This window comes from Mycena indigotica, assembly GCF_014461135.1.
Source record: "Mycena indigotica strain 171206Taipei chromosome Unknown Mind.scaff0001, whole genome shotgun sequence".
Lineage (NCBI taxonomy): Eukaryota > Fungi > Basidiomycota > Agaricomycetes > Agaricales > Mycenaceae > Mycena > Mycena indigotica.
In genome coordinates, this window is record NW_023503000.1 from 3,080,831 (window position 1) to 3,148,016 (window position 67,186).

At 51.3% G+C, this 67,186-nt stretch overlaps 15 protein-coding genes across 15 annotated transcripts; 8 read left to right on the forward strand and 7 right to left on the reverse strand.

Moving 5' to 3' along the window:
• Positions 1-333: 333 nt before the first annotated feature.
• Positions 334-4,155, forward strand: MIND_00089700 (Chromosome segregation protein; the record flags this gene model as incomplete). Its single annotated transcript, XM_037357851.1, has 15 exons — positions 334-413; positions 466-583; positions 638-789; positions 838-949; positions 996-1,179; positions 1,230-1,410; positions 1,462-1,916; positions 1,965-2,465; positions 2,514-2,632; positions 2,682-2,882; positions 2,916-3,007; positions 3,057-3,646; positions 3,696-3,836; positions 3,888-4,099; positions 4,153-4,155. Exons 1-15 carry the CDS (start codon positions 346-348, stop codon positions 4,153-4,155), a joined length of 3,129 nt encoding a protein of 1,042 aa, XP_037225761.1. The 5' UTR covers positions 334-345.
• A 1,970-nt stretch (positions 4,156-6,125) lies between these two features.
• MIND_00089800 (uncharacterized protein) lies at positions 6,126-8,128 on the forward strand (the record flags this gene model as incomplete). Its single annotated transcript, XM_037357852.1, has 5 exons — positions 6,126-6,481; positions 6,525-6,750; positions 6,797-7,474; positions 7,523-7,984; positions 8,027-8,128. The coding sequence occupies 5 exons, from the start codon at positions 6,126-6,128 to the stop codon at positions 8,126-8,128; spliced, it is 1,824 nt and encodes a 607-aa protein (XP_037225762.1).
• A 33-nt stretch (positions 8,129-8,161) lies between these two features.
• MIND_00089900 (Glycoside hydrolase family 63 protein) lies at positions 8,162-9,856 on the reverse strand (the record flags this gene model as incomplete). Its single annotated transcript, XM_037357853.1, has 8 exons — positions 8,162-8,311; positions 8,366-8,451; positions 8,510-8,555; positions 8,601-8,751; positions 8,797-9,110; positions 9,165-9,443; positions 9,491-9,794; positions 9,843-9,856. 8 exons carry the CDS (start codon positions 9,854-9,856, stop codon positions 8,162-8,164), a joined length of 1,344 nt encoding a protein of 447 aa, XP_037225763.1.
• Positions 9,857-10,037: 181 nt separating this feature from the next.
• Positions 10,038-14,347, forward strand: MIND_00090000 (RING-type domain-containing protein; the record flags this gene model as incomplete). The annotated part of the gene is made up of 14 exons (XM_037357854.1): positions 10,038-10,140; positions 10,191-10,602; positions 10,647-10,872; positions 10,919-11,581; positions 11,635-12,032; positions 12,357-12,732; positions 12,782-12,836; positions 12,888-13,008; positions 13,064-13,192; positions 13,240-13,286; positions 13,331-13,402; positions 13,453-13,474; positions 13,525-13,585; positions 13,634-14,347. The coding sequence occupies 14 exons, from the start codon at positions 10,038-10,040 to the stop codon at positions 14,345-14,347; spliced, it is 3,399 nt and encodes a 1,132-aa protein (XP_037225764.1).
• Positions 14,348-14,483: 136 nt separating this feature from the next.
• On the reverse strand, positions 14,484-18,280 carry MIND_00090100 (PPM-type phosphatase domain-containing protein; the record flags this gene model as incomplete). The annotated part of the gene is made up of 21 exons (XM_037357855.1): positions 14,484-14,525; positions 14,573-14,676; positions 14,731-14,877; positions 14,925-15,026; positions 15,079-15,174; positions 15,228-15,375; positions 15,425-15,480; positions 15,533-15,655; positions 15,703-15,731; positions 15,780-15,806; positions 15,850-15,873; positions 15,920-15,975; positions 16,022-16,106; positions 16,157-16,166; positions 16,214-16,254; positions 16,302-16,546; positions 16,596-16,932; positions 16,981-17,117; positions 17,166-17,915; positions 17,969-18,166; positions 18,212-18,280. 21 exons carry the CDS (start codon positions 18,278-18,280, stop codon positions 14,484-14,486), a joined length of 2,826 nt encoding a protein of 941 aa, XP_037225765.1.
• Positions 18,281-18,433: 153 nt separating this feature from the next.
• On the forward strand, positions 18,434-20,167 carry MIND_00090200 (W2 domain-containing protein; the record flags this gene model as incomplete). The annotated part of the gene is made up of 10 exons (XM_037357856.1): positions 18,434-18,497; positions 18,544-18,600; positions 18,650-18,929; positions 18,983-19,164; positions 19,212-19,489; positions 19,540-19,622; positions 19,668-19,731; positions 19,788-19,913; positions 19,962-20,075; positions 20,120-20,167. Exons 1-10 carry the CDS (start codon positions 18,458-18,460, stop codon positions 20,165-20,167), a joined length of 1,272 nt encoding a protein of 423 aa, XP_037225766.1. The 5' UTR covers positions 18,434-18,457.
• Positions 20,168-20,350: 183 nt separating this feature from the next.
• Positions 20,351-24,162, reverse strand: MIND_00090300 (Zn(2)-C6 fungal-type domain-containing protein; the record flags this gene model as incomplete). The annotated part of the gene is made up of 20 exons (XM_037357857.1): positions 24,105-24,162; positions 24,004-24,053; positions 23,845-23,950; positions 23,756-23,790; positions 23,603-23,710; positions 23,307-23,551; positions 23,156-23,249; positions 23,081-23,109; positions 22,971-23,039; positions 22,808-22,897; positions 22,203-22,754; positions 21,918-22,150; positions 21,720-21,872; positions 21,626-21,671; positions 21,437-21,576; positions 21,268-21,387; positions 21,018-21,216; positions 20,804-20,968; positions 20,510-20,759; positions 20,351-20,458 (listed from the first exon to the last, which is right to left on the reverse strand). Exons 1-20 carry the CDS (start codon positions 24,151-24,153, stop codon positions 20,351-20,353), a joined length of 2,841 nt encoding a protein of 946 aa, XP_037225767.1. The 5' UTR covers positions 24,154-24,162.
• A 385-nt stretch (positions 24,163-24,547) lies between these two features.
• MIND_00090400 (uncharacterized protein) lies at positions 24,548-28,384 on the reverse strand (the record flags this gene model as incomplete). The annotated part of the gene is made up of 11 exons (XM_037357858.1): positions 24,548-25,784; positions 25,833-26,536; positions 26,587-27,325; positions 27,375-27,410; positions 27,445-27,559; positions 27,608-27,688; positions 27,736-27,915; positions 27,969-28,040; positions 28,086-28,226; positions 28,285-28,326; positions 28,372-28,384. The coding sequence occupies 11 exons, from the start codon at positions 28,382-28,384 to the stop codon at positions 24,548-24,550; spliced, it is 3,360 nt and encodes a 1,119-aa protein (XP_037225768.1).
• A 104-nt stretch (positions 28,385-28,488) lies between these two features.
• MIND_00090500 (Serine/threonine-protein kinase pim-2) lies at positions 28,489-29,966 on the reverse strand (the record flags this gene model as incomplete). Its single annotated transcript, XM_037357859.1, has 2 exons — positions 28,489-28,875; positions 28,929-29,966. The coding sequence occupies 2 exons, from the start codon at positions 29,964-29,966 to the stop codon at positions 28,489-28,491; spliced, it is 1,425 nt and encodes a 474-aa protein (XP_037225769.1).
• Positions 29,967-30,109: 143 nt separating this feature from the next.
• Positions 30,110-31,701, reverse strand: MIND_00090600 (DNA-3-methyladenine glycosidase; the record flags this gene model as incomplete). The annotated part of the gene is made up of 7 exons (XM_037357860.1): positions 30,110-30,218; positions 30,265-30,637; positions 30,683-30,922; positions 30,973-31,094; positions 31,148-31,247; positions 31,301-31,317; positions 31,367-31,701. 7 exons carry the CDS (start codon positions 31,699-31,701, stop codon positions 30,110-30,112), a joined length of 1,296 nt encoding a protein of 431 aa, XP_037225770.1.
• A 120-nt stretch (positions 31,702-31,821) lies between these two features.
• On the reverse strand, positions 31,822-33,853 carry MIND_00090700 (RING-type domain-containing protein; the record flags this gene model as incomplete). The annotated part of the gene is made up of 6 exons (XM_037357861.1): positions 31,822-31,874; positions 31,926-32,039; positions 32,086-33,039; positions 33,087-33,415; positions 33,466-33,528; positions 33,600-33,853. The coding sequence occupies 6 exons, from the start codon at positions 33,851-33,853 to the stop codon at positions 31,822-31,824; spliced, it is 1,767 nt and encodes a 588-aa protein (XP_037225771.1).
• Positions 33,854-33,965: 112 nt separating this feature from the next.
• MIND_00090800 (uncharacterized protein) lies at positions 33,966-36,828 on the forward strand (the record flags this gene model as incomplete). Its single annotated transcript, XM_037357862.1, has 22 exons — positions 33,966-33,989; positions 34,042-34,200; positions 34,252-34,338; positions 34,389-34,544; positions 34,590-34,702; positions 34,732-34,765; positions 34,805-34,844; positions 34,891-34,936; positions 34,982-35,030; positions 35,075-35,210; positions 35,259-35,312; positions 35,361-35,479; positions 35,528-35,604; positions 35,650-35,718; positions 35,770-35,821; positions 35,872-35,946; positions 35,995-36,097; positions 36,144-36,249; positions 36,296-36,411; positions 36,461-36,528; positions 36,580-36,597; positions 36,649-36,828. The coding sequence occupies 22 exons, from the start codon at positions 33,966-33,968 to the stop codon at positions 36,826-36,828; spliced, it is 1,881 nt and encodes a 626-aa protein (XP_037225772.1).
• A 670-nt stretch (positions 36,829-37,498) lies between these two features.
• MIND_00090900 (uncharacterized protein) lies at positions 37,499-38,888 on the forward strand (the record flags this gene model as incomplete). The annotated part of the gene is made up of 7 exons (XM_037357863.1): positions 37,499-37,543; positions 37,594-37,745; positions 37,796-37,991; positions 38,037-38,114; positions 38,166-38,208; positions 38,260-38,330; positions 38,385-38,888. The coding sequence occupies 7 exons, from the start codon at positions 37,499-37,501 to the stop codon at positions 38,886-38,888; spliced, it is 1,089 nt and encodes a 362-aa protein (XP_037225773.1).
• A 459-nt stretch (positions 38,889-39,347) lies between these two features.
• MIND_00091000 (ATP-binding cassette transporter) lies at positions 39,348-45,702 on the forward strand (the record flags this gene model as incomplete). The annotated part of the gene is made up of 36 exons (XM_037357864.1): positions 39,348-39,689; positions 39,734-39,997; positions 40,051-40,233; positions 40,281-40,429; positions 40,475-40,589; positions 40,638-41,004; positions 41,050-41,106; positions 41,154-41,178; positions 41,231-41,341; positions 41,624-41,741; positions 41,789-42,025; positions 42,075-42,105; positions 42,154-42,233; positions 42,279-42,308; positions 42,355-42,477; positions 42,528-42,658; positions 42,708-43,154; positions 43,201-43,236; positions 43,284-43,300; positions 43,347-43,473; positions 43,529-43,629; positions 43,677-43,793; positions 43,840-43,897; positions 43,946-43,971; positions 44,019-44,141; positions 44,188-44,207; positions 44,256-44,330; positions 44,379-44,449; positions 44,500-44,693; positions 44,748-44,770; positions 44,822-45,158; positions 45,204-45,248; positions 45,299-45,313; positions 45,361-45,473; positions 45,524-45,547; positions 45,592-45,702. The coding sequence occupies 36 exons, from the start codon at positions 39,348-39,350 to the stop codon at positions 45,700-45,702; spliced, it is 4,443 nt and encodes a 1,480-aa protein (XP_037225774.1).
• Positions 45,703-46,944: 1,242 nt separating this feature from the next.
• MIND_00091100 (uncharacterized protein) lies at positions 46,945-48,188 on the forward strand (the record flags this gene model as incomplete). The annotated part of the gene is made up of 7 exons (XM_037357865.1): positions 46,945-47,029; positions 47,078-47,120; positions 47,183-47,405; positions 47,461-47,566; positions 47,617-47,791; positions 47,843-47,960; positions 48,018-48,188. The coding sequence occupies 7 exons, from the start codon at positions 46,945-46,947 to the stop codon at positions 48,186-48,188; spliced, it is 921 nt and encodes a 306-aa protein (XP_037225775.1).
• Between the last annotated feature and the right edge of the window lie 18,998 nt (positions 48,189-67,186).

Here is a 67,186-nt window from a genome sequence, read left to right on the forward strand (position 1 = left end):
ATAGGAAGTCTCTGTCGATCATTGAACTCTGACGGCTTGATAACACGAGCAACTCGATTTTACTAATTGATAATTACGCTACATTACATTACACAACTAGATGACAAAGTACAGAGGAGGCGGTGTATGTTGCTCGAGGTTTTCTACGAAGGTTTTGGGTTTTTGGTCAGTGTCTTCGGGTTAGTTTATCTTTGTTTGTCTGATCGACATTACATCATCATGTACAGTAGTCACCGGGCAGGGACCTTGCAAGCAAGGTGATTTTTCCAAAAAAATTAAATTACTGTGTTTACTCAACGCGTGACGTCACGCGTCTGTAACCTTTCCTCTTCTCACGCGTCGACGATGCCTGACACTACTCTGAAAACCCATCCTGGGGAGTTTACATGTTTGGCCTTCTCTCTTGACGGAACGTTAGTGTTGATTCTTGCCATCGAAGTATCAGGGTTCATTGCTTGTGGACAGACGCATATACACGGGAGAAAAGGAGAACGTTTTGCGCGCATGGGAGCTGACGAAAGACGATCGTGGCGGCGCAACTGATATAGAGTCAAATGGAGGCATAAACTGTGTTGCTGCATCGGTGCGTGCCACCCTTTAATTGGCCTTGTTTGTAGGAAGTGACATCCACTATTAGGTTGACTGCTGGCTGGCTGCAAGCGGAGACGGAGTCGTTAGAAGATATAAGAAGCACGAGACTTTGCTCGAGGGTGTAGTAGCAGCGGGGGCGCTGTCAGCAAGATGCGTTGCAGTCAATCCCTCTTCGAAATTCGCCGCTGTGGGCTCAGAGTGAGTCTTGTTGTTTGACGACGTGGGTTTTGACGAGTTCGGAAACAGCGACTTATTTTTGATTCTGGTGGATTTGAACGACACGCTGAATCTGCAGAAAGTGGAGGCACACAGAAAGGCGATGCGCCAAATTACATGGCACCCAAAAGAGCATTTACTGGTGTGCCATCCGTCTATCATTTCACAGAACTAGCTAACTTTGTCAGACCACCTCTGGATGCGATGGTGAAATTATTGTTTGGGACACCTCTGACAAAACGCCCACTAAACTCCAACACCTGCCCCTTCTACCAACAATCACAGACACGACGATAAAAGAATTCCTCTTCGACTGTTCTGCAGTCTGGCATCCGTCTGGCGACTACTTTTTCGTGGCTTCCCGCAGTCGATGTAGGTTTCTCTTCATAATTATTTGTTGGTATGGGCTTAAACGCTCACAGCCGTCGTTTCGGTTCGGCGGTCGGATTGGAAGGAAGACAGGACATATGTGAACACCAAACGCTCTGGGCCCGTGACAGCTCTCGCCGTTTCGCCAAATGGCGCATACCTTGCGACCTCCAATCAGTCCAAGCCACCCGCTATCGACATTTGGGATATAGCGAGCCACAAGATCATCATAAGGTGTGATGCAACGACGACCTTGCACTGGCAGCTCTCATAACACAGTTTCAGCCATGATAGTCAAACCCCAAACAGCGGCTTCGTCCACCGTCTCGCTTTCTCACCAATTGCTAACTTATTGGCGTGGGTAATGAGTGACGGTACCTTCGAAATATTGCCAGACGCTATCCCAAAATCGCACCCCGATCCGATTGCTCCTGTTGTGGTAGTGCCTGTGGCCAAGAAGCTGCCGGAAAAAGCAATGGATGAGGTTCTGACGGATTTCAATGCTTTAAACGATCTCGTAGACGACGGTGATGACACGGAAGATGGTCCAGCGCCCATTGACGTCGATCTGGAGGAGACCGACGACGAAGACGACAATGAAAACAGGATAAGAGAAATGGGCAAGTTGTCCTTTCTCACCTGCGACTCTGACTCATACGCATTTGTAGTCAATGTCACCAAAGCCCAGCCGCCATTTCAGCCTGGCGAGACTCCGTTGTCACAGACGAAACGATTCCTAAGTAGAAGTGGTATTATGGACCTTTGATCTGACTGTTGACATCTCTTAGCTATCAACGGGTTGGGCTACATTGAAAGCACGGCTGTCCCAGCACTGGCAGAAGAACAAGAACACAAGTTTATCGAGGTCAAGTTGTTCAATGAATCGAAGCGCAAATCTATCAAGTTTCGGGATGATGTGGGGTACAACCTAGGCTATCTGGGCGAACGGGGTGTTGTCTTCGGCAGCAGCAGCGAGCCGTCACAGGTGTTGTTCAAGCCGTATCTGGAGGACAGCGCCTTGTCTGATTGGACGTATACCCCATCATCTCATATCCTTGGAATCACAGCTGGCGGTTTTCCGCCTCGAGGGAGCACAAGAAATGCAAATGACACAGATGTCGATGGTTTCGGGAATGTTGTTGTTGCCACGGTGGATGGCGCTTTGATTTTCCTGAGCGGTACCGGTCGAGAGAGGCGAATCATAGGTTTGGGTGGGGATGTCGTGACTATGGTCGCTGGTCACGAATGGGTCTTTGTTGTTCACAGAGCTGGTTCGACGACCATTGATGGTAATTCGATCCTAACCATGCTCGTTCTACAGACTCATTCTGTTCTAGGCTTCCAAAATCTCTCTTACAGTCTTATCAACTTTGAGGACTTCAGTGTCCGACAAAGAGGCTTCCTTCCGCTGCCTAAGAAGGCGACACTGAAATGGGTTGGCATCACGGAAGAAGGCGTAAGTTTTTCTACTTTCCTGAACTTGTCCTTGATAGCTTTGGTCTTAGGCACCCGCCATGTTCGATACCACGGGCCGCATCCATGTGTTGACAAAATTCCGAGTGCCACATCATGCGTCCTGGGCACGGATAATGGACACAGAAAGGCTGGAACGGAAGAAGGGCAAGGACGAGTCGTACTGGCCAATCAGTATTTTCGGCAGCACCCTTCTGTGTTTCATTCTGAAGGCGGGTTTATTCCCTTCTTTTGTTGAATACGAAATTTGATCTAATGCCTTGCAGGGACAAGATCCATATCCCAAGAACCCGCTGCCCCCGCCACAAGAGTTGCCCATCGAGATGCCATTCACTAGTGAAAACAGGGCAGAGGAAAAGTAATGTTGTCGTCCCCCGTTTGAATACTTCTACTGACATTTTATCAAGGCTTGAAAGAAATGCGATCCTTGTCGAGATTATGCGGGACGGTTTGGACGACGAGCTAACGAGCGCCGAAATCACCAAGGCCGAGCAATCGATGGACAAGGACCTCGTGTTGCTGATCCAAGGAGCCTGCAAACTCAACCAGACCGCGCGTGCCATTGAACTCGCGAAACTGATCCATAATCCGCTCTTCCTCGACTCTGTTATCAAGATCGCGCATTTCTACAAATTTGAGGGGCTGATGGAAAAGATACAGGCACTGAAAAGCATCCGCGAGGTTGAGGAGGAAGACCGGCTTGTTCTTGCGCGCGAAAAAAGGCGGCAGTGGACAAGACAAGACCCGCTTCCTCGTCCATTAGCTGATCATGGGTATGCGAGTTCATCAGCGCCTACCAATGCGTTCCAGAACTTTGCGCCTCCACCGGCAATATCACGACCAGGTCTTGCGCCAGCCATTCCTGTCAAAGAGACGACGCGATTTGCCGCATTAATGGACGATCCGGCTGCGTTTGTCCCTGAAACCAAGCGGAAGCGTGACGATTTGGAGGATTTCTCGTCGTCGCAAGACATTGCTATGCCGCCGCCCAAACAGAGTGTGTCTCATCCTTTCTCTTATTCTCTGTCGTCTGACTGGCATTGCAGAAGTCAACCCTTTTGCGCGCAAAAACGGGACTGACGCTAAGCGGAATCCGTTCGGGACCAAGGGCAGCAGCAACCGGATCGAAAAAAGCGACAGCTTCTTTGAGAAGGTTGACGCGGCTGAGGATGCGCCAAAGACTAAGCGTATGTCGTTGGTCAGTTGTTTGGTAGCTTTCTTCTTACGATGGTTCTCAGGTGGGCCTAAGGCCAAAGAGAAGAAGGAAGGGCCGAAACAGACGACACTGTTTGGCATGCTCTCAAGTTCACGAAAGTCCAAGTTATCCGAGTCTGAGACGGCAGTCGAGTCGCAAGATTCAGACGTGTCAATGCTGGACGCTTCGTCGGTGATAGAATCACAGCCAGATCTGCCAGAGGAGTGGGAGGAGACGCAGCCAATTGATATGGAGGTACATCTAATAAAGGAAATTCAGCTAGTGGACACGGACTAATGATATACTAGTAATTATATATTTGCGCATTGTAAAATCAAGTTTGCAGCAGTTCGTCCTGTTTCAATTCAAGGATAATAATACATGTTACTGTCGGTATTTAATGTTCCGGGGCTTGCAATTGTGGTCGTGGGGGTTGGGAGCAGTAGAAGTACTCCCGACAATAATTGCATTCGAATGAAACACCCTTCACCGAATTCTTGCAATTCTCTGCGGTGCAGGTCGTCTCTTCCGGCCCGGGCGCGTCCCTGATTTGGATTGGCTGGGAATAGCCTGACTGTGCACATAGCGCTCTCATGATGTAGCGGCAGTTGTCGCACATGGCGACCAGGCCGCGTTTGTGCTGGAAAGCCAGTGTGCTGTAGTTGCCTCCGTGTGGCCACGCCTCAAGCCTGTTCCTCTTGTGATAAGAATAAAACAAAACGACAAAAGTAAACCCACCAGGCCAAAGCCGCGGCATTGGCCTCCGCACAATGCCCAAAAGCGACAAGACATGTCTTCTAGTTGACGGGGTGATGGCTTTGTCCAATCGATCCCCGCTGAGGGCAAAAGCTGGTTTAATGTATCCCAGGCATGGGGCACACCGCTGATTTTGTTGATGTGGCCGGGTCCGCCGGGAAGACTCATGGCCAAAGCGGCATCGAGCGTTGAGTCACTCATAAGACTCCAGGCCACCAGGTACGTGGCGGAGTCAATGACATCCCACCTTTGGCACAAACGTGAGCCGATGAGATGTAGGTTTTGTACCAAGGTCGCCATATCTTGTTGGCGAGAGGCGGGGATGCCTTGAAGGCGTAGTACGGTGACTAGGTAAGCTATAGGCGAGTTAATGATGAGCTGTATGTTTCGGAAATGACGTCTACCGAATAACTCGAGAGCATTTCGCAATACCATAGTCTTGTCCTTGGACCGAGTAGGAACATACGCAACCCCCAGGCTCTTCGAGTTAGGGTTGGCGCCCGCCGACGGTTCGATCCACCAGAAGGGCGCACGTTCGGAATCACTGTCATTCTAAGCTTAAGAGCCTTTGAAGAGAGTTAACACCTACAGTGTGTTGAGATAAAGGGGGGATATGTTTGAAACCTCCTCAACATGCCTCCGAGTAGATCGAGTTGTATATGTCAATTGCCTAAAAACACATAATGAAAAATGCAAGTCCTGAATAGTCGCATACGTCTGTTTCCGTGAATGTGGCCGGTAAAGGCAATGCAAAATCGAGATCTGGGAGTTCATCCCAGAGCTGAGTAGTACTATGCCATTATAGGATATAGAATGAATAGTAGTCCACCGCCGGCAGTAGAGAGTATAGAAGAGCTGAGCTGAGAAGCTTGAGAAATGCTGAGATGAGACGACTGCCCTTATAGTGAGTCCAAGTCTTAGACATAGCTGAAGGTGACTCGGACATCCGCGTCATCTCCTTAGAAAAAGTCTCGCATTTTTGTAATAGCATGGCGGGTAGGGAGCAAGCAAAGAGTGATGACAGGTCACGAGGTGGCGATTCATAGATGCTTAAGTAAGCTTGAGAAGACTGACATGATCGTGATATGTATCACTGTCAGAGTCAAGATATTAAGTACACCCTGCTCTGAGTATGTACTCCTGTGATCATACTCCAGAGTCCCAAACTGGGACATTATAGCCATACCCAGTGGTACACGCTGAAGCCGAAGCACAAGCTGATTGTCGGGCCGAAGGTGTGGTGCTCATCACGGGACTGATGGGTCTCATGAGTCACTTCTGCGACAAACGAACAAACCGTGTTCGTTCGTTAAGGATAATGCTCCTTGAGCTACCCGCAGAACTTATCTCGTTGCTGTATACCTGGCTCGACATAACGGACATACTATCCCTCCGCCAGGTATTGTTTCTTACTCATAGACGTTGGTTCACCACAATATATCAGGCATGTCGACTTTTACAAGAGCATGGCCAAACCAGAGCCTTATGGATTCGCCTATTCAAGCGCTGCTTCTACGACAAACCTATGCCGCCTTCGCTGATGAACTACACCACCTTCGATGCCGCAACGCTTGAGACACTTGCTCGCAGGATTTCGACCCTATCTCGTCGCAAAGACTCAAGTCCAATTATTTCACATGCTTGGCGGACACAACTTCCTCGGAGCATCCAATGGGTTGGGCTCGCATCTTCAAGGTGGCTAATTGTTGCTTCGTCCGACCACCAAGTTAGCACCCTGCAATGCTGGGATCTGACCCGCGCCTTAAGCCTCAATGGGGGCCATTCCCCTGTCGTTCAAATATATCTTCCTGCTCAAGTAAAGACAGCCAAGTTGGAAATCCAACAGTCTGGAATCATTATTGCTCTTGGTTTAATGAATCCGTGAGGTCGACTTCGCACGGAAAGGTTTGCTGACAGTTTCCAGCTCCACAGCCCTATACGTTGTGTCATTGAAGAGAAAATCTGACCGTGTTGTCTTCACTCACGAATATAGTCTCATCGGTTCATCACATGTTCTTATGCTTCACGATGCTTGGGTTGGGTGTGCAATCCGGGAAGCATTGAACGAGCCACATATAGTCAACTGGAAAACTGGATCTATCCTTAACATCGAACCTCCGCCTGGTGGTCTGGACATTCTTAGCCGTCGTGTAAGCTATATCGGCTTTACCAGTTATCTTACTCATGCCCTCGCAGAGTGTACCCCACCTGATGACAATGTGGACCGAGGATACTCTTGTTATCGTCCGTTTCAACGCACTCGAATTTTATCGCCGTGAGGGCGATAGGTTATTATTCCTTCGCCTCTTGGAGCTCCAAGATGAAGAGGATCACATCCATGAAGTCACTATTTGCCAGCATTGCGACCCCACGTACTTGCAGTTGGCTATCATCGCGCAATGTGACGTTCAATTCCTGACTCTCAGTGAGGACAGCCATGGCATCGTGCTAAAACGCATCAATGCCGAAAATTTTGTCCCATACGCCAATGCTGGTACCCCACTTTTCCGTCTGAGAACGAGCCAGTCTGGCACCCGCGTCATATGGATTTCAACACTTAATTGGTTTTTCGGAGTCAGGCCGTCGTTCGCCATCTTTGCGCTCCCCAAACAACCGCTTAACCCCCATTCGACATCAGCTCTGACCTGGAAAGACGACGATGTTCATGCACCAGCGTTGTGGGCATTTTCCAACGTCGAGTATGACGATATACTGGGCTTAACTGTGATTGGAAACCACTTTGGGGAGCTGGCTGTGTATGACCATGTGGGCGGCTACGCAAGACTCGTTGGCAGTTCTTTCGGGGCGGCTCCTGTTCTTGAAGCTGACCACACTGTCATTTCTGAGGCATTAAACGAATGCGTGATTTCTAGTGTTTGTTCGCTTTGTTTCACGCGAGCTTGTGTGCTAATATCTTATCAGTTACCTTTCTATCTCAACCTCCCATTACCCGTCACTCGAGTGATGACCCATGCAGAACTCATGTCCTCCCGTGCAGCTAAATGGGCCAAAGACAAACTTGATCTCAACCCACAGTGTTGGATGCGGACAGATTTCGCCCCCGACAAAGTACTCGACGAGACCGATCGATTCCCTAAACACGACACATGGGAAGGTCAACCTGGCGACAATGCTTGGATGCTATCGTACATGTATGGGTTTCCTGGCGAAGCGTTACCCCAAGCTTTCAGAATTAATCAGGGCCGACATGATCCAGAGGACGACGCCATTCTTTTCCGCCTTTGCCCTAATGGATCCAATGTGTCCCCAAACTCCTGGTCGTCGCGGTCAGTGGGACGGTATATCTTTGCGACACCAAGATTATACCGATCCTATGAGTTCTTTCTCTTGCCTCAAGACTTCCGCCCCTCGGGTAATCTTTCCGTACGTGAAGCCTCTTGGTTGGGGCAGCAACCTTATATACAGTTAACTGCACTCGGACAAAGGAACGCCTATCTTCAAGGCATGAAAGAACCAAAATATCAAAGTGACAGTCGTTGGCGAACATGGCTTTCTCGTCACGAGTAACTGACCCACCATTGACACTGTACTTACTACTACTCACTGTCGTCTAAGCATCCTAATTTCAGTCGGGAAGTCGAGGAGGGTGAATATACGAGGCAACATTCGAGTCGTAAGATCTAGACATATCGACGCGGGAGGAGACACAGCTAATGAATATAGAGGAAAGGAGCATTTGCCTGACTTAACCTAATGATAGAATGTTAAACCCAGCTACATCAAACTTATATTTGCGCAAAGTACATTTTTGGTCGTTCGTTGTCCACTGGTCAACATTTTGGGTTGTAAATTCGACCGTAGCAGCAGGGTGAAAATATCGCAAGTGGAGTCTAACGCGGGTAGAATCAGAGCAAGTTCCAGAAACGCGGTGGCCAAGCTATGATTAACCATGCTTTTCTTCGCGCCCCATGATAGCATCTGTAACAGAAAGCTCCTGAAAGAGGTTGAGTTAGACCCAGGGTCAGAAAAATACACATACCTCTGGCGCGAATGGCCACTCGTCGAATGCTTTCACGAGCAGCTTCCAGTCGTTGAGGGACAGGTTGCGAACGATGGTAGATGGGTTGATCAGGCCAGGTTCCGACCCCGATATGCCTGTCAGCAAAGTCTGCGCGTTGGGGGCAAGGAACCTTGGTTTATTGGTCAGCGATCTCGTTCGACAAGCGAGAGCTCACGGTAACGCAGTCTTGATTGGTTTTGCACGGTGGACGTACAGATGGCGGAGACAATAGTCCCACTTGTCGAGCAGGCCAGGGGCGATGACCTGGTGCTGTGAGGGCCGGAAGTTTACGGCGACGAAGGGGTTGCCGTGACTCTTTGGGGACTTGTTGAGGGCGTGCATTTTCAGGGCATAGGCGGTGGGTATTGGGTGGAAGTGATCGTTGTAGGGCTCAGTCGCTTTCATGGGGAGGGCAAGTTGGGACTGAGCAACTGCGGCAGAGATGATGCTCAGTTTGCACCTGATGCGGTCCTTCGTGCCTGTTACGCGCTGGGACCAACAATCAATAATGACTAAAAGCAAGAGGGGGACAACAAGCCATACATCCCATAAGGTTTCGCTCATCATGAAGCTCAGCGGAACGCGGCCGTATTTGAAGAGCCATTGGCGATCTGGTATACTGCGTAATAGCTGAGCCAGCAGTTGTTCACCAGATACATTATTCGGGAGATGGGAGATGAACTGGAGTTGGGAGTGCATTGTGTCCCATGGCTGGGTGTCGATGTGACCAAGCACGCCGTCTTTCTGCAGTTTCAAGTATGTTATCCACAGCTCACCGCCGAGCTCGATCACTTTCAACCTGCTATCTGTCGCTTCCAGAGGCTGCAAAGCATGACGCGCTGCACATAAACAACAAGACACGCACGAACCTTCAGGTAGGCCAAATAGCTGGGCTCCTTCTCCAGCACAATAAGCTGCTTTATCCTTGTTTTGGGCAGAGCAAGTAGCGCACGGGTGAGCTGGCCTGGCCCAGGAAAGGCCTCGACAATTGTTTTGTCGCGGGAGTCGCTGGGAACAAATGCATTTGCTACTTGTGCAGCGGTCTTCGGGTTTGCGAGCGAGACACGGTGGCTGACTGTGCGGTTCACTGGGGGGAATGTTTTGCGCCAGAGGTCTTGCGGAGGAAGATTCACATAGTCTGGGGCGGTCGAGTAGACACGGGTTGTGAAGAGCCTTCTCCGACAACAACTCAAGCACAACATTTTTATCCGCGTGACACACGAGGTCACGCACATTGAATGGCAAGAATTTGTTCACCGTCTTGCGACACAGTCCTCTCCGGGCTCAAACTACAACTGAACGCAACACATGAACCACCCACTCCTCAAGAATCCAAGTAGCTCGATTACCGAAGGTCGTCACATTTGTCACGTCATCTAATCTTCTTGTGAGACAAGCTGTTTGTTTCTTTCCAAAATGCTCCTGACCTTACCTCCAGAACTTTTTTTCTTCATCTACATCGAGCTTGATATCACTGACACTTTATCTTTTCGTCAGGCAAGTGGTGGTCCACCGAACCGTGCCCAGATTTGAACCAACAATTCTCTCAGACATGTCGCCTTTTACAAGGGCATGGCTGCACCAAAGCTTTGTGGATTCGATTATTTGAGCGTTTATTCCACGACAGCCTTATACCGCCTTCGCTTATAAACTACACCTCTTTTGATGCCGCAACGCTTGAGACACTCGCTCACAGGATTTCGACCCTATCTCGTCGCGAAAACTTGCCTCCAACTGTTTCACATGCTTGGCGAACACAACTGCCTCGGGGAATTCAATGGGTTGGGCTTGCTGCTTCGAGGTGGCTTATTGCTGCTTCATCCGACCGCCAAGTTAGCACGCTACAATGCTGGGATTTGACTCGCGCGTTCAATGGGGACGATTCTCCTGTCGCTCAAATATACCTCCCTGCTCAAGTGAAGACCGCCAAGTTAGAGGTACAGCAGTCGGGAATCATCCTAGCTCTTGGCTTGATGAATCCGTGAGGTCCACTGGGCCTAAATCAAAGTTTCTGACAATTACTAGGTCCACAGCTTTATACGTTGTTTCCCTGAAAAGAAAATCTGACTGCGTTGTCTTTGTCCACGAATATAGTCTCATCGGTTCATCACATGTTCTTATGCTTCACGATGCTTTTGTTGGGTGTGCAATTCGTGAAGCATTGAATGAGCCACATATCGTCAACTGGAAAACTGGAGCCCTCCTCGATATCCAACCTCCGCCTGGTGGTCTCGACATTCCTAGTCGTCGTGTGAGTCGTATCCGCTTTGCCAGTTATCTTACTCATGCCCTCGTAGAGTGTACCCCACCTGATGACAATGTGGACCGAGGATACTCTTGTTATCGTTCGTTTCGACGCACTCGAATTTTATCGCCGTGAGGGCGATAGGTTATTGTTCCTTCGCCTCTCGAAATTTCAAAATGAAGAGGATCGCATCCAGGAAGTCACTGTTTGCCAGCATTGCGACCTCGCGTACTTGCAGTTGGCTATTGTCGCTCACTGTAACATTCGACTCTTGACTGTTGGCTGGGATAATCAAGAAATAATAATCAACGCCGTCAGCATCACAGATTTCTCTCCATACGAACTGGGCTTCCCAATCATTCGTCTTGGAACGAGCCAGTCTAGCACCCGCATCGTCTGGGTCTCTGGGCATGGCTGGATTAAATCTGGAATTAAGCCATCATTGGCGATTTTTTCGCTCACTAAGCACTCAACATCAGCTCTGATGTGGAAGGACGAAAATGTCCATGCCCCAGCGTTATGGGCTTTCTCTATCGTCGATTATGACGATATACTGGGCTTAACTGTTGTTGGAAACCACTTTGGGGAGTTGGCTGTGTATGACCATGTGGGCGGCTACGCAAAGCTTGTTGGCAGTTCTTTCGGGGCGGCTCCTGTTCTTGAAGCGAACCGCACTGTCATTTCTGAGGCACTGGATGAGTGTGTGATATCGGGCGTAAGTATGTCTGTTTCGTTTCTCGCATACTCGTCTTGATGATCTCTTATTAGTCACCTTTCCATCTCGACATTCCTTTCCCTGTTACTCGAGCAATGTCCCACGCAGAGCTCGTGTCTTCTCGTGCGGGTCGCTGGGCACAGGACAACCTCGACTTAGATCCACAGGTGTGGATACGCACTAATTTCACCACCGATACAATTGTCACTAAGAAGGATCGATTCATCGACTATGACACGTGGGAAGGCCAGCCTGGCGATCAAGGGTGGTTGCTCTCGCACATGTATGGGCTTCCTGGCGAAATAATACCCCAGGCTTTTGCCAGTTTTCACCCTGAATCCATTGACACCACGCATGTCTACTGGCGGAATATCATGCTTTTTCGCCTTTCGCCAAATGGAACGAACATCCCTTCGTCCCAGGGCTTTTCCTCGTCGCGGTTAGAGGGACGGTACATGATCGTTGCTGACATGGAGGAATCTCATTTCTGTCTCTTGCCTCTGGGCTTCCGACCGTCAAAACAGTTTTCGGTGATGGCTGCATTTCAGTCCTGCCATTCACAATTTCCTACGCGGGTAAGGGCATCTGAGGAAAGACAAGCCTATCTAAAGGGTTTAGAAGTGGATTCAAAGTATAAGGGCGACGCTCGTTGGCGAACACGGCAGCGCGTATTCCAGAGCTGGCGACTCAGGGACTTGGACGATCTAGATTCAGAATAATAATAGTTTTTTGGGGTGTCTCGCACTGAAGTATACTCTTGCTTAAGACGCGCCAGATTGTCGATGGGGAAGGAACGTGACCGTGGTGTGACATATGACCGCAGCGACTTCGTTGACGCGCCCATGTCGGATTCCTTGCGACGGACCCACTCGGCTCCCGCCCCCTCTGCTATCCGACCCCCTCCCCCAGCCGCTCTCCCGTCATCATTGAGACATTCGGAAAGTCACCCTCCCCCCTCGACTTCGGCCCATTCCCCTCAGTTGGTACCACCAACTTTACCTTCTACTCCCACTACCGCCACCGCCCCGCCGACTACCAATCCCTCGGTTCACACGCGCATTATCACCTTCTTTGGCTATGGCCGCGGGGCCTCCCGCTCGCGAAAGCAGCTTGTCTCGCTGTGGTATAACCTAACCTGGGGTTTTGTGCAGGTCGGCAATGTCATCCATAATTTTTCGGAAGTGCTTATTCTACAAACAGATCGTACTCATTATCACGATGCTCTCCATCGGTGCCACAACCGAGAGCAAGACGAGTGAGCAGCACTGCTAGTCTAACATTGGCTGAGGCTGATATGCTGTCATAGTTCCCGGCCGAAGCGAGTTTCTCGCCTGTCGCTCGCTCTCTGCGTGGGACTGCACCTACATCCTGCGTGTCTGTTTGTCATCGTCGATGACATACTGGGGCTGGCGAAGGGACCGACAAGCGTGCGTCTACAGCAACAACTCCGACAGCAACTGTTTTTCTAACTTCCCTTTGTAGACACACTCGTGCTAACGACCCCGAGCGCCCGAACACGCGCCATCCCAATGAACCCGCTCCAATGCCCCCCAGTCCTGGTGAGATCGCCGCCATTCAAGCCGCTCTACCCCACACCGTGCTCTACTCTCGGTATGATGCACGCCAACTGGCATCTATTCATCCTCATATTTCTTGAGGTTATCGATCCTGTCTTCGCTCTTTACTCTCAGCTGGTTTCTCACCGGTGAGAATGAAGCATGGTCTGAAATGATAGTCTGACTTGTCCAGCACACATATTGGCCTACAGCTCGGTCCACACTTGCCGCAACTCATCACCCCACATCTGGTGGCTCACATTCGGTGCGTTTTGCTTATTATGTGCTAGCTGCTATCGCTCAATCTCGGAATAGGAATTCTCTGCATCATGTATTTGTGGGTCGAAGCATTTGGTCCATATAAAATCCGCTGACACGGTTTCACAGGGTGGTACTCGAGGTCATTATACTAGGATTTGTGGTCTTTGTCGTTGCGCCCATCGTATTCGTAAGTGCATTGTGTTGTCACAACTCGTGTTTTCACCTCCCGCCGCAGCTGTTCTGGAATGTTGTGCTTATCTGTCTTGGCCGCCACCCAATGCAGAATCCCGGTTTGATACGGCCCGATGTAGGGAAGCTCAGCCAGTCCGTTGTGGACAAAATTCCGTTGGTGATGTACATTCCTGCCCCACCGGACGCCGCCCCAGGCAGTCTCCCTCTCCCTCAAGCCGTATATTCGTATCCTCCCAAGGCCCCAACTGCTCAAGCGCCACCTCGAAAGCACCGCTTCAAGTTTCTGCGAAAGTCAACAAAGGCAGCCGACCCTACTGCTACTGCCTCTGACAAGCCAGAAGAAACCGAGCAGGACGCCCCTGAAGCGTGGGAAGACAACTGGGAGCGGACGACCGGGTATCCGTTTGTGATGCTGGAGAATAACCGCGCGTCGTGTGCGATCTGTCTGATGGACTTTGAGGAGCCCAAGAAGAAAGGAGAGAGCGAGGCGGCACCAGCACCGGAGTCATCGGGTATTCAAGAAGTCCCCGTCGAGCCGAGCGGGCCGGAGGAGTCTGATGGCACGCTGAGACTGCAAGACGCTGGTGAGGGTGCCCAGCCTCTGCGATTGCTTGCGTGTGGCCATGTGTTCCATGCGCCGTGTCTTGACCCATGGCTTACGGATGTGTCGGGCCGGTGTCCCGTCTGCCAGCGACCAGTGGAGATCCCAAACGAGCCGGGTAAGAAGAAGGGGGCGAGGAGGAGACGCAATGCCTAGTTGTATCAAGTAGCGTAAAGGTTTTCTTATTTTATGGTACACTACTCAAATAAAATGTATGGCCCAGTTAGTGTGGAGGCAATAAATATCACTGGCGTAAAGTTGTTTACTTTTATCGTACACTTGCTCGTCAAGTTCAGACCCCACGCACAACATCGGGGTACGTTGATGCGATGAGCTGGAGCGAGTCAGAAAGAAGAGCATGGCGTGCGAATGGTGACCCACCCCGAACAAAGCCGGTGCTCTCACGGCCAGCACCTGGGGGTCCTCGCCCAGACCGACGAATATCGTTGAGACCCCTGCCTCGATCGCAGAGGAAAGTGTTATTGCTGCATTGGAGATATCAGCATTCCTTCATTATGGCTTTGAACAGGACGACTGACAGCACTGCATCCCGATGAGGAAGGCAAAGAGCAGCACCGGGGCGGTGTAGTCCCCGTTGGCGTTGTATGCCGGGTGGGTGAACCGGAGGTAGAGATAGGAGAACAGGCTGGAGAGCAGGCCGACAGCATAGGCGCCCCAGGTCAGCGCTGTGCAGTCAGATGAACAGAGGCGAATGAGGATTTATAGTACGCACTCATGTTCACTAAAGAGTCATTCACGATGGCGGAGACACCACGGTCGACGAGCAGTCGCCAGGTGTCTTTCGCGGCCTCGATGTAGGGCTTGCCATAGAGCGCTGGTGCATTGTGGTTAGCAAGACCAGAGGAAAAAAAGAGTCAAACACTCACCGATCTCGATGTAGGCGTACCGATTAAAGTATTCTACCAGACTCTCGATCATACCGACGAAGCAGGCAGCGCAGCATGCGAGGCACGCCTCCACCGCTATAAACACCGAGTTACACGTTTCATGCAAGAACAAGGAAACGAAGACTCACGATGGCCGTCTGCGTTGGCAGAGTTCTCTGCGGCACGGAGAAGCATCCTTAGGAGCTCCAATAAGGTCACAATAAGAGAGCCAAACGCGATGGATCCCAGGGATAGTGTCGAAGCGCGGCCGAGGGCAGACAAAGTAGGATTTTTCGGCTGAACGGCACGTGAGAGCAGGTAGGCTGGACGGGCAAATAGAGTTTACCATGGCGCCGCCATCACTGCCCCGAGGGCCGAAGTAATACCAACACCCGAACGGTCCTAGAATATAATCGCATCACAAAATGACCCGGTCAATAATGAATGCACATACCACCAGCGAGTGTTGCGAGAGCGACGTTGCCGACGACTTGCGAGGTCCACAGGAACGAAAATACAGAGTAGAAGATCAACCCAGCGACTTTACCGGATGAGCAGGAGGTTCCGTTAGCACAAGCTGGTTGCCCGGGTCAAACTTGGTAGGTAAACAGAAAGCACGCGCACAGGGATTGCCGGGTGTGTACTTCGAGTAACTAAAGCTTTCGATGAGCAGATGGCAATGAGTCAGTGCAGTTACGTACATTGCGATGGAAGTGAATGTGAACCAACTGAAAGAGGATGAACACGGCCACGGCGTGATATAGGACATACACAGCCAAGGCAGCTTGAATGAATCTAAGAGTCATCAGCGCCGAACAATTGGATCGGACGGGTCACTCACAGCGACGCGAAAGCGACGACATAGACCGAGATGTGGTGCTTGGCGACATCCATCACCTACACGCGGTCTCAGCATGGACGGAGAAGCCACAAAAACACCCACGATTTGCAGAAGCAATGCTGCTAAGGGAATGCGGGACTTGAATCCCCAGTATGAAAGGACGGAGAATAGAGCAATTATGGTGAATCTGAAGCGCTTAGGATATGGGGTTAGGGTGGACAGGTAAGGAATGCGTACATTATCGCGCCTGAAAAGTCGTGTTATCAACGAATGCAGTTGCACTTGGGCACGTACCAGAGTAGTATTTCGTTAACCAGTAGTACACCGCAATTCCGCTGCAGAAACTCAGTGAAGCCCAAATAGACCCGGTGACCAGACGGACATGTTCAACAAGATCGAAAGGATGAGCGTTATATGCATGATGACCTTGGTGAACGCGCGGACGAGCATCAGGTAGGCGGAGGACAATAATAGCGCGGCGGCCGTAACGAGCAGGAGGAGATAGACGGTGCTTTGGTTAAGGGAAATGTGTGTGCCAGAATTGCCCTTCCCCAGCCCACCGCCATCTTGGCTAAGCGTTGACCAGTCTTTCAGAACTAGAACTGACACTCCGACGAAGCCAAGAAACTGCGGAAAATCAGCTAAAAGCAAAGTGGGCGCAATGCGAGTGACGCACTTGCAGAATGAAGAGGATTAAGAATATCGGGTCTTGGATGCGCTTTTTGGGCTTGAAGCGCTCGTATTCGCCCTTGGAATCGTTGTTGAAGAAAGGCTGGGATGGTGGGGCGTATTGTTCAGCATATTGTTGCGTCGGGCCCATTCCCTGGAACTCGTAGCCCTGCTGATACTGTTGTTGTTGCTGCCATTGCGGTGGTGGTGGCTGCTGCTGGCCCCAAGACATGCTGGTGGTTGAAGAGAAGACGGAAAGTAGATCAATTTGGCGGTGCACGATGTCATTCCTCCGGTTATCGCCAGGTGTCAGCCAAATAAGATATAGGTCTAGTACAATACAACTAATTACAGCTAGTCGTACACTGCGTTATGTCTGACCATTCTTGAACCTTACAACGAGGACGGTCACATTGTCAGTGGTATGGTTGTCCATGGCATGCTTCAACAAAAGCTGGCTCGCAACCTGTGCGTCGGTGACATTGTGGATGAGGTCAACAGCTGCCTGGTCGCTAGTCACGTCCCAGAGCTAAGCAGAGTCAGCAAAGATTGAGCAAATGATGAGATGGCAACTCACGCCATCACATGCAAGAATCAAAAAATCATCTTCATCGCAGAGCTCAGTTTCGGTGGTATATGGGGCACCCACAACGAAGTCTTTCATTGAGGAGTCTCCCAGACTCCGCGTGACGGCTAAAACGCCATTGACCCGCCCACTCATGACGAAACCACCGGCGTCAATGATGCGTTTAGCCTCTTGTTTATCCGACCCCTTATGGTCGTAGGTCAATCGAACCGCGATTCCACCGCGACACAGAACGCCTCTCGCATCTCCAGCGTTGGCGCAATAAAGAACGCGTCTGGTTGCCGAGGGAGGTATGACGACATTGATACCTTCGGCGGACCCTTTCATAGATGAGGTGGGCGATTGGGAACGAGGAGTCTTTGGTGTTGGTGAGGTAGAGTTCTTGGGAGAGCTGGGGCCACTGGCCAAGCTCTTGAATGCTTTGCGGATTCGACTGCCGGTAAGCGACTGGCGCTTTTTCTTCTTCTTCCCTGCTGATTCGTCTCCGGATGGGCTACCCGTGCTCTCGTTACTGCTCATGCTAGCAAGATCGTCGTTTTCAGAGGAAGGGGGGAGGAATGGCTGTTGGCCGTGTTCGTCTTCGATGCGGAGAAATGCGGTAACCGCTGTGCAACCGGAATGGATTTTGCCTTGGGACTCTTCACACATGCGCGATAAACTCTCATCGACATCGTGGAATGTCTGGTTTAGGACGTCTGGAATTGGCAAAGCATGGAGCTTCTTCATACATGAGAGCAGGTACTAAGCCGGAGATGAGTGCCGAAAAAGAGAGTCGTTGGAGATAGATGACGCACCGAGTGGAAGTTGTTGCCACACCACTCTGCCGCATGCTTACCAGCGTGTCCATCGAAAACGGCAAAGAAACCCTGGCCGCGAACATTGGCGAAATCGACAACGAACGAGTGGGCATCTTCCATAGTTCGCCGGGAGCCCTTGTCCTCCGAGATTCCAACCTGGTAAGCAGAGTTTTTGGTAGAGTGTCGATTTAACACCTGAGAAATAGTGAGCACCACACAAAGAAGACGCGTTGGACATACGCCATATGTGTCAAGCTCCGCCGTTGTTATGGACTTCGAGCGGGCATTGGGGGAATCCGAGAAGGGCATCGCGGTCGTTTGAAAGAGAGAGAGTATTGGAGGTCAAAGCAGCGGATACAAAGGTAATTTATAGCAAAGCCCAAGCTGTTGTGCTGTGGAGAAGCATGGACCAAGCAACTTGGTGAAGGACAAGACAATTAGATCACGTAAGCCGTGACCACACAACTTGACTTCGCTCCGCTGTGCATGTCCAGTTCCACCGCTGCGAAGCCGTCGTTAACCGGTGGTTCGTGGCTTTCTCGCCAGCTTATTGCACTCTCACTTTCATCTAGTCAGAATCAAAGCCCGAAAGGGAGCTGTCAAGGCCCAAGCAAAGCACGAGCCCAGTGGTATGCTAGATGATCGAAACAGCATCTCTCATTTTCTGACACAGCATAGTTTTTAGAGACCAACTCTATAAACATCTCGAGACTGTACCAGAAAACGACTTTGATTCGTTCACTACCAAGCTAGTCCAAGCAGGATCCACTCTAGAATACCTCAAATATGCAGATGCCCTTTTCGAGATCGTCCTCGTCGGTGGTCTTTTGCAGCCAGGTGGCAGTTACGTCGATGATGGCGCACCCGTATCGCCCTTCACAATCTTCAATGCGAAGGAGCCAGCTGAGGTGGACGACCTAAAGAAATACGTTGAGGTTTTGAACAAGTTGATCCGGAGGTCTGTCGCCATGACTCTTTTTGTGCATTTCTAACCCCCAAGCCGGGTTACAGATACAAATATCTTCAGAAGCCACTTGAGGAGTCATCGTTACCGACTCTCCTCCAATATGTCCATCGTTGGTCTCCCGCTCAGAAGGACAAACTGGCCTATACTACTGGCCTGCTTCTCTCTCAAGGTCTTGCCAATGCGTCGTGTCTGCAGAGTCTTACCAAAGATCATCTCATCAAAGACTGTAAGCTCCTGTGTTTTTACTATTCCCATCACTAATCGATTCACCAGCTTTATCGGTCTCCGTTGTCACTTTGATTTTCAAGGCATACCTTGTCGATCAGTCTATGGATCACCTTGCAGGCACTCTCAAGCGCGGGGGAATCAAAGATCTTTTGTTGTTTTTCCCTCCGAATAAGCGCACCAACCAAGAGCTCGAAGAGCACTTCAAGAAAGCCGGTCTCGTGAACGTTGCAGAGTGGTGGGCTAAGCGCCAATCAGCAGTCATCAAAGACAGCATTATCAAAGACCTCCGCGAGTCGCTCGAACGCGAAGATACTCCGGAACAGGTCCGTTTCATTTCCTCGATATACCTTGGTAGACGCTCAGGCGAATTCAGATTGTCGCGTCCATCAAGGCTCGTCAAGAAGAGTCGCCTCTTGCTGAAACGGAGCTTGTTTCGTGTATTTGGCAGGGCCTCATGTGAGTGAACCGCCTCTGTCGCTGCTCATTTACCCGTCCATCAAGGGCTTCGGTAGACTGGAGCGCGCGGCCGGACCAGATCGAAGGTCTGGCTTTGCGAGAAGTCGGCGTGAGGATCAGCACCTTGCTCTGCGCAACCCTATGTGCTAACCCCTGGCCTGGTAGAAATATACCCCCATCATCCAACCCTTCTGCAACGGTGCAAAGACCGAAGTCGCGCTGATCAACGTAGTTCAAGTGTATTGTTATGAAGACACACGCATCATCAAAGCCTTTCCGCAAATTCTCAAAGTAACGTCTCGTGACCTTTCTTTTGAGTTGTTGATGTCTTGGGAATAGGTTCTGTATAATAAGGACTGTATCTCCGACCAAGCAATCATATACTGGCATCAGAAAGGCTCCAAGCCTCAGGGCAGGCAGCATTTCCTCAAGAGCACAGAGGCCCTCGTCAAAGTTAGCCTTTGTTATCTGATAACTCGCTTACTCACGTTTTATAGTACCTGCAGGAGCAGGAGGACGACAGTGACGAAGACGAAGACGAATAAATAGACCCTGTACACTCGCAGCTTTTCGAATCCATCCACATTTTTTCCAGTACAAAAGGCGTAGCTAACGGAGAGTATACTATTTTAGACCGGGAAGAGAGTAGGTACACAAACAAATAAACACACAGCAACAGACACACAAGATCAGACTCTTTTGTTTTGGATGATAGAAAAATGTATAATTTACCACGCCTCTGGCATGGACGAAAAATCTCCCCAACCATTCGAAGAGGTCATTTGGAGGAAAATACCATCCGAGCCATTCACAGGCAGCCCGAGATCAGACAAACTCTGTAAAAGCAGACACATTAAGACGACTCAGGCAGACAAAAAAAAACGCACTTGTTCTTGGAGCCACAGCGGGATTGCTGACGGGCTGAATATCCCACGGTCACTGGGCCACTGGAAGCCGAGTTCCTCGAGCGTGAACGGGGCAGGCAGCGCTGGGTCGACATAGGTTGGCGAGACAATCAGACGACCGTCGGCAAGCAAAGGCGGAGGCGGCATCGTCGGGTTTGGCGTGCTGATCCCACTGTTCATCCCCACTTTGCGGCGGAGGTTGGCAAGCATAATGCGAAGCGTGAGCGCGTATCTAATCAGATCAGATCAAGATTTTCGCAAAATCTGATAACAGACCGTTCAGCAGCAACATCGCTCAGCAATTGCGCAAGCTGCTCAACTTGGGCAGTTATCGCGCCAAGATCGAGTTCAGCAGGAAACAGGTGCGCCATTTTAAGGAGGAACAGGCCTGAAAAGGCAGCTGTAACGAGACTATCGTGGACAGCATACCGTAGGGCAGCACTGTAAAATACTAAGTACAGTCTCACGAGCAACAATGGGAGTGACGAACCGATATTCAGATGAAGTTAAGAAGATGGAAAGACAGTTGAAAGCTGCATCTTTTGCTTGAAAAGCGAGTTCTCGCTGTTCGAAAGGCATCTTGTCCCATGCAACACCGCGCAAGGCGACACAGACAAGCCACAGCTTCGCATAGTGCAGCTCCCCTGCCAGGATCTTACGCAGAAGCGAATTTTCGTCCATCGTTTGGTCTCGGAACAGATGAATAAAATGGATGGTGATGGGGGCAAAAATAAACTCACCGTGCAATTGATCGCAATCGTTCCACCACTTGTCGAGTGCGACGTTCGCGCGCCGAATGAATGCCAGGGTGTTATGATTGACTTGTCCGTTCAACGGCGCGAGCGTCTCGTAAATCTGAGCTGCAGCACCCGTCAGCAGAGCAGTGTAGAATTCCAAAGTAGAATGTACTCTTTTGAGCAATGAGCTCGACCTGGGAGACCAGTCTGACGTCCGTTGGAGAGGCCATGGGGTGGTTGAGGAGAACGCGGCAATGGCGAATAGAATTTTCATCTCGGAGGACAATGGGCCGACCAGTGCCGAGACTCATCCTGAACGATGTCAAACCGACAAGGCCGGAATGCAGCCAAAAATACGCACTGATGGTCAAACCAATACAAACAGAGCCAGATCCGCGCAGAGATCACTACAGCGAATTAATGCGAGTTGTCGTACGGAAGGGAAGAAAACATACCAAGATCCCTTTCCTCCTCCTCTGACCTCTTCTTGCCGCTGTCGTCTGCTAGCTTCTCCAGGGCGCGATGCAGACCAAGATCGAGGGCCATTCTCATGGCATGGCCACTGGGAAGCCAGCCATTAGTGCTCCAAGCGGCCAACAACAGCATGCCTAGTTTGTTGTGTCATAGTGTAGATAACATCTGAGCAAACGGACCTTGGACAGCCTCTTTGCGAACCACAGGACCGAAAAGGGAAGAACGTGCGATTCCCTGTGCTTCTTCCAGACATTTGTAGAAGGTTGGACTGAGAGGGCCATTGCCGCTCCTAATCTTGCCGGCGACTGCAAGAATAGCATCGAAAGTCCATGGGGTGCGCTCCATCAGACTTTCATAAGTGTCATAGACAGGGTCGAAGAGCGGGATGAACAAATGGCATCCCGAAAAGAATCTAGAGAACAGGGTCAATAGTCGGCTGCGAGTCAGATGGGTGAGGATTTTACATGTTGTATAGCTCCCTTGCCTCAGAATCGCTGACGAGGCCCTGAACGAGAAATTTAGGCGAGACAGATGAGTGGAGTAAATAGACGCGCCTTCTCGACGACGTGTGGGAAGGCGTTGCGGGGTATAGGCTCCGCACGCTTTCTTTTCTTGACTCTGGTGTAATAGTTAGCCACGAGATGCAAGTGGGTGGGAGGATAAACCTCGGGGGAGCGGCCGATGGGGCGGCAGCAGCCTCAGCAGCGGCATTGGCAAGGCCTTGGAGGGCTTCAATGGGGGCATTGAGGGTTGCTCGAGGAAGTGTGTCTTCTGATTCATCGTCAGAGGAAGGGGCAGTGCTGGGGACTATGCCATAAGTCGCGTATTTGTGTGGTGGAGGAGCGAATCCAGGCAACGGCGGAAATGACTTGTGCTCTACATTGCGAGGAGGTGGGGGCGGGGGTAGCTGATGCTGTTGGGGCTGGACAGCAGAGAGAATACGGTCCAGCGACGACTGCATGCCAATCATCTGGGACTGGAGAACTAGATATTGACCCTCCAGTCGTGAAAGACGTCTTTGAACCGAGTTAGAAAGTCCAGGGAGAGGCAACGACGAAGTGGAACGCACTCGACACCCTGGCCTTGGGCAGCAGGAGGAATGCTGGGCTTCTTTTCTGGCTTTTCGAAAACACATATCGCCCCGCTTAGTTGGCAACGCCTACAAGGTGCCTGAGTTGGGCCGGACGGTCCGGTTAGTTTATTAACTCGAACAGCAACTTGGCGGGACTGACTTCTCCTTCACAACGATTCTTGCCCTTCCGGCATTGCGTGCAAGCCCTTGGATAGGCCCGTCAGTCATCCTATTTCCTTGTAACTGCCAACAACAACAATATCCGCTCACCTTGCGCCACGCTTTGGAATATGGGCCTCCTGTTGTTGCTGTTCTGTTCGCCGTCGTTTATTTGGCGACTCTGACCCGTTCGAGACGGACGCAGACGGGCTCAGCGACATGCGTAGACGAAAAGTGAATGGGAGGACAACAACAAGCCAAAAGTGATGGCCCGCTTCGGCTAAAACTCGATGAACTGCACACAAACTCTTCAACTGCTCATTCAATATTCTCATACTCGTCGTCGATGCCTAACATGCTTCGAATTGCCTCTCCATCCATTCCGCCTCGCGTGCAGTGCCCAAACAGCATCCCATAATTATCCGTCCACCGAATAGCCGCCTCTCTCGCCAGAAACCCTGCTCTCCGCTTCTCCTCAAGCTTCACTGGATCACAGGCCCCATATGCACTTATTTCATCCAGCAGCGCGACATGCTGCTTCTTCAGTCGCCCCAACGTCTCAAGCCGTTCTCTGCGCTCATTCTGTCCCCGTCGGTCAACAACAACAAAGACACATCAACAACAACAGCTCACCGTGTCAACTCGGCTCGCTTTCCCCGACTCCGTCTCCAATTTTATCTCCTCCTGTTGAGCCAGATACGCCGCCTTCGTCTCCGTCTGTTGCTTCACGCGATTCTGCAGCTATAAACGCCATAAGTAACTCGTTGACTGTTACATTTCACTCACAATCGCTCCCCGTTGACTCGGAAACGCCCAGAATACTAGTCGCGACGCGTCTCAAGCTTTTGCTGATCGCGAGTTCACTGCAAACTCACTATTACACGCTCCAATCTTGTCGCTCTGTACCAGCCCGTCGTCTACCAACGACTGCAGCACCTCTTTCACCGTCTGCTGCACAATTCCTTTACTCTTCGGCGCAATCTTATCGGCAGCAATATAATGAACAAAATATGATCAGGACGCGTGAATCGTACCTTCTCCAGTTCCTTCAATTGATAAAACTCCTTCGTCTCGTGGAATATCTCTGCAAACCATTAACTCGCGCGGCGTGATGTCGGTGGGATTTGACGCGCACCAAGCAACCGTGTGCGCTTCTCTTCGTGCGACAGACCGCGCGGCGCCATGACGAGTAGGAAGAAAGCGTCTGTCACGTGCGCCCAACTTTATCCTGTTTAGAAAATGGGCTTGAGCGAAAGATCATCGATCAGCGTTGCAACCTGCGAAAATTATATCAGCTCTTCTGTAGGTTCATGGTCTTCCTGTTATTTAGTTCACGCATGCACTTGGACTTGAACAAAGCTTGATTTACAGCACCAAAAATCTTTTGTCCAAACCTAATGTGTCGAGTCAACTTTGAACTTGGAGTGTTGCTCCAGCTCCGACCAGCCGATGTTTTGTCCGAATCGCGGCTCAATCTGTTCGAGACGATACGAAATCACCAGTTTTTGGCCACATCGCTTTAGTGCCTGTCCTAAAATGCAATAATAATGATACAACTACCAAATGACACCCATTGTACTAAGGATAACCCATTAAACGCGGGTCCTGGTCGTTCGTGGGGTAGCGGTAGGCAACGAACTGTGAATCCTGTGACACCAACTCCAGTTTCTTCGTCCGCCCGGCCAGACTGAACGTGCTGTGTCTTGATGTCGATGTCGCATAAGCAGTGCCCGTATCCTCTGCCTCTGACCCAGACCGCCTCATGCTTGGAAACGCTTGCGCTCCGCTTTCATCCGCCTTGTTCTGGGACCCTTTCTTTCCAAACAACGACGACAGCCCAAATCGACTCCGTCGTTTACCCGTGTTGCTCTGTAACGCGTTACGCATTGAAACTTGCTCTTGCACGTTATCAAGCCGGCCGAGTGACCGACGCGATAAGCCGTATTCATCGTATTGGGATGTGATACCTCGCCGCGGGTCATAAACTCCCGAAGCAGGCATGGTTGCAATTGCCGGTCGTGATGACATACCACCAAACGATTGTCTTCGCGTGTCCGTCGTCCTGAAGGGTGCCTGAGGAGGAATAAAGTCGTGGGGAGGTGCCGAGCCAAGTGGTGGTGGAGTAAATGACATGACAGTTCTTGGTCGGGCGTCTGGAGGTCGCGAAAACGCCTCCATAGGTAAAGGCGGGAGTGACTTGTCCCTGAAGGATATAACTGAATCAGGGCGAGCAGTATTTTTGACTGGAGGAGGCATGGATATTGGAGGAGGACTTTGAGACGCGCGCCTCATGTCGGGTTCTGATGTCATGGGGTGGACAGTCCGTGCTTGGGTTTTTCCGATAGTGTCCCCATACTGATCATCGTCGAATGTGGTTCCATTTGAAGTCCTCTGCTCGGCGATTTCTACGTCAGGGCCACGTGAGGAGGCTGGTGACGGTAAAGCGCTCGATGGCGCAGTTGGGGGTGACATACCCGGCGAAGACAATCCAAATTTGGGAGAAGTCGTCGACGGTAAAGATGGAGTTGAAGCATGTCGACCACCCTCTCCCCGTACAAGATAAGAGAGTGGAGGCGGGGGAGCCAAAGGAGTGTTGTCTTCCAGTGTGACTGAAGGCTCTCGTTGACTGTTTTGGTGCTTGGAAGAACCAGTGACGATTCCCCAAATTTTCGCCAGACCTTTCTTCTTCTTTTTCTCAGGTGTTTGTGCTTCGTCTTGGTCCACCGAAGGCCATAATTGACTTCGACGTGCTGTGGAAAGGTCAATGGGAGACATCATTCGTCGTGGCTGATGTGTTTCGTTTTGGAGAGCAACACTTTTGGTCATCAGGCAGTTGTTGACAGAATAAAATATCAAGACGCACTGCATATCCATCATGCTTCCAGAAATGCCTGAAGGAGCCAGACTATCTTGACTCCTCCAACCGGCACTGAGATTCTTCATACCGAAAAAGCGAGTTCTTCGGGGTGACGCAGAGCCAAGACTATGAATATCAGAGAAGGAGGCCTGAGAATAAGCACGAGGGAGCTCGGTGCGGTCAAGAGGGGCAGTTAAAACGCTGGTAGGTCGCGCTGAACTGGCTTGGGAGTATCTTGAGTACGGTTTCAATCCAACGCCGCTATCGGTAAGCGGATTGAAGCTTTGGGAAGAGATGATGGAGTTGACGTCGATTGCCGAACTTCTTGACGACTTTCGCGCACGCTTTTCCTCCTTGCGCCTGCGTTCTCTCGCCTCCTTCTCCTCTTTCCGCACATCAATATGCTCGACAATCATTCCATTTTCCAACAGTGTGACTTCGCGAGAGTGTGAACGTGGGTGGCTGGGCGACGATGGTGACTGAGGAGGCTTGATGCGGAGACCGCCAGCATCTTCCATCGGAACTACGTTGTTGCCAGTGTCATAAACGGACCTCCTTAACTGTGAATAGGTGTCTCTCATGCGACTGTCGATTTGTTTGGCCTCTTGCATGGCCCGAGCACGGGCTAGTGCCTCTGCTTCGAGTAGCGTTCGCTGGGATTTGATGTAATTGCTCAGTGTTTGCTGTCTAGAAGCGGGTTCGCGAGGGTTCTATGTGTCGTCAGCGGAAGCAACTCGGCCGACACGATAGCACAACATACCACACTGAGCCAAACTCGTAAATTCTGCTCTGTTAATAGCCCACCACGCGCTCGTGGCCTGGATTCGTCAAAGGCATTGCCATTCGCCTCGTCCTCGATTTCCCGTCTGAGTAGGTCGTCAAAAACAACATCGCTTTCCCGGTCCCAAATACCGGGAGAAGTAACATCGACGTCAATCATGTCTTGGTCGCGCATTGCACATTCGACGCAGACCTCCTCTTGGGGTGGACTGGAGAGAGCAACTGGGTTGGCGGCAGTGGGAGGGGTGATATAAGTTGGCTGTTGTGCATAGGCACGAGGAGTTGGAGAAACGGGAGGCTTGTAGGCCGGGTTGGCTGAAAGCGGCATTATCGGAGGCACGAAATTTGGCTTTGAGCTTGACCCGACACCAAGGGCGGGAAGTGCTGGATGGCGGGGGGCTGACGGTAGTAACGAGGGTGAAACATCCTTGGTCTCAGGAGAGATAGGGCGGGTGTCTGTCGACTGCCTGGGTTCTGGTAGAGTAGGAAAAGGGTCGGTGCTTGCGTGGTGAGGAGTGTAGTTCCGAGAAGATTCGGCAACTGGCATAGTTGAGGCACGAATTGTTGAAGGGTATCGCGAATCTCCACCGTCAGCAAGCATAGCTCGAAAAGCAGGGCCAACGGTGGGGGGGTTGAGGACCGCCGCCATCGTAAGTGATGGGCAGAGAGAGACAGGATGAATTCGATGATGCGTGACTAGACTGATTTCGCTAAACAGACTACACAAAGAACTCTATGCCTGACTATCTACATACTCAGCCTACTTACTTCTTATTTGCGATACCTGGGAGGGATGTCCATGAGCTAATTTGAAGAACCAGTAAAAAAAAACTCTGACCAAAGTACACTCTTCCGGCTTCGCCGCATTTTGCGTTGAAGTTGAAGCATCCCATAAAGCAACGCTTCGGCCGTTGGAGGGCAACCAGGCACATAAATATCGACCGGAACGATTCCTTCTCCTAGTTAGTAACTTCTCAGGACACTAGGCAATGAAAACCCACGGTCACAACCGCGGACGACTGAGTATGAGTAGTGGTAGTAACCCCCTCCATTGGCACATGAGCCCATCGAGATAACCCAGCCTGTCAAAATCAGTTTCCTGATGGACCAAGCAGCAGAAACAGCATACGTGGCTCAGGCATCTGGTCATAGACTTTGCGTAGAGCTGGCGCCATTTTGTTGGTCAATGTTCCCGCAACGATCATAATGTCGCTCTGACGCGGACTGGCACGGAAAACAACCCCAAGTCGGTCTTGGTCGTATCTCGCAGCAGCCATATGCATCATCTCCACCGCACAACACGCGAGGCCTAGACGGTTCCCGTCAGCTTTTCCCATACCAAGTTGGTATAACGAAGCTGACCGAATGTCATGGGCCACATTGACCCTTGCCGAGCCCAGTTGGCCACTTTGTCGAGAGTAGAGAGCACATATTCTGTCGTTCCTCAGCCAGTAATCCAAGTCTGGTGTTATGACGCACCAGCCCCATTCTTCGGTGTCTCCAAACTCAGCTGGTTTGAGCCCCGCTGGGCAAGCGATGTTATTGGTTCTGTCGAAGACAAGCTATGCGTTGGGATAGGCTCTTGAGAGCAGGCCGCAGTGGTATGCAAGGAGCGGAAAGCTATTTGAGACCTTTTGTGAGCAAGTCACGATAATTGGGTGAACCAACAATTGCGCACCCGGAAGCGCACCCGGCGCGCGAAATGAGACTCTTAGGGCAGCTAAACAGCAGTCAAGCCAGGTCACCAGTGGTGGTGGCTACCCACCTGTCCTCAACATCCACAAGTAAAAGAGCGATCAACGTGACCAGCCAGTCAGCTTTCAGCGATTTCTGATCTAGATACAAAACGAAAAAAATTTACTCGAAGAAAGGCATGCTACAACTAGAACTGTAGCCAACGATGTGCCCGAACTTGTCTTATAGTCGGCCTTCTCTTCGCATCGGGTTCAAGACACATGCTCATCAAATCCAAAGCCGCCTTAGAAATATCGGTTGGACACTCTGTCAGAATGATTCGGCCGTGCAGAGCGTCTCGAACAGTCGGAAACGGAGATGAACCTGTCAATAGGAAGCTTAAAAGCACTCCAATCGTCCACACTTCCGCAGGCGCAGCCTTATAGGGCCGTTTCCTGAGTATTTCCGGAGATGCATAAGCCGTCGTTCCATAGAAATGAGTGTGGTATGAACGGGCATGAGGATTCTCAACCACTGCACTTCCAAAATCGATGAGTTTAACGGTGAGGTTCTCGTCTATGACCACGTTTTCGTCCTGCAAGCAGATGATGAGTAACAACAGGCTATCGTTCACTATCTCTCGTCCACCTTGATATCTCTGTGCGAAGCCCCATTGATATCCAGGTAGTAGACAGCCTCGACAACCTGTTTCAGCACATGCTGTGCCTGACACTCCGATAAACGCTTGTTTTCTGATTGTTCGATGCACTCAAACAGATCATGGGAAGGGCGACGCGAATATTGTGGGCGAGGTAGAGAAAGACCTGGTCCGATGGATGGACTACTCTTGGGTTGATTATCTTGAATGCCATGGGGCAGTTGTTGGTGATGAATAGATGACGGCGGAGTTGCCGGTTCAGATACGGTTATTGAGTCGGCGGAGACTGAGGGGGAAAGAGACGGCATGCTGGATGACGGTGAAAGGGAACACGAAGGTGAGCTTGGCTTATGCCATGGTGATCCGTGAAGCTCTTGCACCAGATAGAAGTAGACCTCATCTTCGAACGAGTCGATATAGGCAACAATATTGGGATGGTCCATAGCGCGAAGCAACAAGATTTCGGTTGGGATCCTACATCCATTCTTAAAGCAAGTATAGAATGAAATGGAGTCTTCGACAGTGATAAGAAAGGAACTTACGCCATCGTACATCCACGCAGAGTCGGGCACTTTGCTTTTTTCGATGAATTTGACGGCGTATTCTTGACCAGTGAATCGATGAACCGCAGTCATAACAAAGCCGTAACCGCCAGAACCAAGTTGATCGAGTAGTTTGTATGAGCAAGCAAAGACAGGGTTGAGGATATGGTGGGCAGGGAAGCAAGGAGAATGGACGGCGGCCTTGCAATCGTAGGGCAACGATCGAGTTACAGGGCCAGGGTCACTATCGTAACAACGCGAAAAGACCTCGCCTTCGTCGGGAGACAAAAAGCTTGACGACTGAGAAAGAGGCGGACTTGGACTGAAGGGGATTATTGGCGAGGAATGGAAGGCCGTAGCGCGATAAGGTTCATCGTAGTTTGGCGGACATCCAGGAAATGAGGAAGCGTGTGAGAGGTAGCCGGTTTCGTGAGAAAGCCTAGGCACGGTGCGGCGATTCGAGCGACGGGTATCAGGAGACGGCATGGAGGCCACAGTATTTGGCGAGTGCAAAGGCAAGGCTTGAATCTGACGTGGTGGTAGGGTGGCAAGTTGGGAAGCGGTCACGGGACTTGTTACACTCCGCGAAGCGCATTCATTACGGGGTACTAATACGTGATAAGTTTTGTTTACGTCTCAGCATCCGCCAATGCCCACATATAAAAGACGCCTAAGCTACGATATGGCCGCCATGGGTTCGTCAACTGCTCCATATGCTCAGGAGAAAGAAAAGCGCCTCTGATGCCTGTGAGTAGAAGACAACAGACAATAAATTATGTCGTACTTGACTTTCTTCTTGCCATCGAGACGACTCCTGAGTTCTGAAACGGTGAGACCCGCTGGAAGAGGTGGCGGCGGTGGCTTTTCAATGAAAGTCTTCTTCAAAGTCCTCTGGATCGAGGGTGTAAATGTTGGTGGTAGAGGGACAGCCCCACTTCCACTGTCTTCTGGTGGTGGAGGTGTCGATGGTCGAGCATTATGGTCTTCAGTTTGACTGTTCAAAGCCGGGAGCTCGTCATCAGAGTCTTTTTGAGCCTTTTTGCTTCTTTTCTTCGGTGATGCCGAATCATTTTTCTGGGGGGATACGGAGAATGCATAAGATGGCAAGTGCTGAGCGAGAAACCATCGAACAAGTCCACGCTGGACACCAAGATCGCCTGTTAAGTGTTGTTACAACTCCGAACAAAACGGAATTCTTCCACTGACCGACTGGCAGAATGTCTGGTCGCCGAAGTGAGAATAGAGCAAACATGTCCACTGCGTCTGAAGTTTATTCAAAATTTTCGCTGCTGCACAAAAGACTGGCCTGTCCACTGTTTCATCGTCAATAAAGTAAAGAAATTGAAGTTGGACACACACCTGCCCAATTCCTCGCACTGCTATAAGAAGTTCTGTCAATTCCTCATCGCTGCTTTGAACAAGTTTCAACGTCGACAGTCGGCCTGCAACCCTTCAGTGTTGTTGTCAAGACGAAAAAAGGGTGACAACTTACCGTCTTCGAACCGAGAGGCTAAATCATGGATGTATTCAGCCTTGCGTTGACTCAACCCGGCCGTGCGCAGGGTGGTTAATGGAGTTTGCGCCACCTGTTGAGGAGTAGGGAAGAAGGATCCACTTATAGCCCAGACATAAGCGAGCGATTATTACAAAACCAGCACCAGACTTACGTGTACTCTGCATAAGTTTCCGGTATTTCGCGGTCATACAAACGGATAAAGCGATGCTTAATGGACCGTGCCGCAAGTGTGGATATTTGTTGGGCCAGTACTAATTCCAAATTTAGTTGCGGACTGACACAACACTAGAAGATTCAGCCTCACTAGCACTTGACAGAGCACTTTGGAAATGTCAGGACTAGAAGGAGATGTAACACGTAGAATCGGCACCGGAAAGGGTGGAGTTGTTCAAGCTCCTCGAATGGTCTACAAGGCAGACGTGCAAAAACGTCGGCAAACCGACCATCCGCAGTAATTAAATGATTTTTTGCGTCGTTGAAAGAGAAAGTCAAGACTGCATCAGCAGGAATGGAGTCCAAGCCTGAGTCAACCGAGATCGGCGGAACCGCCGCGCCAACGGCGGACGAAGTCGTACTACTAGTAGGAGAGAGCTTGGACTTTTTGGGTGTAGGCGGCTCTGGTGTCGTGCTTAGTGGGCGCTTGAGTCTCGAAGAGGAGCGCGTCGCAGGCATGGTGGTTATAAGCAAGGCGGCGCGTGAAAGCATATGCTGAGTCAGTTAATTAGCAACGCGTTATGTCACGAGATCAGAGCATCTGATGGTATCATAATATCTTGGCTAAGGCTACAAAAGCGTAAAAATACAACATATCCCATAAGTATCCGTCTAACGCAGTTCAGTCCATAGCGGCGAAAGCACCTGCGCAACCGTATTAGTGGCTAAACCTCATCGTCAATTCGCAGCTCAAATCAGTAAAATGGCTGACTGACCAACTTCGAGGCACTCTCGCTCTGCTTCACTCGTCACAGTCTTGAGAAGATTGCGGGATCTCCATCGGTCAGGGTGGAAGCGGCGATGGCTCTTTTGGACGAGGTTTACAAAGTCTAGAAATGTGTTCAGTCGCGCGTATCGGTCGAGCAAGAGTTATACCTTGTGGCCGCATGTGCTTTCTGGCCTCGCTGAAAAAGGCTTCAACTGCCGCCCACCCGATATCCTCGACGGAAAACGTAAACGGTGGGTGAAGAACTGGCCAAGGGATTGAGTCAAAATCTATTGGGTCCTCATCAGAGAACTTGGCGTTGTCGAATGTGTCGCTAGACACGATGTAGTGCTCAAGAGCCCGCTGCGGCAGCCATTTCCCCTGTGAGAATCGGGCATGACGCTGTTTTCGTTCCTTCTCTCGTTGTTGGGCAGCACGTTTTTGCTCTTCTTCTTGTGCCTTCTGTCGTTCCTTTTCCAATCGAGTCCTTCGTTCTTGCTCTACCCTACGAGCCTCAGCGGCCTGCCGCTCAGCAGCTTTTCTTCTGGTCAATTCTTGCTCCTCCCTTTCCCGCTGCTCTCGCTTTCTTGCCTCTTGTTCCCAAAGTGGGCGATCAGCTTCAAGTTCAGCAAGCTTGCGACGAGATTCTGCAATGGAAGCAGCCCTTTCCGCTTCTTCATCCACTGGAGGCTCTTCATCGTCACTATCGCTGTCGCTGTCGCTATCTTCTGGTTGAAGCATAGGCTCTGGGGGTATGTCCATATATAGTTCGTTCAAGAACTGTTGGTATTTCTGTTCTTTGCGAAAGCCCCACTCCCGCTCTCGGCGTTGTCGCTTCTGTTTTTCTCTTTCCACTCTGCGGGTTTCGAGATCGCGCTTAGCAGCACCGGGAGAGAAAGTCCGAGTTCGTTTAGCGCTCCTGGTAGGAGAGTAGTTCATCGCGTTGCGCTCGTCTTCTTCGTCATATCGTGTGTCGTAGTCTGGGTCGGCATGGCCGCGCAAAGAGTCGAAGAGTGAAGCAGCTTTGCGTTTCGGTTTTCCGGGGGACTCCCTTGAAGTCGTCGGAGTAGAGAAATCAAAGACGGAATGGCCACGGCTAGTCAATTCTTCAACTCGACGAGCTCCTAAACTACTGTCAGAGGAATATTGAGCAACAGAAGGGGCGACACACCCTTTTCACGCCTGCTTTTTCGGTTCCTCTCTATCTCTTCCCGCTGTCGTTTGAGTCGGTCGTTGCCAACTGACCTTCGTCCTCGTTGAATATATTCATCCACGGACATTTCGTCTTCGCTGTCTTCGAGATGAAAGGCTTTAGTGGGTGGCACGTCTGAACAAGGCTCTGCAGAGGACATCCGATGTTTGCCCAGCGGCTGTGGTTGGGCTGGCTTGACGATGGCGAGGGTGATAACGCTAAGCTCTGGAAAGACGCGCACAAGACAGTCGTAGGCGGGGTCGAGCTTGTATATGTCCCATAGGTCCTGGGAGCACTGAACTCGTTGCCTATGACCGCGTCAACGCGACCTCGTGATGTTGAGCAACCATGAACGCACCCGCAAATATCAACCATCCTCGGGAAGCTGCCCTCGTCGTCTACACCGTCTTCTATATGAGCCCTGGGAACGAATCGCCATGTGGATTCCCCCGAACAAGTCGTTTCTGTCAACAGTTGAGTACAAGGGCACACCAACTGACGACCAACTTGCCAATAACGACGCGTTTGGGGCGATATAATTCTTCACTGAGGGATAGGGTGCGCATTCCCAGTCCATTGTCAGCAGATGCGACGCGCGGATCGAAGCTGGCGAAGGAGAGTGTTGAAGATGGTCGGCGGAGGAGCCTATTCCGCTGCTCTAATAAAGTTTTGAGTGGGAAAAGCGCTCTGAGAGCTGTAATTGACTTGCCTGGATCAACGACACAGCCAGCTAGAACACTAGTCATGTCGAGTTAGATGAGGTTGTGGTAGTTGAGGTTAGAAAGTTAGTTGATCAGAAGTTTTGAATGCATTACGCCGTGTGACTCAATCGTCCGCTATTTAGCAGACACATAAACCATGTCCGCCCTCCAAACATTTCAGGTAGAATTCGCCCGCGACGCTGGGAGAGTCCTAACTTCTATCCTGTTCACAGCACGAAATGGACGAGATTGCGAAACAACGAACAGCCGCAGCACTCGGTGACAAGGAGAACCAGAGCCACAAGGCGTCAGTTGAGAAGGGCAAAGCCAAAGACGAGTTCAGCTCTATAGGCGACTCAAATGACACCCTCGAGATCGAGGAAACGTTTCTTGTTGGTATTCCACTGATTTATAAGGCACTTATCATATCTAACCTGGCGCAGCAAGCACTTCTATCGCCGGCTCCATCAGACCATGACCGCGCTCGCGACCTCGTTGCCTCACTCATTACTCAGAACTTTGGCGAATATGTGTGTTCACTCTTTTCTTGCCACACGTACACAGCTTATGTGCCAAACAGGTATTCAGGATAGGTTTACGCCCGCCTCAGGCGAAACTATTCACCGAGGAGCTTTCTGACGACGATACTGGATGGACAGGGGTCGCCCGCACGGAGGCTGAGGTAAAAACGATTACAGAGAAAATCACCACTGTTGTCGAGGAGGTAGGGGGGAAGGTGTGTTTACCTTCTTCACAAATAATGCCACCTCATCTGCCTTAGACCTCGGTGCTGTTTAGCAATCATTCTGGAAAGCGACACCGCGCATCGTTACTATTACGTTTACCGCCTTTGAGCGTCTCGCAAACACCAGAGGCAAATCCCCATACCATCATGTTTTGTGGTGGTGGTTAACTTCCTGTAGGTTCGATGTTGCTGTGTGGGTAATGTTGACGCTGGTATGGACTGTCCGCTCGGATTTAGATCGCAGCTGATAGGTTTCAGGAAAATCCAGCTTCCTAGGCGTTCTTACACGAGGTCATCTTTGCGGACTCCCCTTACTTCGTCCCTGATTTGTGCGTAGGCGGACTCGATGATGGCAGGGGACGGGCCCGCGTTGGACTCTTTCGGTATGACGCTTTCAGTCATTCGAGTGTCGCTCATGTCAACCTTAGGCATAAACACGAGATTGAGACTGGGCGAACTTCGTCCATCGGAATGGAGGTGGGTAACTTTCGACTTTGGCAATCCCGCTTAACCTTGTCCAGATACTAGGATTTGGGCCAGATGGCAATCCTATTCTCCCCACAACCGCGCATTCGCAGGATGTGGATGTGATTCGCCGAGAGAAGCTAGGCTGGGAGGAAATCTCTATACAAGCAGCCAAGATCGTCTCATTTAGCGGTGATTACTCTTTTGTTAAAATCGACGTTAATTCTCAAACCAGATCAGACCTGGCTGGCCACGAGCGATACCTGAAAACAACCCTGTACGGTCTTACATCAGGTAGATACCTCCGAAAGCGGAGGTCTCCCTTTCGTTGACTGTCTCCAGGCGCACCTAGCTGTGTGATTCTCATTGTGGGGGGGAATGCGGGGCTCATTGGAATGTCGAAAGAGCATTTAGCCATCGCGCTTGCTCTGGGTGTACCTATCGTCGTCTGTATCACCAAGGTAGCATCTGTTTTTCACTCCAGCGAATTACTCTGAACCCAGCGGTAGATCGATATGACTCCTCCCAACGTATTAGAGGAGACTATCAAGCAAGTTACCAAGATTCTCAAGAGCCCTGGTTGCCGGTATGTCCCGTTGAGCCACATCTTGCAGCGCTCAATAGTCCTCAGCAAAACACCAGTATTTGTCAAGTCGATGGAAACCGCAGTAGAGATTTCGATGGCATTTGGAAAAGACAGGTAATCGAATTTTTTTCTACTTCGCGAAACCCACTGATCACTCGTCTATAGATTATGTCCCATCTTTTTGATCTCGAATGTTACTGGACAAGGGCTCGATTTTGTTAGCTGCTTCCCTCGATCTCCTTGTTCTATTTCTTACTGAGCATTCAGGTTCGAACCTTCCTGAATCTGCTACCTTCGAGCGAGACAGATCCTGAGAAGTTTCCCATTGATCAGCCATTAGAGGTTAGTTTGCATGTGGAACGGACACATCTAAGTCTCATTATTCCATAGTACTGTGTAACTGAGGTCTGGTCTGTTCCCTATGTCGGTAAGCCACCCATTGGTGACCCTGATTCCATCTCTAACGATTTTCAGGATCTGTTGTTAATGGCATGTAAATCATTCTCTCAAGTGTCCCTTATTCATCGCCAACTCTCTAGGCATCGTCAACTCTGGAGTGGTCAAGACCGGTGATGCAATTCTGTTTGGGCCTGACTCCAACGGGAACTTCCAGCCGACCGTTGTGCGGAGCATGCAGCGCAAACGGTTTGTATCTACCATTCTTTTTGGACTTGTCGTTTTATCTTGCCAGGGCGGATATCACTAGAGCAGAGGCTGGTCAGTGTGTCTCGTTGGCCCTCAAACGCGTGCGAAAAGCCGCCATTCGCAAAGGCATGGTGATAGTGCACAAAGAGACGCAGCCCAAAGGTATTTTTAGCCAGCATTAAAATGGCGGTGAACTGATATGTTTTCTCAGCGGTGCGCCAGTTCGAAGGCCAAGTTTTGATCCTGTACCATAATACGACACTACAGAAGAACTATCAGGTCAGTCGCTCCACGAGACTTGTTGTTTCCGACATTGACTGTCTTTCGCAGGCAATGCTGCACTGCGGGGTAGCCTCATTTGTTGTATTTTCCTGATGATGATTCTCACTTTGTCAACAGGCAGTACGGCAGACGGTTCGCATCATCGACATGGATGCAGAACATCTTCGGACAGGAGACCGTGCCAAGGTCACCTTCGAGTTCATCTCGCATCCTGAGTATATCAAAGAGGGCCAGAAACTTCTTTTCCGCGAGGGGAGGACGAAAGGACTGGGAGTTGTGTCGCGGATAGTCGCATAATCAAGGCTGGTCTAATTTTTTATTTTTCTGTTGTTGTAGCAAGGTGGTATCGTGTCTCAGGAGAATACCAGTGTTGTACTCTATATATGTGCTTCTGAACTTGTCGCTGAGCAACTTGAACTCGAACACTTCCTAGCACACGTGACTGGTCTTTTTCTTTCGGTCCAATCCTTATTGCGACCAAATACTCCAAGTCCATGACCCCCTGCGATGATTGTGACGCAATGCAGGTTGACAGCGACCCATTTAAAAATCGCCAAACCTACCCCTCGTTTATTGTGCAAACGCAAACCTCCTTGGGCTCCTAGATGCCTTGGTCATTCATTGCTCGAAGGTTCAAGCTCCTCAGTCAACGCATTGACTTGTGACCTGCATAAGGGAAGATTCTCTTTGTGCTTGACCATCCTTCGTCAGCATAAATCCAGCTAAGCCTCAAAGAACTCGAGTGAGTTGTTAAACCAAGTAGCAACTGCATCGCACTTAAATTCAACGTCGACTCTCAGAAAGCATTGGCTGCTTGTTCCAACAATTCCAGTTCCGAGGTATCCTTCGTCCTCCTATTAAACCCCCGTTCCTGTCATGGCGACTCCGTATATGGCAAGACTATAAAGCACTCGAGCCAAGGCATATAAATGCAAGGGAGAGACTCATTCCCTTCCCCCACCCAACGATGTCCCAGCCACTACCTGTCGTTACTTATATTCTGGGCGGTTGGGTATTGTCCAATTAGCGTGCCATCGCTTAAGCTAACATTCGCGGGCTTAGGACTTGGGTGTCTGTGGTGATCTCCTGCTGCAAGGCGTTATCTTTGCCCAAATATCCCACTACTTCTCTCTTTATCGCTCCGATGGGCCCGCCCTCCGGATGTTCGTTTTCGGTCTTTTGTTCCTCACAACCCTCAAGTCAATGCAAATGATGTAAGCATTTCACAGGTTTATGTTATACCGCAACTGACATCCAAATGTAGCGCTATTCTGTGGACTCAGAATGTGATCTACTTTACCAACATCCGGGCAGCGGCGACAATGTTCACGAGCAACTGGCTCGAGCAAATCAACTTGGGCATGTCTGTCTTTCTTTTGATCGACCATTATTCAACTGTCCTAGGATTCGGTGGTTTCATCACATTCTGCGTGCAAGTGTTCCTGTGTCAGCGTCTTTGGGTAGGGCTTTATCCATTGCCCTGATGCTCTCTAATTTTTTCAAAGGCTCTCAGCAAAAACATCTACATCGTCACTATCTTGATGGCTGTATTCACCTTCTCGTTGGTGGCAGCATTTGTAGCGGTATGCCTATTATTCTTCTCGTCTGCTAGGATTGCTTCAACCTTTTCTCAGGTTGGTTTCACGTTCAACGACAAGCCTGTCAGAGGCACATGGAGTGAGCCCTTTCTCCTTCCGCCCTTGCTCTCGTTGACCCAATGGTTCATAGTTTCGGTTCATCTTGGGGTTGTTTTTGGTGGAGACCTTTTACTTTGTGGCTCGACGGCTTATTTTCTCCTGGTACGTATGTAGTGAAGTCTAGCTTGAATAACTCGCGTTTCAATTTCTGGACAGAAACACTCAAAACAAGTTTTGCCGCAAACTGCGGGAATGCTCAATGCGATCCTCAAACTCACGGTGCAGAGCGCTGTGCCTGGTGCTCTTTGTGCTATGGTCAACCTCATCACCTCCCAGACGGGAGACAAATTGAATCCATTCAACGTGTCAACCATGCTTTCCATCATTTCAACCGATCTACTGCCTAAGCTCTATGCTATCAGCGCGATGTGGACTCTGAATTCGCGGCGTGCAATTCAACTTGCGGGCTCAGCGGGCCACAATACGAGCAGTATCGAAGGACAGAGTGACAGGAGGAGAACCGGGGCCCCTAGTGGTGTTGAGCTTGGAACGTTCGGAAAGGTGCAGCGCATCCAAGTTCGCACCCAGGTGCAAACTCTGCATCATACGGACGACGACGATGTTGTGGTGTTTGCGCATGGCAATGACCTGAAGCCGAAGGAAATGGAAGAGTTGAGTCTCGATGCAGAGAGTGGGTCGACGAAGAAAGGATTGCATTGATTTAGCGATGCGCTTTGAAGAAGTTTTCGAGTTGTACTTGTATCCACCGTGGACTTTGGCGTGTGGGACAATATGTTAGGCGACAGCTATCGCTGCTGTGATTCAAAACACCTTTCCGCTCTTCTCAGAGCCGAGCTGTATGTCCTCGACATATCTATGTTCAGACCCATTGGAAATGCGTAAGACTGAACGGGCTGAACTTTGGTAGCCACTTATCTCTTGATGAGTCATCAGCAAGAACTTGAACGTGAAAAGGTCAACGTGAAAAAAGTGAACGGTGATCTTTTGATAGTCCAGATACAATTGACTCAACAGTTGCTCAACAGCTCTCTATGATGCGGCCCCGAAGTGTGTGGAAAAAGGCTTGAAATGCGAGCTGCTTTTTTGCTGCTTGACAACTGCCGACGAGGTCAACTTACTCTTGACTGGAGCTTGTGCCTAGTGCTAACAGTGTTTAGTATGTCGTCCGACTCATTGTGGATACCGTTTTATGCCACTGCGACATCCATTGGCGCGTTTGTTGTCCATTCTCTCTGGCTCCGAGCGAAACACTGGAAGGGTCCGGTGGAAGACGACGATAACCGCCAATCCACAGCTAAATCCCTTTCCGAACATGTCCAGCAACATGGCGGCATGACGATATTCGGCTTCAATGCAGCACGTCTCGTTACAACTCTCGTCTTGTTATGTCTCTCGATATTTTCGCTTGCGTTGGATTCAGAGCAGGAGGGGAACAAAAGTGGAGGCGCTTTCGCGGGCATGGCGGTCAGCGGAGCACACTGGGTGATGACCTGGACCTTTGTGCGGCCCTCATTCGTTTCTCTTCTCAACTAATGCAACTGCAGTTTTACGCGTCGATTATGACCATCCTCACGCTTGTGACGTCTCCGGAATCGAGTCGTCTGGCCGTCAAGCATCTCAACTTGGTCTTATTCCCGACCTTTTGCGTCTTCTTTTATCGGGACATATACCCACTGTTGACGTTGAAGCTGCAACCCCTTGATGCCGCCGAAGGCTTACTTCTCTGGATCAAGCTCACCTTGCTATTTGTTGTGGCGGTTGTAATTCCGATTACAGTACCTCGAGAGTACATTCCTGTCGATCCAAAGGTGCCTTAGCAATCGTGCAAAAAGTACTATCATCCTAACCTCGGCTCATCTAGAACCCATTCCCGCCATCGCAAGTCACTCCAGAGCAGACCGCGTCCATACTGTCTATCGCGGTATACTCATTCCTCGACCCCATCATCTTTCTTGGTTATCGTGTGCCGCACCTCAGCTATGACCAACTCCCCCCGCTGGCCGACTACGACCATGCAAAAAACCTCAAAAAGCACGCTTTCCCTGTATGGGTCCGGTCCTTGACAAGTTTCTATTACTAATGTGAATGCAGTATATGGATGTTTTTACCAACAAGAGAGGACATATCTTCTGGCAGATTCTGTTGACCTTCTCTGGGTCTTTTGTGTTGATGGCTGTTGCTCTTCTCATTCATGGGTTCGCTGGGTTCATTTCGCCAATCGCGATGAACAGACTACTCAAGTAGGTTTCCCGACAAGCTGGGCGGCGAGGGCCAATATTTTCTAGCTACTTGGAAGGCTCTTCAGAAGGGTTTCTCATGAAGCCTGGGTTCTGGATCCTTTTGCTTCTTCTCGGCCCTGTCATTAACTCACTTGCATTCCAATGGTTCATCTTCGAATCGGTATGTTATTTTAATTTTTTTTCTTGCAAATTGATTTGTCCTTCATAGACTCATGTCGCCAACCAATCGACATCCATTATCACGCAACTTGTTTTTGAACACGCTCTGCGTATTCGCGTCAAAGCAGACGTTAACGACAAGAATAAAGACTCCGCCAGCGATAGCGACAAAAAGCCATCGAAAAAGACAGACCAAGACAGCAGTCTACTCGGAAAGCTGACCAATCTCGTATCCAGCGACCTCCAAATGATCAACGAGGGACGGAATGTGATGTTTCTGGTGGTTTTGGTGCCGATCCAAATCATTGGCTCCGTCTTCTTCCTCTACCAGGTGCTGGGATGGAGTGCATTTGTCGGCATGGCAGTCATGGTGGCATTGCTCCCCGTGCCAGGATACATCACCAAGTTGGAGCAAAGTGAGTTGTTCATCCCTTCAAGACCCGTCATTAAGCAAAGGCCAGCTGCTCAAAAGGCGACACTCGAAAAGAAGGATGCCCGTGTACAAACTGTCACAGAGAGTACGCTCTAATTCTTTTCAGTTGGTTCTTCGAGCTGACATATCTAGTTCTAAATGTCCTTCGCATGGTGAAGTACGTGATCATGGTCTTCAATGGCCGACAACTTTTAACTCAAGCATATTAGAATGTTCGGGTGGGAGAAGCAGATGGAAGGGAGAATCGAGGAGAAGCGCGAAGACGAACTCAAACAACTGTGGAAGCGCAGGATGCTTGATCTTTTCAGTAATCTAGCCAAGTAAGTCCAGGTCTATTCTGATGACGTCGACCGAATTGTTGAAGCACTATCATCCCGATTCTAACCATGATCACAACCTACGCAACCTAGTACGTTGATATTCTATTGGGGGGATGACTTTGCTCAATTTGCCTCTTTTGTTCAGCGTTGAGGCTTTAATCCAACCCCGGGACTCATTCGCTGAATTCTGACAGACTGTTATCGCTAAACAAGATCTGAGTGCGGCAATCGTCTTGTTCGTCTTGATTCCAAACATATCCATTGTCACTCAAATCATTTTAGCTCATCCATGGCTGTCTTCGACCTCCTTCGGAATCAACTGTTCTTCTCCTTCTACACCCTTTCGGTCGCTGTGAACGCAAAAGTCTCTCTGGATCGTCTCAATGACTTTTTACACAAAGTATTTCCCCTATCCCTGTTAGAATCAATGCCTGAATGATTTGTAAGACCGAACTTCTCGATTCCCTTGGCAAGTCAACTCTGGACGAAGACCGACGAATCACCGCAGGTGTCCCAGCTTCGAACAGTATCGGATTCAGAGACGCTACATTTTCCTGGTCTGCGGATGAGGCCGAGGTCGATGGAACAGTGACTCCCTCAAGCCGTCGATTTTTATTGAAGATCGAGGGAGAATTATTATTCAAACCAGGAGTGGTCAATCTGATCATTGGACCTACTGGATCGGTACACCCGTTGGACGTCTTGTTTATTCACCGTTGACATTCAATCCCAGGGCAAAACTTCGTTGTTGATGGCTCTACTCGGTGTGTAATTTGCTCTCGGTCTTACATCTTAGCTAATACTTCTCCCAGGCGAGATGCATTTAGTCCACTCATCTCTGACCTCATGGCACAATCTCCCTCGAGGCAAAGGTGTTTCATATGCTTCTCAAGTTTGTTCATCGTCCGTTGGGATTCTCATTGCTGACCGTGACCAGGAAAGCTGGGTTATCAATGATACCATCAAGGTATTTATCAGTTTATCTCCCACCAAATTCCTTATCCAGAAAACAGAACAATATCTTATTCAATGCCCCTTATAACGAGGCTCGTTACAAGAAAGTGCTAAATCAGTGCTGTCTCGAGCGAGATCTCGAACTCTGGCAGGCCGGGGATGAGACTGAAGTGGGTGAGAAGGTGAGTTGACTAAGTAGTGGTCGCGGTAGCTGAAGGTTCATTCGATGTAGGGTCTGACATTGAGCGGCGGCCAAAAGGCCCGCGTCACTCTCGCTCGTGCCATTTACTCGGACTCTGCGATCATCTTATTAGACGACATTCTCGCGGCACTCGATGTTCATACTGCGAAATATATAGTGTCGTGAGTGTTGTTTTGAATGTTCTGGATTGACCTAACGCTTGATATTCAGAAAATGCCTGAAGGGCGACCTGATTCAAGGCAGAACCGTTATCCTGGTGACCCACAATGTTGCCCTCACAAGCCCGATTGCCGGCTTTGTGGTCTCTCTCGGTCTCGATGGCCGTATTCTTAGTCGAGGCTCTGTCTCCGATGCCCTGGCGAATGACGAAGCGTTAGCCAAGGAAGTCCGCGAAGAAGAAGAGCAGCTCGCCGCCGCTGATAAGGAGATCGACTCTCAAGTCGTCGCAACGGAGGACTTGGCGAAGAAAGACAAGGGGAAATTGATTGTCGCTGAAGAACTTGCGATTGGCCATGTTAGCTGGTCTGCACTCTCGCTGTACCTTCGCGGGATGTCAGGCTCGCACCAGTTCTTCTTCTGGTCCGTATTGGCGGTCTTGATAATTGCTGGCGAAGTCGGCGTAACGCTCCAAACGTGGTATTTAGGATTCTGGGCAAGGTTAGTTATTAGGTTCTTACCCATCATTGGCTCAAAACTGCGATAGCCAGTATGGTGAAGGCGTCGTCGTGCCGGTGTTCAAGTACGTGCTGTGATCCCGTGCCCACCTTGTTTCACTGACTGGACTAGGTACCTGGGTGGCTTCGGTGTGGATGGCGCCCTTGAAATGGTTCAGAACTCACTTCAATCTAGGCATCATCTTGGCCGTCAGCTTTATTCTCTTCGCGATCACCTACGTCTTCTATGTCCTTGGCTCCTTCCGTGCCTCAAGAAGCCTCCACAAACAACTTATAGACTCGATTCTTGGAACAACTCTACGGTCAGCTAATTTGTCCGTCGACAGTGCTTGACCGAAGCTCAAATTATTGTCCCAGATGGCTTGACACAACGCCAGTGTCCCGCATCATCGCTCGGTGTACCGTTGATATTGGAGCTGTGGACAACTTCTTAGCCGAAGCACTTCGGGCTGTCTTGAGTATGTGCAGTTATCTTTCCAATCTTACAACGCACTCATCCGTTCAGCCATTTCCGTCGCAATGCTCACCAAATTTGCGGCTGTTGTTTTCTTCGCACCCGTTTTCTTCATTGGTGGCTTATTGGTTGGCGTTATCGGCATGGTAACTGGAAGAATATACATGGGTCAGTGAACAAGTACAACACCAGCACATCACTAATCCAAGCTCAGCTTCGCAGCTCTCTGTCAAGCGTGAGCAAAGCAACGCTCGAGCCCCTGTCCTCGCTCAGTGGGTTATCTATCTTATCATCATCACGTGGGATCTGATCATATCTAGCTTTGGTGCGACCATGTCTGGCCTTGGTATGCGCTTACCACTGATATGTCATATGTGCTTACACTATTCTGAGTGTCCGTCCGCGCATATGGCGCTCAGGATGCTCTAATTGGCATCTCTCAAGAACGCATCGATCGGCTTACTCGGGCGACACGGACCTTCATGAACTTGAATCGATGGGTAACGGTGCGAATCGGTAAGCCATATTTATTCCTAAGGGAGCTATACTCACGGCGGTATAGATGTGCTTGGTGGGCTTTTCGTATGTCTGTGACCGCTATTCGGACAACCTGCTTATGCAAAAGTATAGGCGTCATCACTTGCCTACTATGTCGTATATCTCACCCATGAGCGGGCATTCAACGTTGGTTTCAGCTTGAACATGGTAAGACCCGTCAAAACATGATATTTTTGTTTTCTTACCCAATTCTAGGCCCTTGGTTTTGCGGAGTTGATTTTGTACCTCGTCCGTTTGCTCAACATGTTTGAGGTCCAAGGCAACAGGTTCGTCTGTTAAATGGTACACGGTTTCAACGGTTAACTTTGCGTCGAAGTGTGGAGCGAATTCAACAATACCTGAATATCGAGCAGGAGCCTAGGCCGACAGCTTCCGGTGTACCCCCGGCTTACTGGCCAGCAAGCGGGAATTTGACTGTCGAAAATCTGAAAGCCAAGTATTCGCCCGATGGCGAGGAAGTTTTACATAGTCTATCGTTCGAGATCAAGTCGGGAGAAAGAGTTGGAGTCGGTGAGTGAAGATAGTCCGAAGGTGTACATAAGTTACTCAGATATGCTGCTCAAGTTGGTCGCACCGGCTCTGGCAAGGTCCGTATCTTTGTTAGGACTCATTCCCCTTGGCCTGATCAATATGACCAGAGTTCCCTCACGCTCGCTCTCCTCCGCTGCATTCTCACCGAAGGAAACGTAATATACGACGGAATCCCCACCTCCAAGCTCAACTTGGATGCTCTTCGCTCGGCAATTACCATCATCCCTCAAGTGCCAGAACTGCTAGTCGGGTCTTTACGCTCGAACTTGGACATCTTCAACCAATTTGACGACGCGACGTTGAACTCGGCGCTCCGGGCCGCTGGATTGGCATCACTGCAAGCTGAAATGGAAGCGGATAACGAAGGACGGTTGACTTTGGATACGGAAATCGCTGCTGGAGGTGCAAACCTATCGGTCGGTCAGAGGCAAATCATCGCTTTGGGTGAGTGTTTTCCCCTTTGGCCTTAATTTTCATTGATGAGTTCAGCACGGGCAATCGTTCGCGGAAGCAAACTGCTCATCCTGGATGAAGGTGCGTGAAAATATCTTTCAGGGAATGTTGCTGATTCTCGCTACTTTCAGCGACCTCTGCAATCGGTGAGTCTAATCTGGGGCAACGTAGCAGATGCTGATGACCTCATAAGACTACAAAACGGACGCTGTCATTCAGACGTCGCTGCGGACAGAACTTCCTCCAGACACGACACTGTTAACTGTTGCGCACCGATTACAAACAATTATGGATGCAGACAAAATTGTGTGTAGCTCTTCACTACTTGCCCGGTTAACTACTAAGCATTGCTTCAGATGGTACTTGATGCTGGTCAAATTGTACGTCTTCTCCCGTTCATTTGCTTCACTCAACAGTTGTCAAGGCCGAGTTCGACAGCCCAAGAGTCTTATTGGAGAAGGAGGGTGGGCTACTCAAGGCTCTCGTCGACGAGTCTGGGGATCGAGACGCTTTGTACGACATGGCAAAGAAATAGAAGAGTAAGACGAGCTAAACGTGATATATACCCTGTTCACTCCCTGGACTTATGGTATCTCCGTAACGGTGCGGTAGTATGTAGCTGCTGCTGCGGAGACCAAGTTTCGCGCCACGGCTTTTGGAGACCGTCAGATTCATTCATTGGATACTTATAGACATGAGGCTAGTCGTCGTCTCCTTCCTATCTTTCTCCATTGCTCCTCATGTCGCTACCGCTGCCATCGACTTCTGCACTCACCTCAAGTGGAATTGGAACCACCACCACATGTTCGTTCCCTCGTCTGCCCTTCCATTGTGGCCCTGATCCCATATATCGAAAGTTGGATCGACCGCGGTTGTAACTGAGGGTAAATTCTGAATGAATCAAGCTTGCCAACTCAAGGACATAATCAGTGGTCGCGACAGTAACGGTGCCGTCTCCAAGCTCGAGTAACGAGTCTAACGCTAGTGGTGGCGCCAACAACGGACTGTCGTCTGAAGCAATCGCTGGGCTGAGTCTTGCCGCAGGCTTATTTGCGGGGTCGGTATTGGTGTTGGTGTATTACTTGCTGCGGAGACGGCGTCGGCGAGCAGTTCGGAGACGGGTGATGGGTGACCGAAGTTGGGAACCGGAAGATGAAGGACTGCTGCAATTCCCAGGTCGGAATTGGGTTTGGGTTGTAGATGAATGCTTCGCTCACCTTTCTCTCAGAGAAATCCATTCCGTTACAGCCCGCGCTGCCACCCAGAGTCGCGAGAATAATCGAATGGGCCCAGAATACGCGGCCTGGCCCTATGTCCATATCCTCGTCGACAATCGCTTCGGAGAGTGTTGCTTCCTTAAGCAGAACACAGTCTGCTGCCTCTTCTCGTAGTGCGTATTCGCAGTTGAGTGCCGCGCATACTATTCGGAGGTCAGAGGATGGTTTTGGTGAAGGCGGGTTGGGGCTAGCGCGACGACCAGAGTTGGAGCGGATAAGCGAATAGCTGGGTTTTGTCTTTCTCGGATTGGATGTAGGGCATTGACACTATTAGTGTATATTTCGACTATTGCAGCTGGGGGTGGTCGTTCAAGACAAGCTTGTGATCGAAGCTCCTGATCGCATCAATATGCCCATCTCGTTGTCAAGTTGTTGGACTGTTGAGCTCGAACCTCTATAGAGTCTGTGCAACGGCACGCCGTCATGGGCAGTGTCGGCGGCTCATGACTTCCTTATAGCCTTACTCGGGATGCGTCTGCCCCCCACCCGCTGCGCTGACCATGAACTCCCCCGACTACATCTCTTTGCAGTGGACGACTGTTCAGTATAATGTGTTTGAACTCGTTGGGCAAACTGCTGCCTTCGGTATGTCTTCACATCTACACTGCTCTAGGAAAGATCTCAGAGAAGCAGGAGGCTATACCGTCCTGATATTCCTCTCAAGCAGGATGTTTATGTGAGTTGCTGCTTTAGCTGCTGCTTTTCACCATAGGTCACTGTGCTGAACACGCAAAATAGCAAACGCGGCATCAAGACGAGGCTCAACCGTACTCTTTTGGCTGGCAGTCTGTTCATGTACCTCCTCTCTACGGCGTACTTTGCCTACACTGTTGTCAATGTTGCCGACCGGATGAACATATTCCTTGATGTTGCTTTGAATAAAAGCATTGGGCTACGAGGCTCATTCCACGATAACATCACAAAGTGGTCTCCCCTCTTCAATGCCGTCGTTCTTGTCAACGTGCGTATCAAAGCTATCTTCTCTGACTGACTGTTGATTCACTTTCTTCGAATAGTACGTGTTCAGCGATGCTGTTGTTATCTGGCGATCGTGGATTATCACCCCTGTCCAACACCGAAGGTGGATTGCGATTCCCGTAACACTGGTCTTCCTAGCTTCAGGTGAAATCGTTCCATCCTCTCATAGTCGAATTTCCTAACAAGCTTCCCAGTCAGCGTCATCAGTACTATCGTCTTCAGAGCCATCGCGTTTGTTCAATATCCTTTGGTGCCAGTCCCTAAGGATACTTTCATCGACCGTGGGATCAACGTTCTTCAATTGCTGAGCATAGGACTGTCCTTGCTCTCCAACATCTCTGCCACATTCGTCGTCGGAATTGTTGCTATGTAAGCATTTATCTTTCCCACAAACAAGGGTATATAATGACAAAGGAACAGCCAGCACCGCCAAACGATCAGCGCTGCATTTATTACCGCCAAACACACGCGGCTTACGAGAGGCGAGCGTATTCTGCGCCTGCTCGTTGAATCCGGGCTGCTCTACTGCATATCCGGGGCAAGTGCTACCCATAAAATTATCTCTCTCTCTGCTCAACTGACAACTCCTTCACAGCTCGTCCTCGCCGTTTTTTGCTTCATCCGCCTTCCGCACGGCACGCTCGGTGACATCTACACGCCTGTGACAGTCCACATCTCTGGCGCATATCCGTTAATCGTTTTCCTCCTGATCAAGGAAGAAATGTCACTCGACAAGACAGAGTTTACGCTTGTCTTGCCCACTTAGGCCCATTCGGAGGCGTTTTTTATTTGCTGTGATTCAGTATCGCGGATTCGCGTGATCAAGGAAGAACATGTCGAGCTGGCGGGTCAGATAGAGCGCTGGCCATAGGCAAGACTCCGAGTCCCCATGCCAGATTAGGCCAGCATATAGTTCCAAATTGATGTCAATAACAGTAAATTATGTTCGACATTGTTTGTCGGTTGCTGGTCACAAAGTGACATCTTTGCCTATCTTTGCTCACTCTCCGAAACTCAGCCGACTGCAGTGTTCAGATTGCCTTGCTCTTTGTGAAAGAGCAGACAGATCTTACCATCATCTCTACTCACACCCTGCGCATACTCCGTCTCAACCTGAAGTTTGAGCTGTCACCATATGCGGCCGTTGAGCGTTGAACAGTGCATGTGGAAGCCAAGCTAAACTCAAGCTTCAACCTAGGCGGCTTTCGTCCAGGAATAGTCTGTATGGCAACTGCAGGCCTGGCAATGTGCACCTGGCCGCAGTGCTCTTGCTAGAAAGCCGACGACAGTTTGTTTTGCAACCCAGCTACAAGATTTTGGACGAATTGTCTTGCCCTCGCCTCAATCACGTCGACGGAGCTATGGCGCAAGCAGTCTCTTGGCTTACGAGGGGGGGACTGTTCCTCCAGGCTGTTCGGCTTTCACGATGATATATCGGTTCCAACACAATTCCCGCCGAAGATTATCAACGTCCAGCACATCTTTTACCGTTTCTTCCGTTGGGACCAACGCTGCAATGCGGTCCTGTCACCGCTGTCCTTCTACCATAGTACCAACAAATAAATGCCTCTCCTGGTGGAAGTTGACTTGTTTACTCAGAGTGTTGTTCGTCAGCCAACGAATTGTGTAAGTTCCACATCGCAGGCTGGTTCGGTTGTTGAACACTGTTCTTGACAGTCCTGAACGCTGCCTGGGTCGAGTAGCCAGCCACAAGAAGAGGCAAAGAATAATTGGATGGCGACAATCCTGTGGTCAGGTCCATCGCGGGAGCCTCAGTGTCGTTGTGTAGATGGAACATCTCCAATGCCGTCAGCAAAGATTGTCCGGTTTTTGCGGAAGCCTTACCATCGATCCATTGCCTTCTCTACGTTAACATTTAACAGTCAACAAGCTCATATGGTCCCATCTGGAATGTGAGTCTGCCAGTGTAAAACCGAGATTGACCACTAGTGCTGACATCCCAGGATATAGAGATTCTCGCACTTCAGAGGCGATAACGATAGCCGAAGTCTGCTTCGAACGTTCAGTTCAACCTTGGGCCATGGCAGGTCACCTACAATGTGTCAATAGAACAAGGCTATCTTCTGCAAGCAATGAGAAGCCTCGGCAACAAGCCAATCCATCTGAATCATCAGGAGAAGGATTTTCACTGCAGGCTTACAAAGAAATAGCGAGAACGATGACTGGCATTGAGCGAGCCGCTCTCCCCTGATGCCCTCCAACCTTATATCAGAAAGCAAAGAAACTCTATTATAGCAAGGCACAAAGCGGTGACCCGTTTCCTCTTCCCAGATTGGCTTATTATTGCTGCATGCGCAATCAAGCTCGCTTCTTGAACGGCGCCGGACAGGTCTTCCCCATCATTCCACAACCACTGAGGCTCGAGTCGTAGCTTTTCGAATATAATGTCAACTGAAAGAAGTCTATGCAATGAACCCATGGAAGACAGCACTCAACTGGACACCCATCTCTGAATCTTCAAGAGGCTGAACTCGGTACTGACTTTGAAGATTTGCGTTGCCTCAAAATGGCTAAACCCGGCTTGCCATTGACCGCCCGACCCGAGTGTTGGGAAATCAATGATCGTCGCGATCTCACTATCCTTCCGCTCCTAACCGTCATCTTGGTCATTTCTTATTACGCCCTCCTGCTATTTTGCTCATCAAGAAACGATGAATAAATTCCAAGAGCAAGACTTTCCTGTCCACAATGCCTCTTCCTGTCGTCACCTATGTTCTGGCCGGCTGGGTGAGCTTCTCAACCTGTCTCGATTTTTACTGAACTTGAACGGCACCTAGGACCTGGGTATTGTCAGGGGAACCCCTGATGCCGTCACTTGATCCCATCAAGCGCCGCGTCTCCGCTCGCGTCTCCGCTCGTGTCTCCGTGTCTCCGCACCCTAACACTCTCCCTCCCTCCACTGCCTGCACCACATCCCACATCCAGTGATCCCGAGTCTTCGACTTCCCTGGCCACTCCCCTCCGGAAGTCCATCCGGAATCACCATCATGGATCACTAACGCCATCGGAGACCTCTCCGGATGTGGATGCACCACTTCCCTCCGAGACCTTGAGCTTATGGCCTTCTAGCCTCTCCGGGCTGTTACTTATCAAGGTCTCCCTACCATCTCTATCCGCTGGACCTCTTGGGTGTCCCCAACCTATGTCAGCATTCGGGCTTACGTTCGGATGACTGAGCTTTGCCATGGCTCCGCTCTCTACTCCGCCACCACGGCCCCCGTCATCGGGTCTTCCCCTGGGTGAGGCCTACTGCCGTTAAGGCTCGTGCCTACTGCAGCGCCCCAGGCTGCACGCCCTCACACCTCCACCTCTCTGGAGACGTCCGGGGACGTCTCCGAGTGACCCCCTGTCGCTACCCTCCAGTGGTCATGGCTGGCCGCCATTCCCATTGGTCCTCTTCGACACTCCCGGCCCTTGGGCTAGACCAGACTCCTTCCCTTTCCGCTCCACGCCTTCCCTCTCCGTTTCCGGCCGTCACGTCACGGTCACACACCCGGAGTCGATTCCGATTCCGATTCCGATTCCGGTTGTCACGTCACGGTCACAAGCGGAGACGCCCAGAGGCAGCCTGGACCTCCCGAAGCCCTTCTTGGGCCTTCTAGGGATGCCTGGGCCCCTCCCTTGGCATCACGGTCCCAAACCTGCCTCTCCGGAGCTTCGAGGGCTACTCGACACTCACCTAGGGTCTATTAGCAACACCTGACTTCTCCAACCCGTCATCCGTCGCTACGCAGTCACTCTATCATTACTCCGGTCACTAGTATATAGTAGTACACCTGGGCAGAGGGCTCCTTGGCTTGTTCTCTAAGGATTCCCCCTCTGCTCAGGTGAGTCTGTAGCGTCCCTTCCTGTTGTAGTAGTTCACTAAGGATTCCCCCTCTGCTCAGGACTCTGATTTCGAGCCTCGCGAGGTTGCCCTTACAGGTATCTGTGGTGAACTTTTGCTGCAGGGCGTGGTTATAGCGCAGATAGCGCACTACTTCAGTCTTTATCACTCCGATGTGCCTGCTCTTCGCATGTTCGTTTTTGGGCTTCTGTTCCTCACGGTACTGAAGTCGATGCAAATGATGTGCGTGTCCTGTTACTGGAGTTCTGTTTAGATGACTGATGTTCATGCAGCGCTGTTATGTGGGTCCAGAATGTGCAATACTTCATGGACCCTGGCGCAGCGGCTGCCATGTTCACAAGACACTGGCTGAAGCAAATCAACTTGGGTGCGCATATCGACTCGTGTTTTTCTCTTTCCCTATCTAATGCATCCCAGGATTCAGCGGCTTGATAACGTTTTACGTCCAGGTTTTTCTGTGCCAACGTCTTTGGGTAAAGCTTTCTCATTTGACTCTTATGCCGTCCAACTCGAAACGTTTGCAGGTCCTTGGCAAAAACATCTACATCTACATGATGCTAATGACTGTTTTTACTTTCTCTTTTGGTGCCTTTGTCGCGGTATGCAATGGGTCCGCGTTCTTATTTGTGACTTGATGTTGCTCAGGTTGCCTTCACGTTCAATGACAAACCTGAGCGGATAAACTGGAGTAAGTATTCTGTCTTTTCGTTGCGTTCTTGCTGAACAATTCGTCAGTTTCAATTCACCTTGGAGTTGTCTTTGCTGGGGACCTCTTGCTTTGTAGCTCAACGGCCTACTTCCTGCTGGTGCGGTGCCATGTTCCGCCATCGCTAATACTGAACTGAGCATGACCTGGACAGAAACACTCCAAACAAGTTTTGCCGCAGACTGCAGGAATACTCAATGCGATCCTCAAACTGACGATCCAGAGCGCGGTGCCCGGAGCTATTTGCGCTATGGTCAATCTTGTCACCTCCCAAACCACCGACAAATCCAACCAGGCGAATGTCTCTACCCTCCTTTCCATCATCTCCACCGACCTGCTGCCAAAACTCTACACGATCAGCGTGATGTGGACTTTAAATTTGCGGCGCGCCATACTACTTTCGCGGTCGACTGGACACAATACGAGCAGTAACGAGGGCCCCAGCAGTGGCCGGAGGAATGTCGGCCTTAGCGGTGGCCGGGGTGTCGAGCTCGGGACATTTGGAAAGGTCCTGTCACAAACAACACCAATTCAGAGGATGCCAGTTGGCCAGTGAAGGCAAGCAAGAAGCACCGTGAAAGGATATCGTAAAGATGATGGAATTCGAAGACTGGGGTACAAGACGAAATCTACTCTACTTATATACACTACTACCATGTGTTTACCATGCCTAATACGAGAGGCAATGACGTCATACTTTAGCCATGCCTTTACGTGCTGTTTGCCTCATGTCCAACTCCATGCTGTCAATCAACATCAGCATCGACATCTGATGATACAATCACCATCTTATCGTCCATCTTATCTCCTCCTTGTCTTATCTTATCAACCAGGGCCAAAATAAAAGGTTTAAAGGGCGAAGAAAAAGGGTTTTTAAACCCAGGGTTTGACATTACCCCCCTTCAAGGTCGACGTCCCTCGTCGACAGAGGGCATTAAAGCACGTTCATCATCCACCCCCCCTTCAGCCTCCACAAAATGGCCAGTCTGATAATTAAACAGTTTCCGGGACGGGTATGGGAGCTTCTCTTTGCGTCGGCTTTATAGCGTTTGACCAGGTAATCCCAATGACCCTGGGCAAGGACAGGCACACTACGGGTCTTAACCACTGGGTTCTTCTGGTTGAACTCGTCTAACAATTCTTGAGAGTTCTCAAGCCTTTGCGCCGTCTCCCATGTATCCTCGCTATGCGGGTATCCCTTCCACTTCACCAGATACTGCCAACCAACGACCACGCTTCCGCTTCTTCATAATCTCCTCAACCTCCCACTCCTCGTGATCATCCACAATGTCCGGTGGCGGCCTTTCTTCTTGCCGGTGGGGTGGTGGCTCATGGTAGGGTGTCAGCTCTGTCTCATTGTAGACTGGATGAGCCTGACTGGAACCTGGCATCTTGAGTTCGTATGCCGAAGGTCCAACCTTTGCCTCCACTTTGAATGGTCCCACACGTCGATCATTGAGCTTCTCGGATGGTCGGTTCTGTTGCACTTTTGACCCTTCAACGTACACCTTGTCTCCGACTTTGAACTCAGGTGCTGGTACACGTTTCTGGTCATAGTACTTCTTCATCCGCTCTTGGGCCTTCTTAATTGCCACTGTTGCATCCTCACGCACACGCTGCATCTTTTTCGCGAATTCTTCTGCTGCCTCAACCTTAGAGTCATATGGTCCTTCGACGCCTTTCCAGGGATGGTACCCATGATCTAGGAAGAATGGCGAGACCTTGGTCGAAGCATGAGCTTTGTCGTTATAGGCGAACTCGGCCAATGGTAACCATTCCGACCAGTCTGATTGGTGGTGGTTGACATAGATGCAGAGATAGTGTTCAATCTCTTTGTTCATCCGCTCTGTCTGACCGTCGGTTTGAGGATGGTATGCCGTGCTTGGGTTCATCTCTGTTCCCAGCAGCCGATTAAGCTCACGCATGAAGTCGGATACATAACGGGGGTCTCGGTCTGAGATTATCTTCCGAGGAACCCCGTGATATCGCACAATCCGATCGCGTGTCAAGCGTGCGATTCCCTCGCTGTTGATCTTGATGCTCACGGGCTCGATATGGATTCGTTTGGTAAACAAGTCGACCCAGACTTGGATAGCTGTAAAGCCATTACTTTCTGGTAGTGGGCCGATGTCAGGGGAACCTCCCTTTCGGCCCCTCGGAGACGCCTCCGATTCTGGTCCGACTCCGGTTCCGACTCCGGTCCGGCCCTCCATCTCGCCCGCACAATCACCGATCCGTCAACGTCCTCCCGACGGTCGCCCTGGGACCTCGCCTGCGACGCCGCCCAAGCCTTCTGTGCCCGACAGCGGCAGCTACGGACAAGCAGTATATAGTCAGCTACCTAGCAGGCAGACCCTTAGAGTTTCTTCTCTTTGGATCCTCCCCTGCTAGGTCAGCTTCATTTGTATTCGCTTACCAATGTTCACGCTTTGGATCCTCCCCTGCTAGGACCTTGATCTCAGGCCTCCGGGGTTGCCCTTACAGCAGAAGAAACTCTCTACGGGATCAACCGGTGGAGTGGGGCTGAAGAGAGAGTAAAGTAGAGATTAGATTATGTAGATACCGACAGGCCTCGAGGCAATCAGAACGCCCTTCTCGAGTTACTTCCACGTCCTGGTAGCTCTCTCACACGTCTCCATCTTGGTGACGAGAGTGTATTCGAACCCACGCGCACTTGAACATTTGCATCCCTGTCGCAAAAAATAAATCGCTGACGACCTGCCTGGGGCACACACCGAAACACGCGTTGAACACGAGGCCAAGAGACACGGTGCGGCAGCGAACGCAACGACCGAGAGGACCCGACGGTCGGTTTCTCTCCCAAGAGCAAGCACACACGGGCCTCGCAACACCATCGCCGACAGCATACACCGGAATAGGGGGAAGTTGGGAATCAATTTCTACATTCAGTCGAACACCAGAATCTGTACCGCTACCGCCATCGCCCTCGACAGATTCCGAATCTCCAACAGCAACAAGCACACAGCACATCCAAGTCCCGAAGCCTACATCACAGCCCACAAGACGAACCCGACAGCAACAACAGATAAACACACAGAACGCGCAGAGAGCGACGACGACGATATGCCAGAGAACGACATCGTATTCTTATGGCGATGCACGCGCAGGAGAGAACGCGCAGGACTTCATGAAGGCGATGAAGAGGTTCTTTCTCCGGCGCACGACAGCCTTCACGGACGCACAGAAGGTCGAACATTTCGAGTTATCGGTGGCTTCGGCGAGTCAAGCAGAGGAGTGGTTGAATGGACTGAAGGCAGCAGCAGCAGCAGCCAATCCGCCGACCCAATTGTCATGGGCAACGCTAACCACGGAGTTCGAGAATCGATGGCCCCCACGCGTTGCAGTAAAAACGACGGGAACACAGGCTGTAGCGGAACTTATGGGGGAGGCAGCAAACCTGAAGGAAGAGGATATTGGGAAAAAGACGCAGGATGGAGGTGTCGAGCAGTGGGGTCATATTGTCTGGGCCAGGAAGATGAAAGAAATCGCGGAAAGAATACCCGACCCGAGTGGACTACTCATCGAACAAGTGCGCACAAAACTGCCATTGGTCATGCAAGAACTACTAGAGCCAGGAACGACATACGCCGATTGGCAAGCATTCCAAGCAGCATGCGGCAACCTCTCGATCGCAAAGATTGAATTTCTTAAACAAAAACAGCAACAGTCTATCCCAAAGGTCCCGACCACGCGTTCGTACACGATACCACCGCCAAATACCCTGCAGCGCGTAGTACAAGGGCCTTACCCGTATGCGTTTGCTCCGTCGACAAACCAACCAATGGGACAGGGCGGAAATGGCCCCTCGAGAATGCAGCAAGCTCGAGTTAATCGACCGGCAACAGAACGGATGTTAGACTTGGAGAAGAATATGCTCCAACAACATGATGACACAGAAGTGGGTCGTCAGGCGTACGACGGCGCAAGTACGTGAATGGCACACGAAGCACCCTAATGGACGACCCAACGAGTACCAACCATATCCCCTACGCCCAGGGTCTGCTCCGCTCAACGCACGAGGAGCATGCTTTAACTGTGGATCCACGGGACACCTTGCAACCGATTGCACCAACCCGGCAATGCCAGACTTGGAGAGCAGGTGGAGACGAATTGCGGGCAGCATATACCGGGATGCAGGACAGCAGCCAGTTGCAAACCGAGGACCGGCACCCGTACGATACATCAATATCCCGGGAAATTACGGCGACTTCCAGGGAGCGCAGACGGTGTACATGTTTGCGCCGCCGGGCATGATGCCAAACATGTACAACCAATATGGGCAGAATGTGGCGGAAACATACGGGGAGCAGGGAAAAGGGGAGGGGCCATCGGCTTAGAGCGCGCTCAGTTGATGGCCCAAGCGAACAACAGTACACAAGACACGCCCGGTCCCCGAGTTTGTGGAGGCTCGCCTCGGGGACAACATCATGCCTGATTCTCTTAGTCCGACAGAAATTATGTATTCACTCGCCAATAACGACGCAATTGACTTGTATGCAGTGGGGGATGTAAGTTCGGAAAAGCAGAATTCAGTGCCATTTGTTCACCAAGTAACACTGGCGGGGCCAAAGGGAGAGATAGTCCACATCAGAGCAGTGTTCGATGATGGAGCAATGATAAATGCTCTGGATCGAAGAGTTTTTGAACAAGTGAAGCACCGACTCGAGCCAGCAACCAAGTCAATACGAACACTACGCATGGCTGATGGCAGGGTTGTTGCATCGAATGGGACTTGGGAGGGCACAATTGAGCTTGCGGGACAGAGGCAACATGGCACGTTCGAGATCTTCGATAGCAGTGGTGCATGGGCGATGTTATTTGGGAAACCACTGCTGGAAGCATTCAACGCGATTCATGATTACGCGACAGACGTACTCTGGGTCAAGATGGATGGAGAAGACGCCAAAGCTGTTAAGAACTGCTTTTTGACACGAGACGAGAGAACTGGGGACCTCATCGGCTACACAACAGACGTCAAGCAGCGCCACAATACTTCCGGGGGGTTTCTGCGCACCCCCCGCGAGGCAAGTCAAAAGTCATATTACATTCAGGGAGAACAAAGATAAAATCACACATGCAGGAGAGACCAACAATCTCTACTGCAAGACGAACGAAGAAAGATTTGAGCGCGCAAGACCTCAGGGGAGTCAACGCGCACTCCCCTCGAGGGGAGTAGAAATTGAAGCATACACAACAGATAATAGAGCTGACGAAGAGGTAGAGGAAATACAAAGCCCAAACGTACAAGAAGAGCGCGATACAAATCGGGGGACTCCAAGCGCAGCCCCCGCGAGGCGAGTACACTTTTCTACGAATGTCGGGAATCAAGATGCAGTCCGCAATGATAAAACACAGGATAAATGCTGCTATAATGTCCGGAATGAGCATGGGGACCAGGAACAAAACACGAGAAGTGAGGGGGACAGTATAGAGTCCCCCGCAAGGGAAGTCCTCTCGCGCAGACCGTCCAGCGAAATCCGCGGGGATATTGAATCAAAGGCGCAGGAAATTATACCACAAAATGAAATGTGGGCTATAACAGAGGCCGACATAGAGCCAGGGCAAGAGCAACCTATAAACATCGATATACTCGATCCCGCCATTCTAACAAGAAGGACCGACCCATTTCTCCCAAAACGTGTTGAAGCAATTATGAAGCAAATTCAAATAGGAGATGATCTTACCGTCGAAGAGCGAGGTCGTGTGGAGACTGTCTTGCGTTCATTCGCAGATTGCTTTGCATTGTCTATGAGCGAGGTGTTACCAGTGGAGGGGGCGGAACATCGGTTGAACATACCAGACCGTGAAAACGCCAAATTCCGAACAAGCCCGCGCCAAAGACCGCTAACAACCCCCCAACGAAAATATCTGTATAAGGCTGTCGACAAGATGTTGGATGCTGGAATTATTGAGGCCATCAACCACCGCGACGTCAAATGCTGTGGAATGACAACCTTAGCAAAGAAGGCTCATGACGGGGGAGGTCTTACGTTGGAGGAACTACAGCAACGAGTCAACGAAGAATATTTGGCAAGCGGGTACCCTGTTGCGTTCGATAACACACCAACACATCGAACAGAGGAATCAGAGGATGCAAAGTCAGTGGCGCCGGCAGAGCCTGCGGGAGATCCGAAATGGCGAATATGCCAGGACTTCAATGACTTGAACAAGGTCACAGAGGTACCGCCAATGCCGCAGGGCGACATTCGCCTGAAGCAACAACGCTTAAGCGGCCACAGATGGCTCAACACGTTTGATTTTACCTCCGGGTTCTACGCATGCGCAATTGCAGAAGAAGACCAACCGTATATATGCTTCTACATCGAGGGTCGTGGATACTTCAAATATCTCAGGATGCCGTTTGGACTTACAGGAGCTCCCTCGACGTTCGCACAACTCACAGCAGATGCGCTGGGAGACTTGGTTGGACTCTTGTTCGAGCTCGTGGTAGACGATGGTGGGATGGCGGGTGACGACTTCGAGCAAATGCTGCAAGACACAGTCACGCTACTGACTCGGGTCCGCGAGAAACGATTGTCGTTGTCAGCAGCAAAGTCGGGGTTTTTCTTGTCAACCGCGGTATTTGCTGGGGGCCGAGTTAGTAAGGACGGGATTGCACCTGACTTTAAGAAGCTAACAGCTGTCGTAAACTGGGAGCGCCCGCAGAACATTCAGAATTTAGGTGCATTCCTGGGGCTTACCGGCTACTTCCGCACGCTCATCAAAGGGTACGCGACAATTGCACAACCACTCACGGACTTATGCAAACTCGTGCAAATGCCCAAACATGGGAGTAGGAATGCATACCCGGAACGCAATGCAGCAATTCAAGCTGGAGGGCGTATGGCAGCAGCAACACACAAAGGCATTCTTGCAACTAAAAGCGGCACTCACTAGCGAGCCAGTCCTCAAAGGCCCAAAGTTTGATGGCACACCATTTATTGTGACCACAGACGGCTGCAAAACAGGCTTTGCGGGAATGCTTTCGCAGCGTTACGAGACGAAGGACAGCAAAGGAAAGAAGGTTACAAGAGTGCACCCGGTTGCCTTCGTATCCAAAAGAACATCTACAAGCGAGGAGAAGTATAAACCATTCCTACTTGAGTTTGCTGCACTAAAGTACAGCCTTGACAAATTCGCCGACGTAATATGGGGCTTCCCAGTCGAGATTGAAACAGACTGCCGAGCTCTTCGAGACAACCTGCTTAACGAGAAGTTAAATGCAACACATGCACGATGGAGAGACGGGGTATTGGCCTACCAGATTATCGACATACGACATCGTCCTGGCCTACTCAACCCAGCGGCAGATGGATTGAGCCGTCAGTACATGGACAAGCCCATAGAGGCAGGAGACGGGCATGAGTGGACAGTTTCGGAAGACTGGGAGGCACGAAGTCAACTTCCACACGACATTTTTGCTGTCACAACCAATACACTGACGCTGGAAGAGCAGGCACTCCGCGAACGCTTCAAGGATGAAAAACTATTTCTACAAGTAATCGACGCAATACTCGAGATCGAACATAGCGATAGTCTGCGCGAGAAGAAAACGCGCACAGCACCGCGCAAAGAATTATATGATTTCGGACGGGAAGCTGTGGAGAGTACCTGGGTATCAGTCGATCCGGGCAGAACCGCGACAAGAATGCATCACGCAGGAGGAGGCAAAGAAAATGGCCTGGGACATTCATCGTAACAACGGACACTTTGGACGCGATCTGATCAAAGTACAGATGCTAAGTAAAATTTCAAGCCCAAGGCTGGACCAGTCCATAGTCGCGGCAATTACCGAATGCGGAAAGTGCAAGGGCTTTGGTCCATCGCACTTGCACTCCCTCCTTGAACCAATCACACGGCGACATCCATTCGAACTCATGGTGACGGACACATTATCAATGCCACGGGGCAAAGGGGGGTACATAAAAATCTCGCTATTCATTGACGTTTATGCGCAGCGGGTGTGGGCAAGGAAGCTGAAGACGGCAGCGTCCGGGCGGACAACAAAAACAGCGCTCGAACATCTCTTTGCGGAATACCCAGCACCGGAAACACTTATGGCTGATGGCGGGCCTGAGTTTGATAATGAAGAAGTACGTGCATTCTGCGAGTCAAAAGGGACAACACTGCAAATCACTCCGGCATATTCACCATGGGTCAACGGCCTTGTCGAGGGCATGAACGCAAAGCTCCTGGCCATACTGAAGCGTATGTGCGCGCCAGACCTCGGCGAAGACGCAGGATGGGAAGAACTGCCTGAAAAGTGGCCCGACTACCTGGACGAGGCAATAGAAATACTCAACAACCGAATCTTGCCGCACCTGCGCTATTCGCCCAATGAGCTTCTGTTTGGCCTTGTAGTGAATACTAATCGCACACCAACAGACATTGCGGGGAGCCCTCCAAGTAACGAGGAAGTTGAAATCCAAATGGCTTATGTGGACCAACAACGACTTGACGGTTACGCGCAGATAGTGGAGCATGCCAAACAGCGAAAAGCTCGCTTCGACAGCCGAATCTTGGCCAAATATCCGAGAGAAGTCATATTTCAACCAGGACAACTCGTGCAAGTATACCACAACGAGATGGATCATACCGTCAGCGCAAAGAGGAAAATGGTGATCAAGTGGTCAGCTCCTCGTCGGGTAACAAGCCGGGTCAGGAATTCATACATACTGGAAACGTTGGAAGGCCTGCCAATGTCTGGGAGATTCCATGCTCGTCGACTACGCCGGTTTATACCACGGACGGGCACAATGCTTGCAGAGGCGCAGGCAGCAGTTGAGTTGGCACAAGGAGACGAAGAGAACAATCAGGAGTTTGAGTTGCGCAACGAGGACGTTGCGATTTAAGGGGGTGGGCAGATGGAGTGGGGCTGAAGAGAGAGTAAAGTAGAGATTAGATTATGTAGATACCGACAGGCCTCGAGGCAATCAGAACGCCCTTCTCGAGTTACTTCCACGTCCTGGTAGCTCTCTCACACGTCTCCACCGGACAAGATTGCCAGGTTCGGCGCTGACTCAGGCTCGGAGTACGAGTCCGTTCCGCCCTCGTCACCGCCCCTGCCACTTGTCCCCTCCTCCTCTACTCCTGTGGTCCCCGCACCCGTCATGCCGTCCGGAGTCACTCCTACCGCAGACGCCCGGCTGGACTCACTCGAGGCGAAAATCGATAGCCTAACTGAGGCCCTTGCTTTACTCACCAACCAGGCTTCCGCTGCCGCTGCCGTCGCTAATAATGCTGGCGGACCCCAAACACCATCGCCGGAGACGTCGATTCCGACTCCGACTCCGGTCCAGGGCGACTCGAAGCCCTTTTTGGCGACATCAACCTCGCCTCAAAATTGGTCTTGCGACCAACCCCCCGTTCACCTTCAACGGCGACCGGAAACGCGGCCGCGTTCCTCTACGCGGTCCGCACCTACGCCCGCCTTGCCCCTGAGGCCTTCGTGGTCAACGGAGAGGCGAGTGAGGAAAAGGCCGTCCGCTATGCCATGTCGTTTATGGCAGAAGGACCCGCTCAGCAATGGGCGGAGCGCCACGGAAGCAAAGCCCCGTTTCCGTTTCCGTCCTGGGGCTCGTTCGTTTCCAGGTTTCGACTCCGGTTCGTCGAGGAGAACGAGCAAGATCATGCTCTCTCCAAACTGGAGACTTCCGCCTATCACATGGGCACAAAGGATGTCTACCAGTACACCGACGACTTCGAGGACCTGATGGACCTCGCCGGATTCGAAGACGCGTTGGTCAAGGTGACCAAGTTCCGCCACGGACTTGACCCCCTGATCAACAACGGAATCACGTCCTCGAACGACCCCCGGACCTCCGGGATTACCTTAGCTGGCGCACCCGGGCCTTCCGTCAATACGAGGCCCTGGTCCGGGCCAAGCTGATCAAGTCAGCCGCCCCCCAAGACGCCTGGCGGTTTGATTCGGACTCCGTTTCCGGTCAACCGCATCCCGGCTCCGGCCCCTTTCCGCCCGGTGGCTCCGGTCGTGCCACCCCGGCCCGCGCCCCGCTCCGGCGCCTCCAGCTCCCGTCCCTATGGAGTTGGATCGCACCAGGGCTCGGGGTGCCCCTCGTCGCGCCTGCTTCAGGTGCGGCGACCCAAACCATCTCGCCCGGGATTGCCCCCTCCCCGCCGATGTCCCAGCAGGTGTACCTACTACAATGCGCAGGAAACTGGGCTGGAGCCCAAATATACAATGCGCAGGAAATGGGCCGCTTCCCGGCCAACTCCCGGGCACTTTCAGGCCATCAGTCCTGATGTCCCAGGTGATGCACCGGTGCCGGAGGACATCAAGAATGATGGCCCTTCTGGTGATCAGCGGGAATATCACCGACTTGTCACCGTGTTACCGTGTCACCGTGTCACTTGTCATTTGTCAGCAGATGTCGTCTCGTTCTGCTCTCCCCGCTCTATCCGCCCCGGGTTGCTCGCCCGCCCGCCCGCTCACTCCCCCCCGCCCTGATCTCGGCCTGGGTTCTGGCTGGGATAGTACCACTGCTCTATTCAAGCCATCACCTCCTTCAAGTGCTGGACTACCCTGCTGGAGTGCAAATCCCGCTTGCCTGCGACCTGTATGGCGTGCTTCTCACCGCATAAGCCCCCGGGCCCCACTGTCAAAACACTGCATAAAACTGCAAGCAGAGCGTTCTACTCGTCGGTGTGCACGGCGGTCGCTGGTCCGCCGGCGTTCTGGGTGGAGGCCGCTCGCCACTCGCCACTCGCCACTCGCCACTCGCCACTTGCGGTCGCGGTCGTGGTTGTCGTCGGGAGGTCGTCCGGGGTCCCGCGGCTGCAGCCTTGTGCATCGTGGGGATTAACAGTGACCCAGCCATAGCCACAAAGGGGCACCGTCGCCAACCGAGTGACACCCTTGCAGGTGCGTCGCGGTCCCTCACGTCGGCGGCTTCCTGACCAGGATGCAGGACAGGATCGAGCGCGCACTTCCCAAGCACTTCCAGGACTCGGAGCTTGGCCCGGAAGTCTACTTCCGACTACACCTCCCGAGTTGCCGGCGGCTGCCGCGATCTCCTCGTCAACAGATGCACCAATGCTCACGCCGATGCTCCACCCCATCAGCCTTCGTCCGTCCCTGCGGGCCCGCGCCGGTGCGCACTGCGGGGAAAATTCTGTTGTGTGGAAATGTACCTCGGCCGCTATTGGCAAGAAGGAGCAGCACTACTCGCCGCCTACATTTGTGAGTCACACTCGTCACCTGAGCTTCTGGGTGTCTTTCAAGAAGTTTGTGCCGCCGCATACTGATCATCGGCTGGTGGTGACATCCGACTCGCTTTCCTCTGGCAAGTGCTGGGCGGTTACCGGTAGACTTGAGAGGGTGGCTGTCGCGGGCGCCACTGCATGGGAACGAAGCGGAGCGGTGGAAGGAGGACTTGTTTGGCTGAGGGTAGAGGGTGCTAACGCTACTCCACCTACCAACCTGTGTGAGACGCGAGCACGGATTGCGTCAGCAGGATCTATGGTGTGGTATGTGTAGACCCTCTTGTTTTTTTAAAGTCCAAATGTCATTGTATATCTTCTTGTGCCACTGATATCCTAGTTCAATGCTTGTGCTCATCTTTCTCATTGATTATACTTGGCCACAGTGTTCCCAACCTCCGCCAATTTCGATGTCACACATGTCACTGAAAGTCTGGGATTTGGTCTTTTTTTTCATGTTCAACCAATACTGTATTGTTTCAAACAGTTGAAGCGTCGTTGGAAAGCTAATACATGCCCCACTCACTATATAAAAATTCAGCAAGCTCTAAAATGTATCTGTTCCAGGGTAGATCATTCAAGTATCTTGTTCAAAAACAGGTCCCAGTGCCAATTTCTCAGTTTGGACCACAACTTTTCGCGTTCATCTGAGAAATAAACTGAGCTGTGTGTACTAAATATATATATTGGTCAAAAGGGGGGACAAAATGCTTCCCAATGGTGTCATTTATAGCTTCTACAAGCTCGTATTCATGTTACAATATTGAAAATACTACTTCCGAGATTTATGTTTAGCAGGATCTGAGACGAGATGACAATGTTTCGAGGTTGTGGGTGATCATATTCTGCCGAAAAGTTGTGGTAATGACCTAAACTCATAGTTCTCCACCCTTTCTCTGCCTCAAATCGCGCTGCTACTGCAGAATATGCCTGCTCAACCGTTGTGATCAGAGCGTGACCCGATGTGACAACGGTGTCGCTTCTCTCTTCTTGACCACCATGTACCACCAAAAGCCGCGACGACTTGAGGATGATGAGAGGCGCAACCGGGAGAAGTGCCGAGCATGTATTCAGAGGTGCGGGGCCGCACGAACACAGGTCGGTCTCTGCTACAGTCCGAGTCGGACCACTCAGGCTGACCCGTTGACAGCAAAACAGTGCACCGACACGCTAAAAACGACCCACCGCACGGCCAATACTCGATGAAACCAATATGGATGCAAGCTGTGCAGAGGGCTGGGCGTGCGAATGGAGGCGGACGGGCAGTGGGGCACAGGTGCGTCATCTTTCTGCACCATGACGGCCACTGACTCACTTCCAGGGCTCGGGCCTCATGCTCCTCTCGCCGCTGCGCACAACTGCAGCCGGTGGCGGAAGACTGTGCCAGTGCGCGGCTTCGACTCGTTCACGCGGCAGGCCACGTGGCCTGCCGCGTGGCCCGGTACACCGTTGTGTGTTCGGTGGGCTCGGAGCTTGCGACACGCTGTCCCAGTCCGATCCAGGTCGCACGACAACACCCTGTGGAGTAAGAGTGGGACGGGACGACGAGAACGACGACGTCGCATCGAGCTGCCGCGAAAGCGCAAAAGAGCAATGGAGCCGCGGCACCAGAGACGAGACGCGAGAGAACGTTGCAGCGCGGGGTATGTTGGCGGGTGAAATAGGCCGCAACTACCTAGTCAATTTGGCCGCTGGCGGACTGGGCGGGCGGGACCGACCGAAACCGGTGCGTGGAGGCGGCTGTGCTGAGAATGTAGGCTGACAGGGGTCCGCAACGTGCGTAACAGCAACGCAGTGGCGACGCGGCAACATCCAGGCAAAGCACGCAGCGGTGGCCAGGCAGGGCCAGTGCAGGCCGCGAGGGCCAGCGTCACTGGAGGTCCAAGACGAGGCGGTGGTGGAAGCACAAATGACGGGGCGCCGGGGCAAGCAGGGTGGGACAAAGCGGAGCAGGCGGCGGGCTGCGCACCGAAATGAGCTGGGAATGCCTGTCCGTACAATCACGTGGACGGGCAAGCATCCAAAGAGCGGAGGCACGGAGCAAAACCGGTCCAAAGTCGGTCCATAGGCACGATTATGTAAATTATAGTTGCCATATGCCAATGTGCCGAACCGCCGAATGTGGCTGATCATCAAAAATCCGGCAGAAAATATGGGCATCAATTTGTGATGTCCCGCTTTTGCCGCCGAACACCTCCGGGTTTGATTGATTGATAGCCCTCTTCGTGCGCATTGCAAATTTGGGCTCCAGCCCTGTTTCCTGCGCATTGCACTGGGCTCAGCAGGTGGATGTCCGCTCAATGGACATCCTCGACGAGGTGATCCAACAACTCGGTGACGAGATGTTAGCGGAGTTGATCGCCCGCTACACGGACACAGCTGCCCTGCCGGAGACGGCAGCGGAGTCGATGGCCGGAGAGGATTTTGTCCCCCGCGACGAGTGACTGGTGTGCCCTCGTTCGCGTCTATAAATCGTTTTGCCTCTTTGTATGATGAATGCAGTTCCTTGCCCTACAATGAGCCCGAAACGAAAGACACACCCTCTCCTGCCCCCGCCTCGACTCCGTCTCCGACTCCGCCCGCGACTCCGGTCATCGTCCTCCGCCGCCTCACTGCTTGGGAAAAGAAACTGCCCAAGCAGTACACCGTTGCCGCTGCCCCTGGGGCGAACTCCCTCCACCTCCCGTTAGAGCTCGAGTCCACCACCAGCACGCTGAAGCTCTCACTCTCTGGGCTTGTCGACTGTGGTGCCACCTCCGACTTCATTGACACGAACTATGTTGCTCGGAATGGCATTCCGGTCCGCACCCTCGATCAGCCGATTCCGGTTTTCAATGTCGATGGCACCCCCAATGACGCTGGCTCCATCAAACAGATCGCGGACTTGGTCCTGCGCTACAAGGGCCATGCCGAACGAGTTCAGCTGGCCGTCACCCATCTTGGCAAGCAAGACCTCATCCTGGGGTATTCCTGGTTGCGGAAACATAACCCAGAGATCAATTGGGAAACCAAGGAGGTCAAGATGACACGGTGCCCCCGCAATTGCTCGACCTGCCGTGAGGAAGAGCGGGTCGAACGGACCGAGTTGCGGCGACTCCGGTCGCTTCAGAAGCGTCTCCGCTCCGGCCCGTTCCCCTCGGTCTGCGCCATGGACCTTTCTGGGTCTGATGACGGAGACGACTCCGTCTCCGGTGACGACTCCGGCCTGCCTGATCTGACGCCGGACTCCGACGACGACGATGACGATGGTCAGCTTGAAGATGGTGACCGCATCTTCTACACCTCGTTCCGCCCCTCGGAGGAGATACGCGCTGGCAGTACTGTCTCGCAACGCCTGGCCGAAGCCTTCGCCAGGAACTCCGCCCCTCTGCCCTCCGAGATCCCGGACTGGGCTAAGGAGTTCCAGGACGTCTTCAACAAGGAGTCCTTCGACACGCTACCGGAGCGGAGAGCCTGGGACCACGCCATTGAACTCGTCCCCGACGCTAAGCCCACCAACTGCAAGGTGTACCCCATCTCGCTCCTCGAGCAACGCGAGCTCGACGCGTTCATCGAGGAAGGGCTTTCGACGGGCCGGATTCGCCCCTCCAAGTCTCCGATGGCGTCTCCGGTCTTCTTCGTCAAGAAGAAGGACGGCGGACTCCGCTTCGTCCAGGACTACCGTACTCTCAATGCGATGACTGTCAAAAACCGGTACCCCCTTCCGCTGATCAACGACCTCATCAACCGGCTCAAAGGCGCTCGTTACTTCACCAAACTCGACGTCCGTTGGGGCTTCAACAACGTCCGGATCAAGGAAGGTGACGAGTGGAAAGCGGCTTTTCCGGACTAACCGAGGCCTGTTCGAGCCCTTGGTGATGTATTTCGGCCTGACAAACTCTCCCGCGACGTTCCAAACGATGATGAATGACATTTTTCAGGACCTCATCCTCTCCGGAGACGTCATGAC